The 71,159-nt window shown below is 42.0% G+C and overlaps 5 protein-coding genes and 2 long non-coding RNA genes across 7 annotated transcripts; 4 read left to right on the top strand and 3 right to left on the bottom strand.

Annotated features, from left to right (window-relative positions):
- Window positions 1–8,089: 8,089 nt before the first annotated feature.
- LOC147861563 (uncharacterized) lies at window positions 8,090–10,621 on the top strand. Its single transcript, XM_087322070.1, has 4 exons — window positions 8,090–8,621; window positions 8,785–9,051; window positions 9,156–9,348; window positions 10,336–10,621. The coding sequence occupies exons 1-4, from the start codon at window positions 8,199–8,201 to the stop codon at window positions 10,470–10,472; spliced, it is 1,020 nt and encodes a 339-aa protein (XP_087178196.1). The 5' UTR covers window positions 8,090–8,198; the 3' UTR covers window positions 10,473–10,621.
- Window positions 10,622–11,379: 758 nt separating this feature from the next.
- LOC147861564 (vacuolar-processing enzyme alpha-isozyme-like) lies at window positions 11,380–15,010 on the bottom strand. The gene is made up of 9 exons (XM_087322842.1): window positions 14,700–15,010; window positions 13,484–13,648; window positions 13,235–13,391; window positions 13,061–13,146; window positions 12,761–12,960; window positions 12,626–12,674; window positions 12,285–12,539; window positions 11,877–12,083; window positions 11,380–11,672 (listed from the first exon to the last, which is right to left on the bottom strand). The coding sequence occupies exons 1-9, from the start codon at window positions 14,961–14,963 to the stop codon at window positions 11,511–11,513; spliced, it is 1,545 nt and encodes a 514-aa protein (XP_087178968.1). The 5' UTR covers window positions 14,964–15,010; the 3' UTR covers window positions 11,380–11,510.
- A 1,867-nt stretch (window positions 15,011–16,877) lies between these two features.
- On the bottom strand, window positions 16,878–22,924 carry LOC147861565 (cystathionine beta-lyase, chloroplastic-like). The gene is made up of 13 exons (XM_087322578.1): window positions 22,657–22,924; window positions 21,006–21,112; window positions 20,830–20,900; window positions 20,408–20,499; window positions 20,233–20,320; window positions 19,734–19,845; window positions 18,720–18,816; window positions 18,549–18,630; window positions 18,277–18,394; window positions 17,848–17,955; window positions 17,643–17,745; window positions 17,402–17,508; window positions 16,878–17,313 (listed from the first exon to the last, which is right to left on the bottom strand). Exons 1-13 carry the CDS (start codon window positions 22,886–22,888, stop codon window positions 17,242–17,244), a joined length of 1,389 nt encoding a protein of 462 aa, XP_087178704.1. The 5' UTR covers window positions 22,889–22,924; the 3' UTR covers window positions 16,878–17,241.
- Window positions 22,925–28,473: 5,549 nt separating this feature from the next.
- LOC147861566 (GDT1-like protein 5) lies at window positions 28,474–37,328 on the top strand. The gene is made up of 11 exons (XM_087322278.1): window positions 28,474–28,612; window positions 29,990–30,058; window positions 30,138–30,197; window positions 30,859–30,906; window positions 32,001–32,092; window positions 32,189–32,225; window positions 32,321–32,431; window positions 32,638–32,682; window positions 34,036–34,097; window positions 36,838–36,910; window positions 36,992–37,328. Exons 1-11 carry the CDS (start codon window positions 28,592–28,594, stop codon window positions 37,052–37,054), a joined length of 681 nt encoding a protein of 226 aa, XP_087178404.1. The 5' UTR covers window positions 28,474–28,591; the 3' UTR covers window positions 37,055–37,328.
- Window positions 37,329–38,648: 1,320 nt separating this feature from the next.
- On the top strand, window positions 38,649–39,125 carry LOC147861567 (uncharacterized). Its single transcript, XR_015530001.1, has 2 exons — window positions 38,649–38,758; window positions 38,953–39,125. It is a non-coding gene; the product is annotated as an uncharacterized LOC147861567 (long non-coding RNA).
- Window positions 38,924–44,881, bottom strand: LOC147861568 (ribonuclease TUDOR 1-like). The gene is made up of 16 exons (XM_087322073.1): window positions 44,696–44,881; window positions 44,106–44,180; window positions 43,798–43,911; window positions 43,589–43,696; window positions 43,209–43,415; window positions 42,894–43,106; window positions 42,691–42,798; window positions 42,451–42,621; window positions 42,170–42,361; window positions 41,528–41,896; window positions 41,174–41,440; window positions 40,823–41,011; window positions 40,653–40,733; window positions 40,242–40,439; window positions 39,782–40,159; window positions 38,924–39,338 (listed from the first exon to the last, which is right to left on the bottom strand). Exons 1-16 carry the CDS (start codon window positions 44,828–44,830, stop codon window positions 39,162–39,164), a joined length of 2,982 nt encoding a protein of 993 aa, XP_087178199.1. The 5' UTR covers window positions 44,831–44,881; the 3' UTR covers window positions 38,924–39,161.
- On the top strand, window positions 41,938–42,296 carry LOC147861569 (uncharacterized). The gene is made up of 2 exons (XR_015530002.1): window positions 41,938–42,032; window positions 42,100–42,296. It is a non-coding gene; the product is annotated as an uncharacterized LOC147861569 (long non-coding RNA).
- Window positions 44,882–71,159: the final 26,278 nt, after the last annotated feature.

A 71,159-nucleotide genomic window follows, 5' to 3' on the forward strand; every position in this document is an offset into this window, starting at 1 on the left:
ACACATACTCGTGGATATCCGCGACAACACAAAGTAGAGAAGAGAGAGAGAGAGAGAGAGAGAGAGAGAGAGAGAGCCCAGATGGATGTAGCTCAGTTGGTAAGGTTGCCCAATGGAGACCAGGTGGTCATGGGTTCAACCCCTACATTCCACAATGGCATTTAGTGAATCAAGAGATATATATGAAGTATATAATAGAGAGAAGTAAGAAAATTGGGTTTCGAACCCAAAACGCAGTGCTTGTAGTGTTAACAACTTACCACTAGGGTAACCTAATTACGAGAAAAAAGAGAGAGCGAGAGCGAGTGTGATGCACAGGGAAACATAGAGAGTGTGAGCTGCAAGAGAAAAAGAGAAAAAGGTGAGAGATAGAGTGTATGAGTGAATAAGAAGAAAACAAAGGGACAGACAAAAGGTAGTTGTGGTTGGGGATTGTTGAAACCCCAGTTGTGGTTTCAGATGCTCAAGAGTTTGAGCAACACCATCACCTATGCAGGTTTAGTCGTTCCATATCTTCTTCCTGTTTCTCTCTGTAAGTGTTGTTTTTCTTCAAGGTTGTGGTATCATGAAAGTTCTTGGTGATTCCTCTAGTGAGCTAAGGGGAGCTCTTGCTACCTAGTTGTATTGTCTCTAATTATCGTGAAGTTTTAGTGACCGAAGAGCACCCGTGGTTTTTTCCCTGATTTGGGATTTTCCATGTAAATCGTGTGTTGCTTGATTTCTTTTTTATGTTTCAGCATATTTGTTGTTTATCTCTGAGTGTAAATCACTTCATAGCCGACATGAAAGTCGACTAGTTGGGCCGACTGGAAAATCGACCCAAGAGTTGATTAGTCGAATGATCGACTGAGATTAATAGTAATAATAATAATAATAATGAAAGTTATGTTTCTAAATAGCCCATATTGTGTATGAGTATAAATACACCTAGGGCAAACATAGTGAGAAAAGTAGTGCAGAACATAACTATTACAAAGTGTTTTCTGTACTGAGTTTAATAGAGAGTAAGACAGAGAGACGCGAGAGCGCACGACAAAGAGTGGCGACATAGTTTAGTGGAACTTGCCTTAAACCCTAAGGAGTATTCTCTAAAGAGTTTTGTAATCTTCTTTTCTCCCTGTAATCCTATTGATATAATGGAATATCTATTCCCGTAGTTTCCACCTGTTTAGGGTTTCCACGTAAAACTGTGTACTGTGTATTTTGCTGTTTTTTTTCTTGTTTACTGTGTGAATACTTCAGCACATCTTTCTCGTCTACTCATGGATCTAACCTCCATGCTTTTCCCACAACTCGTCCCCAGGCATAAATCCTCTCACAACATGCTTTGCAAGAAGAGCCTTACTCTTGAGCAAAGGATCTAATAAGCCCAATCCACCTACACTTATTGGTCGGATTAAAACCAACCAACCAACTTTTGCAACAGCCCTTGATCCCAATGGAGCACCCCGAATAAAATTATGAACTAAGCGTTGTAGTTTCAATATAATAGAGCGTGAAAATTACTAGGTTGACACAACTTACCACATTGATGCAAGCAAAACTGAGATTGCCACAACCACCCTTCCTAGTAAAGACAATTTAGTTGCTTCCATACTAGTTGCCTCACATGTTCAATATACAAGAAGTGGGTTTGGACAAGAACTACGAGACTCATTAGTTATACATGTTTTGTCCAAACAATTTCATGAGTACGAATATCACATTCTATTGAACCATGTTCCACCTTCATCTATAATCAAGTTTTCTTTTCCCGCATTTTCAATTGACCTATCCCAATATACGTTTCTTTCTGACACGTAGTGTGCAATTTTAATTACGTCATTCATCAATAGAAATTCTTGAATATCAAGATTCACTCTTCAAGTCGACGCACAAAACATCGAAATGTTTCATAATTTGGTCCCAAGCGTGCACCTTTAATTATGACATTCATCAATAGAAAATCTTGAATATCAAGATCCACTCTTCATGTTCCACCTTCATCTATAATCAAGTTTTCTTTTCCCGCATTTTCAATTGACCTATCCCAATATACGTTTCTTTCTGACACATAGTGTGCAATTTTAATTACGTCATTCATCAATAGAAATTCTTGAATATCAAGATCCACTCTTCAAGTCCACGCACAAAACATCGAAATGTTTCATAATTTGGTCCCAAGTGTGCACCTTTAATTACGACATTCATCAATAGAAAATCTTGAATATCAAGATCCACTCTTCATGTCCACGCACAAAACATCAAAAAAAATCATAATTTGGTCCCATAGGTTCAACTATGGAGGATAATAAAGTATATCTATTTATTTCTCATCAAAGAGACCAATCAGCATATCGACGGTGTGTGCACTCCAAACTAACTTAAGCACAACTTGGTAAGGTGCTCAAGAAGATGCATCAAGCCAATCAATAGGGAAAATGTGTGATTATTTGTAGATGTTACGCATCATTCAAAAGATTCTCAACCACATGATAAGGTATACTACTTCGAACAAGCTTTGATCCTATACATCATGACTCATAATTCTAGGTTCTCAAGACGTTAGAATATCGTTCATCTCCCTCTCTCTAATCATTAGTTATCTCCCTTGGAACCAATTTTTTCCTCTTCATTGCAAAATGATTATCATCATTCAATCTGTACCTTCACATTAATATCCAAAAGAGTTTCATCTTATTAACATTTATGTAAAATAACCGTCATAATATTTTCACTTGATATGAAACCTTAAGAAACATACAGGCCTACGAAGATTTATAATGATGGGACCTAATATAAATATCTATCACTACTTCTGTGGTCAAATGGACGAGACACACAATGTCAATAAGTTATGGTATATGACATTCAAGTGAAGATAAAGAAAGCAAAGGTTCAAACTTTCAAGGGAAGTACTAAGAGAATTAGTGCATATTGTGGTGTATTTGTATGGGTCATTTCAAGCTTGCATGAATGTGCGCTAGCAAGAAGAACTCTTTTCCATGTCTCTCCATATGCATGTTGCTTCAACAATCAAGAATGGATTGTTCCAACATTTGTCAATATTGAGTATGAAATAAGATCATTGCAATTACAAGCATTGTTCATGGAAAACATTTTGTTGAACAATAGAAGAAACTCTCAATCCATTGCCTTAGTTGAGCTTTTCAATATTTAATTATTGTCAAAAACACACCAATATTATTCAACTAGTTGTTTAATGACCAATGATAGAGTTCCTTTTTGTAATGAGCATAAATTTCCAATCCTACATGTCGGGAATTACAGTTTACAAGTTTTTAGTTCAAATTAGATGCATAAACGTACTCACTACAAAAAAAAACTTTTAATGCACTCATCATTTATACAGTTCATTCCTTCATTACTTCTTACTAGTGTAAGTTTTAAGTTTTAACCCAGCCTCCATTATCTATGTAAATGACTAAGGACTCTCAATGGACCTCGTCATTTATTTTACACATGTTTATCTTGTTTACACGTCTATAAGGATCATTATTCATACAATTTCCCTTCCTTTACAAAGTCTGACAAATTCTAAAACCAATTGGTCTTTTCTAGCTTGTCTTGAAAAAGTTGTACCAAATGATGATTTTTCGTAAGCCGCAATAAGACTTTCCCTTATGAAACTTTATTTGGCATGCACGATGTTTTGCATTTGAATGCTTATTAAATTGACTCCATTACATGAAATCAAGGCTAATTTTAAGGACTCCATGGCCAATTTCTCTAACTCTGAGGGAAAAGAAAGAAAGAGTGTCAAGGCAAAGATATAGATAGTGAGATCTAATTAAATTAAGTAATTGGCCCAAGTTAGTTACCCATCTATCAATAACATGTTCTTATGTTTTCTTGTTGCCCTTACCTATCGAATGTACTAAGGTACTTGTGGATAAATCAAACGTAATCTAGCATTAACATTAAGACATTGAAACTTTAGTAAACTCTAGTGCATTATGTCTCATTTGTAAATGTACCAATGGATATAAATTCACTTATACGAAACTACAATACCATGCATATAGACATCTGTAAAAAGCAAAACATCACAATAAAAGCATCTAGTTAGTTTCAGTATAAAAGAGACTAAAGTATTATACCACAGAACAACCAGTTAGTATTTTTAACATCCCGTAGTTTTTTAAAAGCATAACTAATTCATACCGAAATGCATTGTCTCTTTACAATGGCAAATGTAAAAAGACAATACATGTTAACGTACATTGGTACTTTCACAACATTACCTTTTTATACACAAAACCTTGTCTTATTACAATTCTTTAATTGAGATGTATAAACATGATTGTCCAACAGCCAAGTTTTTGTTTTGTGACCTTAAGGTTGTGTGATTTGAATGAGAGAATGAAGGTGACTTGATGTTTTGTAAACTTTGTTATTGCATTTCTCATTATTTGTTTTTGAATATTTACCTTAACATCAAATACAACCTCCTTAGAACATCTCATGCATTAACATTAAATGAAATGTTATGTGAAATTATCGAGGCCAACCTCACGACAGCAGCAAGGCTCAAGTAATGAATGAAAAACAATGTATTTCTAGTTAAAGTTCTAGACATTTAGAGATCCCAATAGTTCATTACTTATGGATTGAGAGTTATAAACATATTGGTGTAGTAGTTGGATTGTGCCTTATAACATTAAGATTATATGTGCAACTTGAGCAATTAGTTTGATCTCATGTTCACTATTTTAGTTTGAGTTATTTCATTTTTTTAACTCTTCGTTATTTTAGTTTGAGATTTTTCCTACTGACCATTTGCTAATACGTGGAGTTATATAAGATACACACACTCCACAACATCATCATTTAAAAAGAAAATGTTGAAAAGTAATTATTTCCAATTGTAGTGTTGTCAAGAGTGGACTCTTATGCATTACCCACCTATCATACAATGAAAAATATTGTGAAGGTACATCATGCTTGACCTGGTGACATGACCAACAAGCAAATGAAATTAATAGACTATTGCATCAAGGAATGCGTCGAAGTAATAAACTCATAATGAAGGTAACTCTCCTTGAAGGCGACAATGCATTTTCATTAATTTGAATTGACACGGAGATAAAAAGGTAGGCATCTGGAGATAGTTCAAACTTTAAAGAAATGAACGAATATCTAACCTTGTCTTTTTTGTCTGATAGGAAGTAGACAAGGTCCAATGTCCAAGGCATACAAAAACATGGAAATTAATACAGTAATATGCACATCAAAATTGACGAAATTAGTAACTTTACTAAAAGAACTGATAAAAGCAACAAGACAATATGGCTTTGAAGCACAATGTGAAAGAATGGCCTCTTTAAATCATAGTTTAGATACCACAATTACTTATCAAGATTCTATTATCAATATTCAAAGCATGTTGTAGACGGGTATACCTAGTGATGTGCAATGTTAAGTGTGTGTTTGTTTTACATGTGGTGTCCATTTTCATTACTCTCAACTTTTGGGCATAATGTTGTTTTCTCCTAAATAAATGTCTTAAAACCCTCAACATTGTCATATTTTTCAGCAAGGGAAACGACGCCAAGGCAATGCTAGAGGGGGCCACCCAATGTATGGAATAAGTAAAAACATGGATGCTACACCACCTATCACCCATGCTTGGAACTTTAGCCTAGAAATTTACATATGCTGAACAAAAGTAAAATTCTTTATTTGAGGCAGGAGATATGTGGTTGAGTTCAAGAGATGGAATATGGATATGCTCCACAAATATCATAGAGGACAATGCCTAGTTAGACATTGTTTAATTGCGCCTTGTGGAAACATTGACCAACAAATAGAAAGAAGGTACAAGGCATAGCAATAACATGTCGGGAAACCTACAGGAAATGTTAGCATGTGCACAATCACACATCCTTATCCCCGAGCATTTAGGGTGACACAACCCCCCTCCTCCACACACATAGGCATAATCTCATTATATCCTAATTTAGAGACCCTAGAGATAATAGATTTCATTTGCGGATTATGCCCTAATGAAGAGCATGATGATGAAGAGTATACATTACCCATGATGTGAAATGGTATTGTTTTCTAGAACGTTCCTTGCATCCCTTGATAAGCCAAATGTAATGCAATCTTATATCATTGTATCACATTGACGACAACTATTCCCAAACATACATTTTATGCGAGAGCATAGGAAACCTTTTAGGAGATTTGGTGCCATAATAAATGGAGGAGACTCTTGTAATTTTTGTGCAAGTCTCACCAAGTCATGAGGGCCCTCAATTACAAGATAAAGATAATCTTGCATTACGCATCGCAAGGCAACCACCCACATGAGACACTCTCTCAACTAACAATGTCATGATAAATTTTAGGATAAAATCTTGGTGGTGTACTATCCTTGATAACATAGTGTATATAGAGTGTATAGCAATGTGAAATGTCAAGCTATGGTCGGGATACTATTCATTTCTCTCATGGGCCAATTTGGTCTTAGACGAAGTTAATATATATTTCTTTCTTTCTCAAATAGTGAACACATCCCAACACACCATGTTATCTTCCTTGAAACCATTGAGTACTCACTAAAGTTTTTTATGCCAATCCTAGTCCTCCTAAAAGGATCCAACAATGGATACTAATTGAGATCAAACCCAAATTACCTTGAACCTAAAGGTAAAGAGGTTAAAAAGATGCATCAAACCTAATATTTGGCTTGATGCATCTTTCTAAGACTTATTACCAAAGCACTCAACCTCCCCTATTGGCATAGTGACCCCTTGGAGTCTACATTTAGTTTCTTTTTTTTCCCCGGAAATGTTTTAACCCCGATAGTTGTCAAACTTCTAAGAGGTGGAAATTTCTTTGTACTCTCTTACAAGTTGTGTTTCTAGCCTTGGACTCATCACTATCCCACATAGATAACACTAAAGGGGACAATCCCGTTGCGAGCCAACTCATACGAGCTTGTCACCTATCATTGTCAAATATAATCTAGTGACATTGTCTAGTGTGTGCATTGATAACATGCTCCAATTTTTATAATGATTCTCGATCGATTAGACATGTCATAGCGGCACTAGCAAGTGGGCAGGTATACCAACCTTGAGTAGCTAGTTCATACCCTAGAGCTTATATATACATGTACAATATTGCATAATTAAAAATACATTGTGTTACATAAATCTATTTGCATGTAATGATGTATATTGCAGGATATGGAGGCATCTTCCAAGGGGGTTTTTGTGATAGGTTTGATTATCAACATGACCTATCAACCAATCAAGCCTAAACCTCACTTGTTTACCAAATATATAAAGATAGTGTAATAGTTTTTGTTTATTAGATTCCCAAGGTTGATTAGTGTTCATTTTCCGCTTCTCGATCGGACAAACGATATAGAGATAGTATAATATCATTTCGGTGGGTTAGAATATAGATATATGGGTAGTGATGGCTTGTGTGTTATGTATACATATGTCACTATGTGTGTGTGTGTATGAATGTATGTATGTATGTGTGTGTGTGCGTGTGTGTGTGTGTGTGTGGATGTATGTATATATGACATATGTATGTATGTATGTATGGATGGATGGATGGATGGATGGATTGTGTGTATTGTTATGTATGTGTATGTATGTATGTATGTTTGTATGTTTGTATGTAAAACTTGAGACATATCTTATCCAGCATAATTCCATGTATAAGGAAGGAGGCAAATCATGTCTAATCATAGCATCATCATAGGTACATGCATGGTACAGTTAGCTAATAAAGTGCTTTCACACCTGACACCCACACATACCATCCAGATTAATGACATATACATATTTGACTAGATCATGACAGTCCCTTTCACACACATACACACATACACACACAATCCTAATGAATGAGATGGTCCCTTTCAATGCAAACACAAGCAAGCAAGCAAGCTCATATATAGACAAGCTGCAGATTAATTGCATTGTACAAATCACTACAAAGTTACTACAACTGATCTAGTGCCGGCCCTCTCGCTCTCGCTTACATGAGTGGTGCCCCGTGGGCCGTCACCGAGAAAGAATCTCCGCCCCGGATGAACCAAAATTGCCCATTCAATACTCTTTAATTTCAGCACACACACACTCCCTCTCATCACAATATTATATATGTATATAACTCTTAGTGGATTTAGTAGTGATACCTTAATTTAGTTAGCTAGCTAGGTTAGAGTGACCATGGATCAGCTAGCTCATGTGTTGCAAGAAATCATTAGTGATCATCATCATCACCACCACCATCATCATCATGACACCATTGATCAAAGAGGATCAATTGACAATCATCATCATTGTCACAAGTATTTTCATTATGATGATGATGATGAGGATAGTGTGAATGACCATAATACTGCACAATGCCATGGTCCATCTTCGATACTATTCGAGCCGACCAGCCGTAATTCCCTGCAAATTATGTCTGCCACGATGTTACTGTCGCCCAGGACATCGAACGCCTCCAGCTCGGGCTCCACATTCCATGGCGAGCAAAACCACTACGATGATGATACTATGCCCGATGATTATGCGACCATCAAAGACAAGATCGTTGCGCACCCCAGTTTCCACAAGCTTGTGATTGCATACGTGAATTGTCGGAAGGTTCTTCTTTTTAATGATTTCCATGGCCATGCTATGCTGCAATTGATGTTGTCAAAACCCTAAATCAGCTTAAACCAACTCCTAAAAAGAAAAAGAAACCCTGAATTCAATAGTTATTGGAATTAATGCAAATAAAATTCTAATAGCCCTTATGAACCTGCAGGTTGGTGCACCTCCACATGTTGTGAAGAAGCTTGATGAGTTAGTTGTGAGGATCATCGGCACTACTGATGATGATGATGCTGCTGCTGGTCATAGTATTGCAGATCGTAGTAGAGGACAGCACTCGGTAGGGGCATCTGCAGCTGAGAGTGATTATCACAACTCCATATCCAGCTATGGTGACAATCACGATCGTCATATAAACCAATCAAACTGTTTGGAAGAAGTAGTTGCAGGATCAAGTGACCCAGAGTTGGATGATTTCATGGTAACTCCAAAAGAGAAGGGAAATTTTCATTATACGGTTTGTGGGATTGTTAATGAACGAATACAGATCCTTCTATATATATATGATTGGCGGTGCTTCTGCAGGATGCATACTGTGAAGCGTTGCACAAGTACCATGAGGACCTCATCAGGCCTATGGACGAAGCCATGGCATTCTTAGCCAATATCAAGTTGCAGGTGAATAATGAGGATTATAACGCTACTATGCTCATGGCCACCAAAGACAACAGAGATCATCATCACCACCACCATCACCATAATTACAACCAATATGCAGGTCATCATCTCTCTGCCTCAATAACTTAACAGATTCTTTGATGGTCTCTCTCTCTCTCTCTCTCTCTCTCTCTCTCTCTCTCTCTCTCTCTCTCTCTCTCTGATTAAGCAGTTTTATAGTGTATATTATGAACTCTGATCCATTCATTAGTCATCCCAAATAGGCCCTCCTAAATGCATATATAAGATGCTTATTCACTTGCTTGAGAAATGAAACACTAACTAGAGATGATACTGGTCTAAGGATCGGAACACTGAATATTTCTATGATTGTTCACATCAATATATATCTGAGGTAGATGATGGAATTATCACCGGAGAGTCAGAGACTGTACTGGCCACCCGGTAATGTGTCATTCTCGTATACCATATACTCACAGTGATTAGCTGCTATGGACCATCTTAGATCTCCACTTTTATGTTATCTGCCATGCTAGTATGATCGGCCCAAGGTCATCTTGATCGATCTGGAGGCCATTGCACACACTCTACTCTTCTAAAGATCTAAGAAAGTTAGGGTGCCCTGCAAGTACCCCACGCCCCATGCATTGGCTGAAAATATAATTGGGCCACCAAGCAAGCCATGGTTTCTGGTGGATTGTATCAATTCATCCCCCTTACAAGCGGGTTGGCCAGAGTGGTCCACAGCAACCATCTCCATGCCTCTTTCTCTGTAAACCCACAAACAGTTCATGCCTTGAATTATATTACTCTAGAGCAAATATCACATTGCAAAATATATCATGTTTTAGCTCGATCCATTCCCGATCTCACTCCTACGAGCTATGTACTAGTATTGTACATCTCACTCTCAGGAAAAGATGAAGTGATATGGTAGTGGTAGAAGTCTATACCATCATTCACCATAGCCATATGTATAGTAAATGCATGTGATATTGGCATATCTCTGTGTGTGTGGTGTGAAGGCTGCGCACCATATTTGTCATGGTCTCTCATTATATTCAAATGTCTTATGTCGAGGATGCAGGGTTGATGGAGGAGGTGATGGACGGGATTGGGGCAGATGAGCTCGAGCTCAACGGAGATAAAGAAGAATACGATGACGATTTATATGAGTATGGGGAATACCTGCAGGGATACTACTCCGACAGCTATGGATCATGAGGACATCCAAAGTTGTGCTAAGCTATATAACTGCAGGCTTAGGTATATCACGAGTTGTGGGACAATTTAGGAAGGAAGTTAACTGTTGTAAGCTCAAAAATATGTATTGTGTTCTAATTTCTTGGTTTATTTTAGATGATGTTTTGCTATATTCCTATTGTGGGTGAACACAGGTCTCCTACTATTTTACTACCGCATCCCCTTACTAGGTTGCTCTTTCAATATGAAGCAAATTTGTTATTGCAAGTAGGACTAGGACATCCATCAATACAGACGAATTTTTTATATTAGCAGAGTCTAGTCAGCCAGCTCGACGAATCTGGACGTAATAGAAAAAACAATTCCCTTCGAATCCCTCAGTTCAAGAGGATCATATAATGTTTTAATGAGCAATTGTGAACATATGGCATCCATAAAAATGTTTCGAATTCTAATGCTAGAGACAAAAATGAAATTTGGGTCAGAAGTATTTGATACATAATTATTCCATGAACTCGGTGTTTGCAAGCCTGCATCCATAGGTCTGCCTCTCCCACAAACACCTAGTCTTAAATACAAAAGTAATGGTGCTTAGAATATATGTATATATATACTATTGCCAAGCTTTTACCAAAGTCTTAGCTATACAGGGACAATATTCTGAAGACTGCTAGGCGAATGCCAAAAGCAAAATGATAAATCTTTGGCAATTACATCACCAAAACAAGTATAAAGCAAGCTCACAAATAGAACATAATATGAGAAGCACAAACTTCTTTAACCAAATGAAAATGGAAACTTATTACAAATTAATGCCTTGCTTTTCAGAAACTCAACACATAAATAAAGTTGGAAATTACGATGACCTAATGCCTGCATAAGTTAAAGACCATGCAAGCAGTACAAAGTCTTCCAACCATGAGAGTGATTTAATATATCGGTTATTCTTTTCTTTCTAGGATTGAACTATACAAAAGATATACTAAGATTTCAAAATTCTTGTTAGCAACCATATGCTATTTACATGTTTTCTGTTTACCCACTCTTTATAGGGTTGAATTACATACTGTTATGATGCTCACCTCTTCTAGGACACACAAGAGGAGCTATCATTTCCATCTCATGAACACTCACTCCAAAATTACACATGTTTGCAAAAGCTCTAGTATACTTAAGGCCATAGTTTGCCAATGGTCCACAATGCTTCTCAAAATTCCGCACCTTCAGAAAAACAAAATAAAGTTCTTATCAGGCATTGCAAGGTCTCTTGTACAAGACAAAACCAAGATAATGCACAAAACACTAAAGAACCTTGCAAAATATTAAGAAACTAAGACAACTGAGAAAAATGCAAAATGTTCTTTTCAGCTTGGCAAACCCTCATGTAAAATAGAGAACTAAGACAAGTACAGAGCAGATGCTCACCATGTCTTTCAAGCAATCCCAATCATCAACTAGAGGCTGTCCAGATGGGCGTTTATCTTCTAACGAAAAATGTCCACTGTCTTTCAATAAGAGAAGTTTCCCTATACTCCATACACTCCTATCGATGTGCCTTCTATGTGCCAAAGCCATAAAAAGTTCGTCCTGTGCATCCATCTTTGCATTTGATCCCTCATGTGCAGCCTTGAACTGCAAACATGTTCAAAGTAAGACCTTGCTAAAGACCTTTTCATCAATAACATCAATGTTTGAATCACCAATACAAGAAGCAAGGTTTGAAACCTCTCAAGAAAGACCAGCCATCTCATTATTTACATAATTTAACATGTGATCCTAAATGAGAAGCCCTAGTTGCACAAACAATGCAGAGCATAAAGTCTTAAAAATTACCTTGTGCCAAAGATAGAGAATATCTGCATCTCTTTGCATCATAGCTACCATTCCTATCCTTTGGTGATTGAAACGATGTCTTAACAAACCACTAGATGGCATTTCCAACTCAACTTCACCGGTGGTAACGTTCTCCTTTAATGGATCACTACCCAAGTACAGACAAAGTTTCTCGTTGGCCAAGTCAGCACTCCCATAGCACATCACATGTGATCCAGAAGTGTAGGTATTGTAATTGGATGTTCTCATTTTGACCTATAATCCAAATAGCAAATGAATACGAAATTTGATCCACAGCAACTTAAATTCCCCAATAATGTTTAGGCAGTTAGCACTCTTACAGCATCATACTGTTCTTGCAAACTCCACAATTTGAGATTTTGAGATTCACTGCCATCAAGGCAACATATAAACTCGAAAAGAATCAAAGAAAATAAAAAGTAACAGCAAAGGAATTGGATAACACAAACACATACCTGTCTTCCATCCAAGATACACTATACAAATCACCAAGGCATGTTATATACTCAGGTGGCGGCGGAGGAACCATGCCTGGGCAATAGGTGCCCCAGCTGCTCTCCTCCGCATTAGAAGCAGTGGTAGCATATATGCTTAAGTTATTGGGAAGAAGCCCTTCGAAAATGCTACCACTTTCACATGCTTCCAAATAGACGACCTGCTTACAAGAAGCCAGACAGAACACAATAAATTCTTGATACATCATAACGATGTCATCATTCATTATACTGAAATGTCCAACGAGTTAATGACACAACCATCTCTTTGTAGCCATTAGCTTCATGCTTCTTTTTGAATGCCTCCACTAGCTCATTTGCATAAAGATTTGGTTCAGTAGGCATTCCTGAGTATCCAATTCCTTGACAGTTAAGATTACACAAATGCTTGAATAAACCAACAGAGAAAGTTTCAACAAAAAATAATCGCAATACCTAGCACTCCTGGACCTCCATGATCAGAATAGAACACAAAGATATGGTCTTCTGGACCGCTTTCTATAACCTTCCCACTACCACCAGTGAGAGCACTCTTGTTTCCAAGAAATGCAGCCAAAAAGTTGTTTACAGTCACATTAGCTCCAGTATAATCCTGGAGATGGGAAATATTAGCCATTGCCATAAAAAAAAGAAAAGCAGAGACATAAAATATTAAATTAAACAACAATGTAATATAAAACAAACCTTGGGAACTCCCTCATACACATTCTCTCCATTTGGATTGTTAATGATGGTGCCAGGGCGAGGGTTCAAGGGATTTCCAGCAATATCATCATACATAAAAACGACTATGTTCTCTTCTTTGAGACCACCTTTCCGCAGCACTTGGTATGCATGACAGACATCAGCCTATGATCACGCCGAAGATCATAAATGAATAAAAAACAGCACAAATGGAACGAATCTTAATACCATACAAATTCAGATGGCGTGAAATGAATAACTAAAAAACAGGAGCAAAGGGAGTGCCGAGCTTCAACCTCATACACAGTCAGAAGGTGTGCAGAAAGATGATCCATCAAATAATGTAAAATTAGAAACTAATCCTGCACTTGCATGTGAACTTCAGGTACTAAATATAAGTAAAAGAGATGCATGACAGATATCAGTCTGCATCCAAGATTATGACAAAGTAACGACAACAAACAAATAGAAACATGACTGAAAACCTGTGTTTTCACTAAACATTCCTAAAGGCAAATGAGATATTGAAACGAGAGGTAAAAATATGGCAAGTGGCCTGCAATTTGACGTTAAACCTTAATCAAGCAAACACGCATAAGCATAACAAAAGGCTGCTTTGATGTAAATCTGACTGAATTGAATAGTACAAATATAATATAATCATTGTTCCTGAGAGCACAACTGAGTATTTTCATGTAAAACTCATTGAAACGGAGGCAATGAGATGTTGAAGGGAAGAGTGTATTTGACAAAAGGCCTCCATGGCAGAAATTGACCAAAAAACCGAGTTTAAACGCATAGCATTTGCTATATAAACCTTATCAATAGGAAGACAGAGAATCGCATGACTGAGAAATCATCCTGTGCAAAAGATATTGATCAAGAAAAGAAAAGAAACTAACAGAAAACGCAATGAAAATAATGCATTTGCATGTAAAATGTTTTGATTGAGAAGACCAAAGCAGAAACGAACAGGAAAATTTGACCAAAACAATGATCTGCATTTGTCATTGTAAACATTCTATGAATGAAAACAAAAAAAGCAGACATCAGCGTAATGCACGGCAAGAAATGGGAAAGAATAGAGGAAATATATATATATGTATGTATGTATATGTATATGTATATGTATATGTATATGTATATGTATATGTATATGTATATGTATGTATAGAGAGAGACAGAGAGAATGAAGCAAAGACTAATAGTCACTAACCTGATGTCTGTAATTTCCATAGCCAGAAGAGCCAGCGATGATAATGGCCCAGCGAGTACTGTTTTCATCTGCACAGTTAGAAGAAGGCGAAGAAGGGACGGAGATGTCATCCACAGCCACAACATCTCCAGGAGATCTTCGTCTCCATCGCAAAGCTCCATATCCACTACTACCTCCAGCAAAGGCTAGCAAAGACAGCTGCACCACCAGAGCGATGGTGGTGAAGCGATGGAGATGAAGGCGGAGAGGGTGAGGATGCGCCATGGAAGTTGAGGAGGGGGGAGGTGGGATTTAGGTGTGAAGGCGGTCGTCTCCATGGCCATGGTGGCCACCCTAAACCCTTTCTTCGGCCTCAGAACCAGAATAGCAGGCAGAGTTTCTAAATGGAGACGATCATGATGAGATTACTCACTCTCTTCTTTTTCTTCTTCTTCTTCTTCTTCTTTTTTCTTTTTGCTTTTCTTTTTGCTTTTTCTTTTTCTTTTGCTTTTTCCTTTTCCTTTTCTTTTTCTTTTCCTTTTTCCTTTTTGCTTTTCTTTTTGCTTTTTCTTTTTCTTTTGCTTTTTCCTTTTCCTTTTCTTTTTCTTTTCCTTTTTCCTTTTTTCTTTTCCTTTTTTCCTTTTCTTTTTCTTTTTCTTTTGCTTTTTCCTTTTCCTTTTCCTTTTCCTTTTCCTTTTCCTTTTCTTTTTCTTTTTCTTTCTCTTCACCTTTTTTTCTCTCCTCTTTCTCTTTCTCTTTCTCTTCTCCTCCTATTTTTCTATCTCTTTCTCTTCTTTTTCGAACCATTCCTTCCATGCGACTCAACTCACATGCATTACAATATGTGACATGGCATTGGGGCACAAGTGATGAGAGTGGTCGGCTATGCACACTTTCCCCTAAACAAGTTTGAGCGTCTGAGTATCACACTTTGATACAATACTCTGCCTTTGATCGTATTCGACCATGCTTTCCACATATCTTCGACTAAGCCCAATCCTTGCACGAATTTCTCTCACAAGCATAATGTGCACTCTCGATTGGAACATTCATTAGTGAAGTTCTTGAACATCGAGAGTTGCTGCTCACTTTCACACGCATCACGTGAAATGTAATATTTTTGGTCTCATAGGTCATATTTGACCTCCGAATACGATAATAGAATCTATCTATCTATCTCTTTCTTCCTTCTCTTTTGCTTATTCTTTCTTTTTCTCTTTCTCATTGGTTTTTTCCATAAATCTATGTTTGTTATTAAAATAAGTTGATAATACACCCCAAGCTATCTCGATTCTCCACTCCTACATTAGTAGGGAATTGACGTTAAGGTAAACACTCTCCAAGTCTCTAATACTAGATGACATGAATCTACCTCATCTTGGGACAACCTCCCCATACAACATAGTTGTGAAAATTGCCAAATCAACTTCCCTTGCATCCTACATATTTGTTGTGGTACATCATGAAGTCCATCAAACCCCCATTTCTCATATTTTTTACTTTAGTTTCTTCTTCTTTCTCTCTCCCTTTTCTTTTTCTCTTTTCTCTTACATCAAAATTGCATCAATTATTTTAGATCTGTTGTTAATGCTAATCTTGTTGTGGAAGCATCAAAATAACAATATATAACCAAGAATAAAGCTATTAGATAGAGTAAGAAGGAAAAAGAAAACAAAACCAGAGAAGAATACAAATTTGAGGATGCCAAACTAAGAGGAAGCGGAGCTTATTTATAACTCCCAAACCACCTCCCCAATTCCCCATTTCCGATGTGGGATAAAGAATGGGCCAAAAAGTTAACAAATCCTTTACACCAACATTCAATCTAGTTATTAGATTCTAATGATGAACCTTATTTCCACTTTCAATTTCATTATTATGGCTATCTCCTAGCAAATTTGAGAAACTAGATGTAAAATACATGTATGATTTTGACCTATCTAGACCACACATACCTAATGACAAGAAACACCCTCTTCCCTAGCATACATTTTACATGGACAATTTATGGAATTAAATTCCAAAACAAATCTATCATTGAGGGCTACTATTGATTACTAGAGATCTTACTAGTCTAGCAAAAAATAGTTTAATTTCCAACCTTACATGTGTGTTGCAACCTTCAATTATAAAGCCTTTGACAATGTTCTAGATACATTAATTGCAATTGTTATCAAAGAACTAGCTATCTGAACATGCTTAAGAAACATTAGACTACTTATAATTGGTGATCAATAGCTTTTACTAAAGGCATATTAACAGTTGCTCTAAAACAAAATACATTTGCAAGAACATATGCCTTTCAAATCTAGCCCCACACGTTTAAAATATATGATTCTTCATCATTGGGACCGTAACATTATCATGATATTTCAATTTTAATTGTCACATTTTCATCTACAAAAATTAAATTGTGCAGAATTCGCCAAACGATGATGATGAGACGACTTCACAGCTATGTCAATAATGAAAACAACGCCTTTTTCTATTTAAATTCTGAATAAAATGCCAATGCTCTCAAATAAAACTTTCCAATGAGACCACCATCACCTAAAAGCCCTTGTCAGAGCGAAGGTGCTGTAGATAAAGCCTGATCTAGATCTGAAATCAAGTCGTCTACATCCTCAATGCCAGCCTGGAGAACAAAATATTCCACAGCTAAATAGGAAAGACAACCAGGCAATTCTTGGAACAAGAACTGGAATCAGAAACAACTTGCTCACCGATAGTCGAATCAAATCTTCAGTTAGACCACGAGCTTCTCTCACACTAGCAGGAATGCTAGAATGCGACATAAAGCATGGTAGACTTATTAAAGAATTTACGCTACCTGCAAAACAAATTATAATGAACTGATTCAATGACATTTTATATTCGATTGCACATATATAATTTAATAGCATTATAAAAATATGTAGCTATTCACATTGGCTATGGAAAACACAAGGTCCAGAATATGAATACCAAAGCTTACTGTTATGTTGAAAAGTTTTGTGCTCTCCGCGATATGCTTAGATACTGCCAAGGACCCTGTAGTAAAGCTTAACACAGATCCTGGTCCCTTGGCCTGTAAGCGTAGAAACCAAAAGAAAAAACTATTTTATTGTTGTTAACAATCTCAATTTCTCTCTTTCATTTCAGTCGGGAGAATTTGTGTATTTCTGCATACCTGTGAGAAGTGAAGATCCCTTCCAGGATGGCCTAGTAACCCAGCATAATTGACTTTCTTCACCCGAGGATGAGAAGAAAGATATTCTGCAATTTTTTGCGCATTACACTGAAGCAAAGCAATATACTTAGGCTTAAAGGCAGATGCGTATTAACAGGACAAAATGGCTTATAAATTAGATCACATGTGGAGATTCCTCATCCTTGGAGAGCAAAGAAAGCAATGAGTTAAAGAAAAACAGCCTAGAGTACATAGTCTCTCTACCCTACAAAACTTTTGGCAGAGGGAAACCTTTTAGAGAAATTATAAACTAGCTTTCATTCAGATACTATTTTAGCTCATGCATTGAATTTTCAATGTATCAATAGTCAGCTGCACGCTCAACTCCACAATATTCTTTGTTCCGCGAGAGAAGTAAATTTTCCATACCTGCTGCTTCTCAACTCGGAGGGCCATCGTCTTTATGCCTCGTAAACAGAGCCAACAATCAAACGGTGCCAAGCCTGTTCCTTCTGCATTTTGTAGAAAGTATACCTCTTTTCCCAAACTGTCAAAATCACATCGAAAGAACATCACATGGGGGGGAAATGAATTGATAACTAGACATCAAGTGAATGAGCTTCCTTTATTACTCACCATAACTCAATCAAGACTAATGTAGCCTGAATAATAATAAAAAGACAATTGTCAATATCTCTAACCTCTCACCCTTGACTGCAAGAACTCCTGCCATCACATCACTGTGTCCTGAGATGAATTTGGTGGCCGAATGCATGACAATATCTAAGAATAGACATTATACCGATCTTCTGATGTCAGACAGCGTAGAGAAAACCTCAATCACAATTTTAATGTTAGAAGAAACAGCTCACCTGCCCCAAGATCTAGGGGCTTGGAAAGCACTGGGGACATAATGCTATTGTCCACCATTACCAATGCACCATGTTTGTGAGCAATTTTTGATATCTCCTGAAGAAAAACAAAGAGATACCATATGTATGCCTCCACAAATGCAAATGCTATTTTAAGAGAGATTTTCTTCAAACATATTGGAATGATGAGACTTCCTTTAAGCCAATGCATTTAATTGATAAGTTCAGGAGGAAAATGTCAAAGAGCTTTATCTTTTGACTAGATTGGTTATATCCCTCATTCAAACAATTGCAAATTGCATCGTGCCATCTTACATTACAAACCTGTGAAAGTGCTCATCTTTCATTTGAGAAAAAAACTTTCATATCTTGACGCCTACCTACATTAAAATATAATCAACTAGCCTATCTTTTTCAGCAACGGTACATTGCGCTTTCAAACTACAAGTTCTATTCAGGGATGGATTCTTTGCCAATTCGACCAAGGGTTATGGAAGAAACCTTGGAGAAACTCTAAAGACTCATGAAATGAAAGGTATGATTGGTTGCAAAAATAAGAAACGAAAATCACACAGGCAGATGGAGAAAACGGAATATTAAGCCTGATGACAACAGTGAAATGAACAAATATACAAAAGACCATGCACAACACAACCTTATCAGCAAGGAGTATCATAGTTCTGACAAAAACCTCAAAGTAATGAAAATGACTTATATCGTATATTACTCTCAGGCTCACATCATTTTTATTATGACTCAACAGAAAGCCAATATTTGGAAAAGAAGAGACAAGATTGGTATATTGACACACATTATAGTAGAACCTCTCAAGCCTTCATTAGAATAAGATGAGAAGTTAAAGACACAGAAAGCAAAGAATTCAGGTGCCATATGGGGGGGTAAACAGGTCACTTTTGACCCCGAAAGATGACAACATGATTCATCTGCCTTTCTTTATGTTATAATTAATGATGACGGCTACTTATCTTCAAGAACAGCTTTGTTATGACTTACTTTAATGTCAGTTATCATTTGGCGTGGATTGGTAGGACTCTCAAGCCAAACTATCTTTGTTTTAGGACCAATGGCAGATTCAATTTCTTGCAAATTTGTAGTATCCACTCGTCTACAATAAAAAACAATAGTTCATAAGGAGAATTCTATTGTAACTTCATTTACACGAAGAATTAACATAGCTTTTCCTTTTCGAGAGTAGACCACAAATTATTCATAAATGGTATAAATACTAGCATCCTGAATGGCCATCACTGCAATCAAATCCTATGCAAACTGATGTCTTGTAGATAGTACAAATGCTATTAAAACACCATTTGAATCAGTCCTTAGGGATCAACACTATTATAACACTGTAAGTGCATGAAACATATGCTCCTAAATATATATTTACATGTATATATATGTGTATTATATATGTGTGTAAATGTATGTATGATGTCATAATTATAGAACTGCAGCAAAACTTATATGAATCATAGATGCAGGGCATACTTACTTTACAACTAAACCTGCCCTAGGTGCTATCTGAGAAAGTAGTCTGTCTGAACCTCCATAAATGTCATCACCCACAACTATCTCCTCTCCTGCAAAATTATTTTGCTACAACACGCAATCAAATTTTCTTATCCAGCAGGGGGGGGAGGAGACAATCCAATCCTAGAAACCTTTACCTGCCCTTGCAAGATGAGTAACTGTGGACAGTGCAGCCATGCCACTACTGAAACAGAACGCTCTGTCTGCACCTTCTAACTTTGCTAATAACCTGCGTACAAACATATCTTTAGAGTTGAAAAATTTTCTATGCATAAAAATGGGAAAATTGTTATACATTAGTATTTCAATTTGTTTGTTCTCCAAACTACTTCACAAAAAAGTTACTCCTTGCTCCCATGGATACGAGTTTAGCAAATTAATTAAGTAAATCTCTCTTGCCTCTCTTAATCAATTTACTGACGTCTTTTCCATGAAATTAAAGAATAACATTTTGACCAAACATAACTATCATCAGGAAGTAAACAAGCATATTTTTTGGAATTCTCTTGCATACAAGCATGTTTACGCAATTTTTCCAAAATAAATATAGAATGCTTACGTCTCAAGTGCAGTTCTGGTTGGATTCCCGCTTCTTGTGTAATCATAACTTCCATACTCAGTTGCCGAGGGCTGAATGTGGACAGATAAAATAACTTCTATAAATTTCTGACAATTCTCATATCCACATTTTTGTTTATTGAACTATTTTAAAGAAGGCTTTAAGCATGCTTTCACCTGCTTGAATGTTGCAGTTTGATAAAGAGGAGTACTGAGAGCATTGTAAGGGTCAAATGTGTTCGAAAAATTTAATATTGTAGTGGATACACCAAAATCTTGAGATCCTAAAAATCAATCCATTTAATGGCCAAATAATATCATGAGCCCACTGTTAACTGAAGAATGAAACAACTAACATTAGAGACCCAAAAAGAGTAGGCACATCCATTACTCAGACAAAAGAAACTCTTGGAGCTGAAACCCTATATCTTTTCTACCAATCAGATCCCTCCAACTCCATTCTAATTTACCAAATGTATCTTGTATGTAACAGATTTTATAATAATCACCAGTATATAGAGAAAGAATCAGAATGAACGGTACATTGAGGATGCACATTACATATAGATGATAATCTGCACGCAGTAATCCTGTATCCTTGTACTTGTCTAGACTATGCGAGTTTGACATGTCACTGTGAGAGTCAGATTCTCTAAACTCCATGATTTGAACATAGGTGAAATTCCAATTCAAATAGTATCTAATGTCCACTGATCATTTTTTTCCAAGTCTTGTAGGCAAAGTTCATACACTGAGATGATGATTTGCAAATAGTAATTGTGTATCCTCGTTGCTCCCCCTAGACTTTGATCAGCATCACCTTCTCTATTTTACATCATCTGCCCATAGATGATAGGACTGCTATAATTCCACCTCAGCAATCATCGTTTTTACCTTAATTCATACATCATGGGTTCCTACATCAGTGACATCATACATATTCTTGTATATTTCTCTGCTAGTTATTGTTCGCATGACATCTTTCTTGTTGCATTCTATGTGTACACATTTTAGTGAGAATTGTTGAAGAAAATTTCACTCCTTTCATAAATCTAAGTTGCAAGGTTTTAACAACGAAAGGCTTACCTTTCTACAAGTGGTAGAATGGTGTGCCATGCATAAATGATCTCCTCCCTTGATTGTACAGGAAAAATCTCAATCTTTCAATTTTAAGCATAAAGTTTGCTATTAACTCCTTGCAAGATAATCTCTCCTTCTATTTTACTCATCACCATGATTATGCTTCACTTTTGTGGGATAACAATGGATGTAAAATCATCTTTCCTTTCACTTACCATCACTGTTTACTTTCTCTTTGAGTTAAAATTTAAAAGAAACAAGTTTTTTTCTCGAGAGTAACATTGTCTTTCCTCACGGCAGCCATGATGAAGATTTGCTTCACCTGGTTTCTTCATTGATCAATCAAGCTATGACTAAAATACATATGTTGAAAACCTTCGCCACTGAAATGCTTTTAGAAATACCCTCACTCTAAAATACATCAATCAAAGCTCTTTCACTAAAATGGATCGATCGAATCTCTCTCACGCAATATGCATATACCAAATATCTCTCTCTTGAGTGCACCTTCTAAAGAATCCTTCTCTCTCTCCATGCAAAATGCATGGGGGGAACTTGCCACTGATCCAGAAGATGAGTCCTTGTAAAGAGAATTACTATCTGTCACTATCTACCAAATCTCTCTCTCTCTCTCTCTCTCTCTCTCTCTCTAAAATGGAAATTTCAAAACTCGCTCTCTTAATGCATCTATCAAAGCCCTCTTTCTCTTTGCATTAAAAAATGCATGGGTGGGGTGGGGGGAGCTTACTGTTCGTCCCCGAAGATGAATCCTCAGGAAAAGAATTAGTATCCATGTGAGAGGAAAGAATGTCAGGAGAAGCCTTTAGTGAGCAGCTAAGTTGCAGAAATCTCCTGATTCCCCTCCTTTGGCCGCAGCTGCTCTTCAGTGCGAGGTCCCACGGCCGATTGATGTCGATGGAGCTGGGATGCTGTGCAGCACGGAAAGGATTTTGGACCTGCACTGCCATAATTCCGCTCATGAATGTCGAAATGATGGGAGTGTGTGTGTACAGTGTCTCTCTGAGTGTCTGTGACTCTTGTAAGCAGGAGGAGGCCTATAAAGCATTTGGGTGGGGTCCAAGTTACAAGGCCATAGAAGAAGAATGCCTGCATGTAGGAATCGGCTCAAACCTTTAAACCGTTTTTTAAACAATTTGGCGGTTCGGTTTATGCTTGAGCTTCCTTAACCGGTTTGAGCTCGGTTTGGGATCGCTCAAGACGAACTGAACCGATTTCCGGTTGCCAAGCCGGTTAAGGATTAATCGGCTTGGCTAAACCGGATTAGGAACCAATTCGTTTTAGGTTTGGAAACTCCCAAACCGGTTGAGCTGAAACCAAACCATTGCCGATTGCAACTTGCATGTATGTATAGATATATATATGTTCGTGCAAGGGCTAGGGACATGGTACATTATAACTAGGACATACATGCATGTATACATACATATGCTCATGCAAGGGCTTGGGACCTAGGATAAACATGCATAATAGAGAGACCATGTGCCTGGACAACGCATACAAGAAGAAGTGGACATGGATGCGGACATGCAACAAGGGTCACTCTCAAATGCAACATTTAAGATTCAAGATCTCTCAATTATTAACAACACTCCCCAATCATTTTCAGGGGGTGTGAACCAAGACTTGAACAAGGCATTGGGGGCGTAGGGACAATATTCATATCTTAAATTAAAGAGGACCCGCATTAAAGATTCAACATCTAAATTATTCTTGCTTCCCCCTATTTATGGCTTGACATGTGGCACAATATAATAATATAACCATATTGATGGTTGATGGTATTTGTCGTCTAAAGAGTGTTCAAGACTAGAGAATGTAATTATATGCATCAAAATATAATAAGCAAAATGTGTGTTTGTGTGATAAGTAAATTTTATCATCCTCCCTGTATGTCAAATATGACCTATGAGACCAAAAATGAATCATTTTTACATAATGTGGAATTGATTAATGACTCTCAATGTTCAATAATTTTACTAATAAATGTTGCAATCGAAAATGCTAATTGTGAATGTGAGAGAACGTGTGTAGGGAGTGGACTGAATTGACAATGTCTGGAAATTGAATTAGAGTATGGTTAGATGCAAGGCATCGACAATCATATCAAAGTGTGATATGTACTCTAACCCTTGCACTTGTTTAAGGCAAAGTATGCATTGTCAATAAGTCTCTTGGCACATGCCCAAAATGCATTGTCTCATTTCAAATACAATGTGAGGTAAATCATATGAAAGCAATGACGCATATGGTGGAAAACATGATAGATTCTACTAGCATGTATCGATGACTGTAGTTTCCCAATTCAGTCGTATTGAAGCAATGGCAAACGGTGGACAAAGGAAAGGGATGGACTCGACTAGCATCTATCGATGAGTGTAGTTTCCTAGTTGAAAGAAGAAAAATGTTTTGAAGTTTGATGCAACATTTGTAATATAATGTGTGAGAAAAGATAGACTCAACAAACATGTATTGATGAGTGTAGTTTCCTTGTTCAAATAAGTAAAAATGGTTATGAAGTTTGGCACAACATTTGTAATATAATGCGTGAGAAAAGATAGACTCAACAAACATGTATTGATGAGTGTAGTTTCCTTGTTCAAATAAGTAAAAATGGTTATGAAGTTTGGCACAACATTTGTAATATAACGTGTGAAACATGACCTCCATGTCTTTCCCAAATTGTGATACATTGGCATTGCAAAAAAAAACGCATTCATAGAGTAATCTATCAACACAACATGAAGCATATAGGATGCAAACCATTTCTTTGTATCTTTTTGCTTACATCCATCCAAAATTCAAATATATTTTTTGTACTTCATTTGAATCATTTAACTTGGTTCCAATTAAATCTTAGGAATTCATAAGAGAGTACACGTAACACAAGATTCACTCGTGTAATGATTTGAGTGAAATGGGGAGAAGATGATACAATGAAGTCAATTTTAATATTAAGAGCAAATAAAATATAAATCAAGGATAACCAACACTTCATATAAGAGAGGGTTGCTTGGTTTATAAACAACTTCTAGCAAGAATGGACGTAATTTAGGTGGACATAATTTAGGATCAATCTAATAATGGCGGGAGGGCAAGTGGGAGATCTAAAATATCCACTTAGTCCAATGTAAAGGCATCTCAATATTACACTGAAGAGTTGACATAATGTAGGTTTGCTCAAAATAAGTTTAGATTATCAATCATCATTGATTACATTAATCTCCCACACACAGTCTTACTTATCGGTCTCTAAAATTGGGAGATTGGTCATGATTTTATAGACGCGGGCGAGGGGATGATACCATGACTATGTGAGCACCCACTTTGTATGAATTTCCAATATTCAATGTTTATTCAATTGAATAAGTCCTTTTCATATCATTCACTAATTTATTCTATTATTTGATATCATCATTCTTGATGAGGCTAACTATAATCTTTTGTTCTTGTTTCTAATATTACATAATTAGTTCACTTTCTCATATAACAAGTCCCTTTAATTTTATAGGTGGCCAATTACATGCTCAACTAGTTCAATAGCCCAATGGACAACCAACAACTAATTACTTCCTCAGTGTCAATATATGAGGCTAACTATGATCTTTTGTCCTTGTTTCTAATATTATATAATTAGTTCACTTTCTCATATAACGCGTCCCTTTGATGTTATAGGTGGCCCGTTACATTCTCGACTAGTTTGCAATAGTCCAATGGACAACCAACAACTAATTACCCCATTACAATTAATAGCCTTGTACGTGGAACGAAACATGCCTTCTTAGTTATTTGATCCATCATTGACAAAAACAACATTTGTGGATGATGTCGAGGCACATTAGATAGACAACATACATCACAAAAAAAATAAAATTACTTCAATGAACTTACATGCTTGGTTGAAGGGAGTACTAATGTGACAATTTTCTTTATTGGAACAAGTGGAAATTCTTTCCTCGATGGAGTGTTTATCTTGCCTATTGGCAATTCAACATGTTCCCCTACCCGTGTAGCGTAGTTAGTGGGTAATTATTTCCTTAGCGGAGTGTTTGTCTTGCCTATATGACAATTCAACATGTTCCACTACCCATGTTCCATTGTCACACCCATTGTAAGTAGTGTTTTTTACACACATTTATTAATATAATTGTGTGTTCTCATCGGGAAAGAGAGAGAGAGAGAGGGCCTAGATGGATGTAACTTAGTTGGTAAGGTTGCCCAATGGAGACTAGGTGGTCATGGGTTCAACCCCTACATTCCACAGTGGCATCTAGTAAAACAAGAGATATCTACGAAGTAATAGAGAGGCGAGAAATTTGGAGTTCAAAACCAAGATGTAGTGTTAGTAGTGTAGACAACTTACCATTAGGGTAAGTTAATTATAGGAGAGAGAGAGAGACGATTCACAAAATATATTAACTGAAATGGGAGAAGATTATACAACGAAGCTCCAATTAATTAATATTAAGGGCAAATAAATTGTAAATTAAGGACAATTAACACTTTATCTAAGAACGGGATTGGTTTATGCAGGAATTTTATGGGAGCACACATAAAAGTTTTATCGATATAATGAAGTTGCTCAAGTGGGAGGTATGTCTAAAATATCCAAATTATTTAAGGCAAAAGGCATTCGTCATTCAAAAAGTCAATGGTAGACTTTAACATAATGACACACACGAGTGCCCTAAGGAGTGTGTGGTTGAGCTTGTTATCTTTGACAATAACAATGCATATGCTTTTAGGTCTATCAATTGTATGCTTTTTCTTTCTCTTATTTATAATGAATGAATTGATATATTTACATGTTTTTCAAGTAAGAGCTTGTCGTCATGCATTGAGAGACAGAAGATGACGAGCCATTTTTTTTAGATGGTTTGTAGGTCGATTGGTCAAACATTATCTTTATTTGTTTCACTTTCGCGTTGTATGTTCCATGGGAGAGAATCATCAGTGGACTTTCAAAATAGCTTTTCATATAATACCACGAAAAGGATCTAGAGAGTGCATGGAAAAACTTTGAATACCCAAACGAATACCAAACAACAATAGCACGACTTCATGAGCAAGTGTGAAGTGTGATAAAACACATGATGGGTTCAACAAAGAGTTTAATATAAATCTTTAGTGGAGTGAACTATTCACGCATATTAAGGATGCCTCTACTTCTCAGCGTAATGGAATAACATTAATGCTCTAAAAAAGCAATTCTTTCTATTGTACATGAAACCGTTATTCAAATGATATTAATCTCCATTGATTGTTGTACCCCATTATAATGTGTTATGCATGTAACTTGTTTTGATAGAGCAATTATCTTTAAGAATATGACATATGTAAATTTTTATATTTGATTCGTCTTAAATGATGTGATGAGCATCTATTCGCACAAACTTATGAAAATCACAAATCCAATCATGGTTTTGGGGATTTAAAGATGGTAGGGAATACTTTTCTAGGGGATGAGCGACTTAATTGGAATGTTGTATATTGAAATACAATCATTGTTGTTTATGAAGCATCACAATTTGCATTGTGACAATGCCATGTATTCATACAAAGTCTTTATTGTATCCATTGTCCAATACAAAATTGGTCCCACTCCCAACCATCCCTACATTTGCACAAACTATACACCTTACAACCCAAACAAATTTAATGAATGGAAATTTTCGCATTCACAAATATAGGAGAATGAATTTGATTAAAGAGAGCTCATCGAAGAAGATACACACGAAGGATCTAACTCTAACATTCTCGTCGGCAATAAACGTTCACGACCCCTATGAGGTATATTCACTTCTCCCCCTTATCCCCAACACTATCTTTGAGAAACCTCATATTTTTCCCAAAGATAGCTCATCAAAGAAGTTGGAGAAGAAGATACACACGAAGGATCCAACTCTAACATTCACATTGCCAATAAAAGTTCACGATCCTTATGGGGTATATCCACACTATATTTGGGAAACCCTAGGCACATATGGGGAGTGCGGGGTTATGCATTAGTCATAATGTAGAAGCTACAGAGGCGATGGTTCGTTCACTGAAGGGAGGTGTGGGGTGAAACAAAGCAAGCTTCGGAAGGGCGGGCATTTGGATCAGATGGTGGTTTCATCTTTTTGGAAAGGCGTTGTGATCGGGATGAGATAGGCAAATCTACGGGCGAGGTTCATCTGTGTACCAAAGAGGGGCCTTGGCATGGGCATTGCGATCGGGACAAGACACGTGAATCTACGGGTGAGGTTCATCTGTGTACCAAAGACTCAAGAGGAGTCCTGGCATGGGCATTGTGATCGGGACAAGACAGGTGAATCTACGGACGAGGTTAATCTGTGTACCGAAGAGGAGTCCCGCAGTCGTGCCCCTCCCAATCAATGCTTCCAGACTCGAGTTTCTTCACTTTTTGTTTAGTTCTTTGATGGAATAACAAAGAAAAGAAAAATCAACAACACAAAGAATCCAGTATATATATGTATATATTTTTCACCTTGGCAAATAATAACAGTAATAACAATAACAATAATAATAATAATAATAATAATGATAATAATAATGCATCCTGACAGGAAAGCAAAAAAGGATCTAAAGGCAGAGCAGAGCAGAGCAGATCGACATAGCTGAAGTTTGAACGGGATCTTTGCCTTCCTCTCCTCGATTCCGCCATGGGTTTCTCTATCTTCGAGGTACCGTACCCTCTCTCTCTCTCTCTCTCTCTCTCTCTCTCTCTCTCTCCCAATCCCCCTCAAGTGTTTGAATTTAAGACCGGTTTTTGTGACCTTAGCTCCCCCCGCCTTTCACATTAGGGTTTCATGTCGTGCCTCTTTAAGGACAGAGATCATCCCTCCCGACAGATGAAAATCTACCTGAAATATGTTCCAATTCCAGAGTAGGAACATGCTATCGAATCCTTCGCAACCTCAAAAATTGAATATTTTGCTTGGGAATACACTCGGACCCCAAAAACGCGGAAGAACATGATGGTACTCTGGTGTAGTCAAACTATCAATAGACTCAAACTTCCATGGGCATAGTCTCTGGAAAAAGTTGGTCATGGTGAGAAACATTTGCTGTAACTAATTAGCATGCCATGTGTCGTTTGTCAGCCAACATTAACCTCAAAAATCACTCTGCCAATTAAGAATGGATCATAACTCACTCAACACGAAAAGACCATTTGTGAAACATCATCCTGCCAACTAAGATCGTACTATAACTTACTGGGCTGGAAGAACATCCTTTTTGTATAAATAGTTGGATGGTTGGCTCACCATCAATATCAACCCGATTACTGGGCTGGAAGAACATCCTTTATGTATAAATAATTGGATGGTTGGAGGTTGGTTCACTATCAAAATCAACCTGACAAATGACTTCATGAAGAGGTCTTAACATACTCAACACAAAGAGAATCCTTAATATAACTAATCAGCAAACTCGATCTCTTGTTCTTCTTAGCGTATTTAACCAGAAAAATCAATCCAACTAAAAATGTGGTATAACTTACTCAACCAAAAGGGATCCTTTACGTAACAAGGTCGAATGTTGAGGTCTATTTGCTAATACCAACTAAGATCGAATTATAACTTAGCGTGAAGAGGATGCCTGATACAGCTAGATAGCATGACAATGTCTTGTTCATTAAAAAGAAGGTACCCCAAAAATTGAGAATGAACAATAAATTCCTCAATGTCTCGGTTTGATTTTTACTTTAGAGTTTTAGTGAATTATAAATGTCTATCAGTTCATATAAAGTGATCGCTGCAATAAAACATAGGCACCGATGGGAATCAGGATTTAATCTGTTTTCTTCATTCAAATAATTGCCATCCAGGCATCAAGATATGTCTGGGTTGGATTTTTTACTTTAGAGTTTTAGTGAATTATAAATGTCTATCTTATTGTTGTCGAAATTCATATAAAGTGATCTCTAGAATAAAGCATAGGCACCGGTGGGAATCAGGATTTTAATTTGTTTTCTTCACTCTTATAATTGCCATCCAGACATCAAGATATGAAGTAATATGTTGAATTTATATTCATTTGCTAGATTTGTTTTGCAGGGCTTTATCAAATCGTTGGCTATGACCATTGTTTCAGAGATAGGAGACAAGACCTTTTTCGTTGCGGCAGTATGTGATGTTTTGTAGAAAATGCAATACCATCTATGCTTGTATTTTATTTACCGTTGTGTTGCATGGAATATTGCAGCTCATGGCAATGCGACATCCCCGGAGGCTAGTTCTGGGTGGGGCATTTGGAGCTCTCGCAGTGGGTGATCTTATCTGATTCCAAGAAATTTTTTTGCGTTCTGTAAATAAATTTTCTCTTGTAAAAAGTAGCATGTCACATAATATTTGTTGTCCAAGCCTCCTAACAGAATCAATCGCAGAAAGATTGAATGTGTTGGTATGTTAGTTTTATGAAATGTGGTTTTTCTGCCAATGATTATCAATTAGATGGGATATATTTTCACAACAACGTATTTATCTTTAATGTTGTTGGATAAATGTTATGCAACCTTGTAAGTCAGATTGTCCCTATGCTTGCCTGCAATTTTTATCATAAATAAAGAGTAAAATGTCTATATTTGGGCAGTTATTGAATTTGCTGATAATGGATTACCTTCCTTAATATGCAACTGTCTGTCACCAAATTTAACTAACTCTGGCTCAAAAAGAAAACAAAGAAATTCATTCGGTAGTTTCAGAACTTGCATGCGGTTTTGTTATTGCTTTAAGCATGAAATTGCAACATCCATCATGGCACATTGTTCCACAAAGCAGTATGAAATCTGTTTTAAGCTTTACCATTGTTTGAAATGAATACAAGATTGTGAACTTCAACTGTCACGCTTAGTGTCTTGGATGGGCTGCTCTAATAATAGCGATCAGGGAAGGAGTCACTCATTTCCTCTTAATCAAATTTGCAGATTATGACAATTCTTTCAGCTCTATTTGGATGGGCTGCCCCTAACTTGGTAATTACTGCTGTTAAAATTTCTCTCTCTCTCTCAAATATATATACAGTATTTGGTAAGTTGTGAACTCAGTATGGCCTCTTAGGTACATTATCATGCTTTTTTCTTTAAATTTATCACATTTAAAGAAAAAATCTTTGAAATGAGCCAAATTTGCATCAACTGCAGAAGTTTTTGGGAAAGGAAACTTCTTACGTTGCCTCTTTTACGGTGGTCTTCTGATATTGGAGATGTTTTATTATTGTTATTTTGGGTTACAAAATAACTAGCAACATTACGAGCTCCTTGGCGACAACTTTAGCTGTAGTGTTTTGATGTGAGGAACATCAGTCAACCTATCCACACCCGAAGACTTATTTACAGATGTATAAATCCTAACAAACATTAGGAGCTCCTTGGTGACAACTTTAGTTGTCGTGTTTTGGAGTGGGGAACATCAGTCAATCTATCCACACCTGAAGACTTATTTATAGTTGTATAAATCCTAGTGTAAACCCTAATTTGATATTTTCCTTCCTTATACCCTCTACGAAACCGATAAGTATGCTTGATTTACTGGCGGTTCACACTGTGTGCCATTGACAACATGATATTCACCCCCACCAAACCGGCGCATCCTCTGGTCTGCACCCCGCCCAAAATTGACTGTGTCAACAAATTATCCACGATCTCTATGTAGATAGTTTATCTTGTTGCGATGACTTGCTTGCATCTATCAAGTCATATGTCCCAACATTGTGAAACATCTGTTGAGTGACATTCTGTACATCTGTTCAGTACTAAAAGATATAAAATTGCTGGCTTCATATTCATCCAGCTCTAGATATTATCCGCCTATAGTTTGTAGGTTCTCTAGTTTGGTTTGTTCTCAAAAATGTAGTCTCTTGTTCAGTCTTACAGGACATTTTAGCCGCTTAAAAGATGTTAATATATCTTTCTCTCTTTCTCTCTGAAATACAGATGGTAGACCATGTTACAGTGGTTGGACAGAGTTTCCTCCATATAGATTCTGGCAGCAGATGATTTCTAACGTGACATGTTGACATAGGAGAATGCTGAGTATTTAATTTTAACTTAACCAATATATGCAACAGGTATCACGAAGGCTCACACACAATCTGGCAACTATTCTATTTTTTGTTTTTGGAGTTCGCTCTCTTTGGGATGCCTTTACGAAGAAGGATGGGTGGGTCTGAACTGAAAAGTTATACCATTAATTTCACCTTATATGTTTACGTACGGATATGAGAATTACTAAGCGGGTAATTTTTAATGGTGATAGGGAATCATCGGAGTTGGCTGAGGTGGAAGCTGAGCTGGTAATTGGAATGTGGTTTCCAGATGTATCAAGCCATGCATAGTATTTTTCATTGTTTGTTGTCCCTGCTGATGTATTTGCATTGGAGTATTACAGGATAAAGACCAGAAAAAGAAAACGAAAAACCGTGCCTTTAATGATGATGATAATTCGAAGAAGCAGAAAAGATTATTCCTTGCAGCATTTTTCTCTCCTATACTTTTGGAGGTAATGCTCATATCTGGAAGTCTAAATGTTTCTACTGTTATACATCCTCGATGATGCAAAGGAATTTAATGTATACAAATAATGGGCTGCATTGGGAATGGGGAATCATGCATATATGTTTCCAACATGCTCTGAAAGTCTTCTCATTGCTGCTATTCAAGGATGTTTTTTATTAAGGTGCTGACTATATTTATTTTTCTCATCAGACTTTCTCTTTAACCTTCCTTGGAGAATGGGGAGACAAAAGCCAGGTAATGTGCTTCAAGACAAATATAGATTTAGTTTTTTGGGTAGGAAAAGAAACATGCATGGCTTTGATAGCATTAAAATTGAGGTTATTAAATGAAACATTATAATTTTTCTAGGTAAACTTGTGGATTTAAGTTCACTAAAGAAATATTCTTTTTTCGCAATTTCGAAGCAAAAAGGGGGGGGGGGAGCATGGAAAATAAAAAGCATGTAAAAAATAGGCGCTTCTTTCTCAAGATTGTCATGAGTTGATAGCCCATTACAACACTCATGAAGATCAAGTGACATGGGCCATGCTACTTCCAAAATCTCATTATACACTGCTGTGGGGATGTACTTAAATTGGCAGAATTCTGGAAACTTATAGCAGCTGCATAAAAGGAAAAATGTATTTGCATCCTGAATTAATTAGTACCAATTATCTATGTGTCAAAATTTCCACACAATACCTTTTAATGTGTGGCCAATATCTATTAGTTTAAGTGATGAGTCTGAGTTTCTCTCTACTTGATCCTAGAGCACATTTCTCCATTTACGTTCAGTTTTTCTTTATAGCTTTCTTTCTCACATTTCTTATAATTTATTGACACCCTCCATGACACGTAGTGAACTGCCTTCTCCATCACTCTTGCCTCTCTCCTTGAAAATTTTCGTTTTCCTGTTTTGTTGGTTGTCTTACAGGTTCTAAATGGCCATTCCCTCTTCATCCTAGTGTATTCTGACTCTTCTTCATTCCTTTCACTCTATTATGCATGCCTCTACTTGCAAATTTTAACATTTGCCATGTTTTTTCTTTCTCCCATCACTCAATTTTTAAAATTTAGTTTGTTTCATCCTTCCATTATACCTAAAGACACCTATTATTAATATGCAATGAAGACTACTTCAACAGCATTACATCTCAATATGTATGTTTTAGTTTAATGTAATTTGAATTGATGATGCACACAATTTTACATTCTACAATTTGACCTCATATTTATCAGGTTCCAAAACCATGTTACTTGTTTTTCTCAGTGAGTTCTGAAAAGACCCCAGAAAATGTGTTCCTCAAAGTACAAACCTCCTATGTTTTAGTTATTTTGGAGAGGGACACTGATAATAGAAGTATTGTAAGCCAAGAGCCTTAGTTGAACTGCAAAAATTGAAATATTGATCTCCTTTGAACTATTTTCAATTTCATATGGTAGCCTTTTACTTTTGTTCCATATGTAGAGCAACTCTTTTCAAATTTGATCTGTCAAATACTTTCAATTTCACAGTGTATGTTTTTGGGTTTGATTCAGAAATGGACAAGTTGGATATCTGTTAGTAGTTTTTGACTTCTCTAACTTGATGTAAGTCTATTGTTGCAGATTGCAACAATTGGTCTTGCTGCAGAGGAGAGTGTCATTGGCGTAGCACTCGGGGGTGTGTTGTAAGTTTATGCTTCTTAATTACATGGCATGCTAATTTTGTAACTGGAATTTGGAAAAGATATAAGACAACGTTGAAGAGATTCAATAGAGCTTGCATTTCTTGTTTCTTTGTGCTCAGACTTGGCAAAGTCATCATAATACTTATGCTGAAAGGGTTTTTGTCTCTTAAGTTTTGTCCACAATGAAATATCCAGAATGTTCTTTGTTGTCCTGCAATACCTTTTTAATTCTTCAAGTTATTTTGGTGTAGAGACTTCTAAAGGTGCTACAACAGTAGGAAATCCAATATGACTTCATTCAAAGCTTCTCTGGAATAGTTTATATGATTACAGAAATAGAAAAAGTGAAACAAGTTTTGATTCTGTTTCTTTTTTGCTGCTCCTAAACTTGTTGAGCTGCAGGTTGGATAGGAGAAAAGATGTTGGATGCTAATAGCCATTCGATGAGGAAAACACATAGTCTAACCTCAATTGAAAGATAGAGCGTCTTGGAAAGGCCAACCAAGATCAACAATAGCTGGTTTTCTGCGAATATATTGAATTAGAACGTATAATACTCATGGCTTGTGGTAGAGCACTCAATGGGCTAGGATAGCCCAAAGTGTGACTGATCCAAAGGAAGCTTCAAATGCGGGCAATGGGTTTGTACAGACAGATTTCGGGTGCTTAGATCCAAAATTGAGAAGGAAACAGGCCTGATTGTATGCCAAGGTCCTTAAGAAATCACTTAGTGGAAATGGAAGTGATCAAGCAATGACATAACCAGGGATGAGCTTGGAAGCAGGCATCCTTTAAAGAAAGTGTAATGGCACACTGGTGTAGCCTCATGGCACTGAAATTTTCTTGATGCTCAAATGATTCACCGAAGTCACGAGACCTTGAAAAAAGTTTTTTCAAGTGTCATTAGCAGAACGTCTGTCAATTGAGGAAGTTGTTGGTGACAACACGTGGAGGCATCAGAGGTGAGAATGCTGACATAAGTAATGAGAAATCATGTGAAAAGCATGATCACCTGCCAGTTCCGATCCAAAAAGTGCTTTGTTTCCAGTAGTTCTGCATTTTGCATATATCCAAACAGTCAAGGGTCTCATGGACCTACACCTCTTGCATTGATGGTCCAGTACCCACATGTGAGTGGAAGGTTGAGGTGCATCCACCAAGATAGCATGAGGGGATTTTTTGTTCACTTGTGAATGGTTGCAATTAGCTAGTGGCGCATATGGTCAGAATGGAAGAGCTTGGTTTAATGCTTTTCGGTGTGGTCTCAACTAGGTCTAGGATAAATAGCCAAGGAAATCAAATGTGTATATTCCTTTTTGTCTGTGCCTACACTTCTCTTTAAGCTCTTTGTTTAGAGATTTTGGAAGTTTCCCAGACAAGGAGCAAATCTAATTGATTTCATCCGAAAGCTTCTCCAACAATACATTAGATGATCACGTAACAGCAAGGGTGAAACCATACTCGATGCTCTTTCTTTTCTGGTGCTCTTAAACTTGTTGTTCTGCAAGTGGGATAAGCAAAAAAACTTTGGATCCCTATAGCCTCCATTTAATTGGTTTGTTTCCAATGGTCCTAGATTTTTTCCGACATCCAAAGTATCAGGGGTCTCTTGAACCTATTCTTCATGCAACCTACCAACTTAGTGAAGTCTTTATTGTAATATCTTAATAGAAGTGCTTTGTTTTTAACTTTTTGGTGAGGTCTCACCTGAAAAGATTTTAACTTCCACTTTGTTGCTTGCAAACATATGTGATTGCAACTTGTTTGCAACTCAATGGCATTTCAAAGGTATGCAACATACACTATGAATTAAAAGTACATGTTCATCTTTTTTGTTATGTTGCTATATTTACCAGCTCTTATCCATATCGATGTTATTTTTGCTTCCAAAGCACCCAACAGGAAAACTCGATTATATTATTTAGTCCTTGGTACACCATTTTAACTTATATAGAATGTTTGGAACTCACCAGAGAGGAATCTTATTTATAAGCAATAATTCTACATTTGGCTGTTTGAAAGCGCCAAACATGATGTTGCAATATACTTACTGCCCAAGAGTCCAATTATCTTCTGTGAATGATGACTTTTGACCAAATTAAGCTACATGGACATATATCTATTCTGGGTATCAAGAGAGTGATTGGCCAGCTCTGTACTGTGTCGCTTCTTGTAATGTAGTATCAATTAGTCCACAAATATCCAAAATCTTAATTGACAGAAATTGCCATACATGGAGAATCAGATGGTCACAGAGATCTGGAGGTGTATAAAATAAATAATCTCAGAACCTGCAGTTTAATTCACAAGACCAAGTGTGGAGTTGCCTCTAGGTATGTCAGAGTTTTTACAAAGTTTCATTTAATGTAATATATCTAACAATGGAAGAAAACATGAAGTATGGCTGATAGATGAAGCTGTTCGGGCCAACTATGAAAAAAGTAGCAGACCATGGAAAGGACTTCTAGGTGAAGTGCTAAGTCACTTGAGATTTTTTTCTATCATATAGACGATTTGCTCAGGTAGCAGAGAGGGTGTAGATCAAAAGTCTCCTTGATGTCACATAGAAAGGGTGGATTTGTGCCAGGCAAAATCTGCTAATATGGCTGTGCTAACTTGTTATGATTTCTTTGTTTGAAAAGTACAGACTTTCCAGATATTGAAATCTTGATGATAAGCAAAAATTATTTTGTATCCAAAAAATATGCTTATTGAACATGATTTATTTAATTTCTTTCAGGGCACATTTTATATGTTCATCTGTTGCAGTTTCTGGTGGAAAGCATCTTGCCTCACGAATCTCAGAGAAAACTGTATGTTATTTCGTCATTTATATGCTCCAATTATATATCATCTCAAGTTTCTTCTGATTGCATTGGTTTCTATTTGCACAGGTAGCATATTGTGGTGGCTTTGTTTTTCTTGCATTTGGAACTCAATCGTTATTATCAGGGTGAAGACACTAGGAAAATACCCATCTAATCGTCATAATTGAGAATGAATGCCATGTAATAATAGAGGATCTTCAGGTGCCTCTCAATTGTGTGGGGTTGGCTGTGTGGAATAGATATACAAAAGTAACTTCCATGATATATTGATTTTCAAATGGTTGCAACCATGGCAAATAATTGGCATGCCATGGAATTAATGTTCAGCTTGTTGCCAAAGGATTCTTGGCATAGTCACGATGTTTGAGGAAGAATAATAGTAAAATGTATTCTTATTCGTGGATTCTGTATATTTTTTATATGTGATGATTTCATTGAACCGCAATCATTACGTCATATCAACAACTTAACCATTCTTTTCAGAAAAAAAGTCATGGAATTAGGATAATGTAATTCTATATCTTTTAGGTAGGTACTTTCATTATTTTTTGGGATTGTATCTCAAGATTCTGTCATTATTTTGAATCCTTTTTATCACTCACAATTTGGATTGCTAAGGCAAAACATTTTGAATGTGAATCTTATGTTGCATGGATACAATGTAATTCAATCTGATGAAGAAATATTTAACCTAAGGTAACGGAGTTTTGAAGCAGTGGGTGCGAAGATTGGGTCTCATAGATTACTGGAAGGAAGAGCCACACTGAACCATTATTGACCTAAAGCATATCTTTTTTGTGCAACTCATCTTTGATGACTTATAATAAGCGTCATGGTGAAATGTAGCTCTTTTTCCAAACTACCTCTACTCTTTTGCATGAAATTGTTTGAGACTGGAATCAGTGTTGTCTCAGCTCAAATAAAGCACTGATGTTTTATGACAAATGCTCAAGTTTTCTATTACTTCAAGCCTATTCACGATAAAGCTGATCATTTTCTCATTTTCAAGCCTTAGCAAGTTCAACCCTTACATCTTCTGGCTACTCAAAAGGCTGTGTGCCAAGATTCTGTTAGTAAACTTGGTCCATGTCTCGTAAACCATATACTGAGATATGTAAATTATGCCATGCTTAACATGCCTCTTTGGGGAACTCTAATCTCAGCCTTCCTCGACTGTTGTTTCTCTCATATCCTGACTCGAATTTGATTTGATCTTTGTCATCTACCGCCTTCAAAGAAACTGTCACATGTCATTGCTCTTCATGGAAAACTTTCAGTTTTAAATACTAGTTCAGGTTTATGATTACTATTCTCATCTCATCTGTCTTTACTTTTGGATTTGTGCTTTGCTGGGAAGCTTCAAATGAGCCTGATCTGCTGTTAAACAAAATTGGAAACATTCAAATGGTTGATGTTCTCCAATGATCGATGCCATGTCCAATCCTCACCTAGTTGTGTTAAGAAGCAATAATTTTATTCCTTATATTTGACGATTTCACAAACGAAAATTCTCTTTCCAAGAGCACTGCACACTCATGTCATTCCATAAGCCTGCTTCACAACTCAGTTTTGCAGGTGGTTTCGTTTTTAAAGCGATCTACTCTTCATACTGCCACTGGGAGATCATTGTAGACCCTTAAAATTCCATGAACTTCCGCATGACTTGAGAACCTATGACTGGAGAAAGTTCTTATAATGTATAAGTTACCCATGGAACAAATTAGCCTAATTATTGTTCAAAACATTTATCATCTATCACTTCAGCTTTAACATTTGTATTTGGCAGTACATATATTTTCCCAATAAAGGTTTTCAATACTTCATTGAGAAAGAGTAATTATTTCCATAAGTCGCAACATCACAATATAATCAAGAAATCTACTATGCAAAATCTGTGCAGACCCAAAGTTTCTTTGAAGGGTGTGCATTGTCAAGCATCACATACGACTTAAAAAGCTCATAATCTGTCCTGCCAGACAGCAACCCATTAGACTCAAGTTCATGTTTTCAATAATTTATTGATAAAGAGTAATTATTTCCATAAGTCACAACATTGCAATATAATCAGGAAATCTACTATGCAAAATCTGTGCACACCCAAAGTTACTTTGAAGGGTGTGCATTGTCAAGCATCACATATGACTTAAAAAGCTCATAATCTGTCCTGCCAGACAGCAACCCATTAGACTCAAGTTCATGTCCGAGCTTACAAAATTTTAGAGCTAACTATAAGAACTCAGCGGCGGTTTCTCCGAGGAGCATTGTCCTCTTCATCTGATTCAATATCTCCATAGTGCCAAATGTTGACACGTTGCTTTTTAGCAGTTTCCTGGATCTCTGCTAACTTCTCCAACTCAGCCAGTTTCTCTTTGGCATCCCGTCTGTTCTTCTTCTCCACTCTGGCAAGCCCAGCCTGTAAAAGACAATAGATATTGAAGAAAATGAACTGTATCAAGCCCACTATGTAAAACTTACAAAACATGTTCCTAGCTAAATAACATGAAAACATGCAAATGCAACGTTTCAACATGTAATTACAGGACTGCTGAATTCAGCAGTATGTACACCATGACAGATGCTTCTCTTAGCTCTATATACGAAAAGTATAAACTTCTGTGCAATTTGAGATGTGCAAATAACCACTTAAAATGAACTGCGGAATATTTTTACTGGAAAAATACCAAACTACTCTAAATTTTGGATATTTACCAGAATACACCTCTGTAGGAAAATATTCACTCCCAGAGAGGGTATTCCTGTAAATACCCGAGATGGATATCGGAACAGGCCATATTTTATTGACTTGCATTTTCCTCATTTGCCAAAAATATCACACATTCATGTTCTAAGTCTCACCTCGACCATCAATGAATTGATGGATTCGACTGGCTCAATCTCATAAAGAATAACACTCAGTTTTGTGCCCGTTCCTTGGCCTTTAACTTTCCCACCTGATGTGTCCTTTTCTACCACTGTGGCAGTAAAAACCCTCTCTCCAATCAAGCTGCTGAGGTATTCTGCTGCTTCCTGGCCGTAGTCTTCTTCTAACTCCGGTATTTTAAGATAAGCAAGGCTAAACAATAATGCTAGACCAGGTGTACCCAGAGGAATTGATGCATCTATGGGTCTAAGCTTCGAAAATGACACCTTCTCCTGATTTCCATAGTCAATGTAAAAGACTTCGTATTCATCCTTGTCTGTTGCTGAAGGAGGCTGTCGTGGTGCACTTACTATCTACATATTGCCAAATAAAGTGAGGAAGTTGGAGAAAATAATCATATGTGTAAAAGATATTCTTGGTGGAATAATTGCTCACCATAGCACGATTCCAAGACCCATCAACACTGAATTGTGCCATGACTATATCCCCTTTTCTAGGTTCAAAATTGATGGGTGGAAGTGATTTATCCTTCACTCTTAATCCTTCCAACTGCAATTGGAGACTGGAAACACGAGCATCGTTCGCTAACTGAGCATAAAACTTGCCTCCGCCCATAACTTCAGTTACCCTAATCTGCACATACAGTTCAGTTTGGCAAATAATAAATATAAATTAGGGTTTATGAAATTATGGGTTACATCATAGACCAAGTGTAGCCTTTCTTATTCTGGCATCATGAACAAAAGTTAAAATAGTTGACGTAGGAGAAGACGAATGAACTCCTGACTCCGGCTAATATCTGAACTTAATTGATGTGGAAATACATAAAATCTAAAAATATAATACCTGAAGAACTTCTTGCTTTGGCTTTGCACCTTCCAATGTAGATGCTGCTTCCTCTTGACCTTCCACGTATCCCTCCCAGACCTATATTTACAAGAAGAAATATTATTCTCAATCATCCTTGTTTTATCAGGGCTTTGATTCATGATCCAGGAATTCCAAAGACTTATTACCTTTAACAATGCCTTCTTAGCTTTTTCCTCGGCTTGAATTAGAAGATGCCCTTCTGTTGTGCGTTCTGGACTAAAATACGGCTGAAGCTTGGCTAAACCAGCTTCCAATAGGAGGACAGAAACATTTACTTTGGACTCCCACAATGTACCTAAAAATGTCCCGTTCCTATCAACTGTCTCTATCTCAATCTGTCCATACAATCCAAACAATCTCTTTCAGAAATTAACACGGGCTACATTCTTTCATACTAAAAAGGAAGACCCTTCTTAACTCCAAATAGGGAAATATGTAAAGTTGCCAATTCAAATGGAGAAATTCATTACTTCAATAATAGCAAGCAATCATAATACCTCAACATCATGTTGTTGAACTTTCCGCCGCATGAATGCTATTGCATCATCTGCAAAGGGCTCTCCACGACCTGGGCATCGAACACCAGACAAGGAAAATGCAATAGCACATGTCTCTTTGGGTATAAGCAGCTTGTAACGATGCCCACTCAGAACATAATCAACAATGGCAGGGAGCCTTTTGGATCTTTGAAGGAATGGCAAAAACTGTTTTGCCTTAGTTGCTGGATTTGGTCCCTTCTGACTCCCAACAGTGGTTGGAGCTCCCTGCAACAAAAGAATTTATCACTCATCAAAACAGTGCTCCAAAGATACAAACATAGACTGATGATCCACATATTGAGAGACACATACTTGGCCTGACAAGTCGTTGATATGATATGGAGAAGGGTCTTTTTCAGAATGCAATCCTTTCTTTCCCTTCCTAGCTCTTGCCTCTGCAGCAAGTAGTGCATCATAGTAGTTTGACCGGTCTTCGAAATCTCGATGCTTAACAACTGTTGCATATCCTCTTGCCACTGCCATCTCTGCAACATTTATACCATCAGGTTGCCCCGCCACAGGAAGAACCGCAGGTATATCCTGAGAATCAGCTTTTGATGCAGATTGCACAAACACAGAACCAAAGTCCATTATCCGTGCATCTCCCATTGCTGCATTCGGAACTGGTATTGGACCATCTGTAGCTGTTACCTTACGAGAATATTCCATCACTACAGATACCTGGAAAATAAGAACGCATTCAATGCAATGGTTAAATAGTAAACGCCTATGGATCAACACATTTATTTTCATTCAACATGTTTGTCCAGTAGGAATCAATGTGATGGGTCCAGTAAGAATCAATGTAATGGGTCCAGTAAGAATCAATGATGTGGGTCCAATAAGATGGGTCCAGTAAGAATCAATGTAATGGGACCAATAAGAATCAATGTGATGGGTCCAATAAGAATCAATGTGATGGGTCCAATTGGAATCAATGAGATGGAACCCTACCTCCTGTCCTATAAGGCGTGTCCGCAAGAACTCTTTTGCCTCTCTGGCATAAGGAGCTGGATCCTCACCCTTTCTTCCCATCTTAGGAGCACGGATACTTGACAAATTGACCCTGCGTTCTGCAGATGGACTTCCAAAAGGTAATGCATCATCAGCAACTATGATACAATCTCCACTCACAACCTCAATTACCTGTTGAAGTGACAAAATTATTTTCTGATCCATTAGAAATCCTTTAGACACTAGATCAGAATTGTTATTAACTGAAGCTTTCCACTTACTTTTCCTTTGAATTTGTCATTGTGAATCGTAGTTGAGTTTGATGGAGGAGCAACATAGTTTATCCATAACCTTATCTTTTCTTTCTTTGCAACCAACTCTGTGTTCTTTAGAGTTCGTCTTGAATCCTCATCCAGGAGTTTGGCACTCCATTCAACAACTTTTGCTAATCCCTGATATGATCAAATTTAGCAAAAAGATAAATTGATCAAGACAATTATTGTTCAATTAAAGAAACTCACATTTTTCAGCAGCTCAAGGGATAAATCTATGGCCTCATCACCATTTGGGTAATGTAATGAACCAATCAGATTGCTGAACTTGTCCGCCCCTTCCAAAACAATCCGCACCTGTATTCCCAAGTTTTTACAAATGAATGCAATTACACAAGAAGATACATAGATCATGAATGGACAACTGATACAATTTTGTCAAGATTGATTACATCTCTGTGTAAGGTTCGAACTTCAGTGAAATGCTTTGCCTCTCTTGCGTATGGTTCAGGTGGGATTTCCACACTGGATGATGCAGCCAACCTTTGTGCAGTGGTTTGTGTGCCTCCAGTTGAGCTGGTGCTGTCGACAACCTCTGCATCTCCGTTTCCAGTAGAGGTTTGGGTCTCACTAGGAGCAATGTTTCGCCTCCCCATTGATGGAGACTAGACAAAAACATCATTCAGTAGAATAAACTAATCAAGAGAAGAAATCAAATAAGACATGCTATTGAAAATAGGACTTATTAAAGTATAAATAAGGCCTACCTGAATTCCTGCAATGAAAACTTGAACATACTGAAATTCAGGAAGCAAATATACACGCACTGTGCTTCCATCTCTCACTTGTTCCACAATAGCAGGCAACGGCTTCCCTCTATTAATTTCGAGAAAACTGGATGCATCAAAATTTGATGCATCTCCAAGTGCAGAAGGAGGAAGATTCCTTATTGATGCTTCAGCTGCGGCAGGATTCTGCAGAAAAGCAAAGACACACACTCAAGACCATTGATTATTACATTTTCTCATTGATGACAACCCAAGAGCTGAGATGTTAGGGCAGGAATAAAAATTTCTGTATAATAAAAGCTTGAGAGATCATTTTGCTACAAATCATAAATTCTAAATTCTGAAGAACAAAATCTTACTTTATTCCAGATTCCAAGACCCTTTAGCTTTGCCTGTTCCTCCATCTGTTCCAATTCTGTTAAGAACGGACTAACCTCGCTGGTATTTTGTCCAATTTGGGGTCGAACCTTCACATAAAAAAGATAGAAACCATTAGAAGCCCGTTGGATTGCGCATTCTTTTTCCACTAGTCATTAGCTTGTTTGGATGCGGTGTGAGTCTAATATACCTTCGCCCATCCTTCGCTAACCACCGCCAGGGCGAGGTTAGTTTCTCCGAGGAAAACCGATCCAAACTCTCTACTAATTGTAGCCACTGTGTAATCTACTCGGAATATGACATCCTGCATAAAAATTGGCATATATGAAGCATGACAACGTCATATCAATTTCTAAACCGTATTTGAGAATCAGCAAGCATAAACCATCTTGAAAAGGGTCAGACAAAACAATTTTGACATAGTGAAACCCTAGGCTATCTTTCATGGACCCAAAAATTAATAACCATGAAAACTAAGAGAGAAAATGAATCAATTACCTTGCCAACACACTTCTTCCGAAGGAATTCTCGACTTTCCCAAGCGAAAGGCTCGTCTTGGCCTCCACGCCGTGCCTGAATAGCATAAAGTTTTAGTGCACATGGCAAGGTTTAATAGTTTAGTACATATGAGGACAAAATATAAGAGTCCCTGGTTAATAAACAATTGTAGATAGATAATATATAGCCTCAGTTGGAATGCAAAAAAATTAACATATAAGCATGTTCAGCGATTGATTAAACATCTGATCAGATGATCACTCGTAAATCACACGCAACAGAGTTCTAGATTCATGGATCCAAACGAGTGATTACCTTATTTAAACTCGATATTCACAAAAAACAAATTGGTTGCCTATCTAAACATGGAAATTCACTACAAACATGCGTTTACCATTTCTTTGACATGGAAAACTCACATGAAAAATGTCTGATCCAGATGGAAATAGCTACAAGACCCATTAAACCCACAAGAGAACTTGAAAATATAGAGAGAAATTGTTGATCTAAAGAGGACACAGTTAGAAAAGAGATTAAACCCAGACGTAAGCAGAGCAGATCGGATCTAATATTAAAAAAGGTAGACTTACCAATCTGGGGGCGATGAGGGATGAGAGAGTGATGGTCTTCTCCGGGGGAGCACCGCTCTTGACGCTGCCCATGATGAGAAGAGAATCTCCCGATGGAACAGATTTCACGGTTCCCCTCAGCCATTGGGACGCCATGCCTTCTCCTTCCTCTGATCCTCTCTACTAATTCTTCTTCGGGCAGAGAGATGGAAGCAGAGACGGAGAAAGATGGGTTTGGAAGAGGAACAAGAGGGGAGGAGGGGGGGGAAGAAATACAGAGCAAGAGAGAGAGAGAGAGAGAGAAGGGGCGTTTTTGAGGAGAACGCAACAGCAGTGTGAAAGGGGCTTGAGAGACAGAGAGAGAGAGAGAGAGAGAGAGAGAGAGAGAGACTACTCTGTTCTTAAGTCAATGTTACCATACATAGATAGATTCACAAAATACACACACACACTCTCTCTCTCTCTCCTCTCTCTCTCCTCTCTCTCTCTCTAATGTTACCATAGATTCACACACACAGACACACACACACACACACACTCTCTCTCTCTCTCTCTCTAATGTTACCATAGATTCACACACACAAACTCTCTCTCTCTCTTTCTCTAATGTTACCATAGATTCACACACACACACACACACACACACACACACACTCTCTCTCTCTCTCTCTCTCTAATGTTACCATAGATTCACACACACAAACTCTCTCTCTCTCTTTCTCTAATGTTACCATAGATTCACACACACACACACACACACTCACACTCTCTCTGTCTTGTCTTTGTCTAATGTTACCATAGATTCACACACACACACACACACACACTCTCTCTCTCTCTCTCTCTCTCTCTCTCTCTCTCTCTCTCTCTCTCTCCTCGATTGCACTATGCATTGGATTAAACCTTTACATAAAGGTGGAGATGTAAATAATGTAAACAATTTATCTAATCACCATCGCTGCCTCACTAATGACAAAACTATTTGGATGTATAATGGAATCAAAGGTTAAGTGCATGGGCCGAGAAAAGTGGTAAGAGAGCTTATGGCCAAGCTGGCTTTCAGAAAACACCATAGCACCATTGATCGATCGCCTTTTGTCACCCATCGAGTGTTAAATGGGAGCAAAATGGTTGAGACATGAGGGGTTTTATATTGTTGCTTCGTATACTTCAAAGCAAACTTTTGATACGATGGAATCAAAGGTTAAGTGCATTGGGCCGAGAAAAGTGGTAAGAGAGCTTATGGACAAGTTGGCTTTCAGAAAACACCATAACACCATTGATCACTCGCCTTTTTGTTACCCTTCGAGTGTTAAATGGAAGAAAATTGCTTGAGACATGAGGGGTTTTTATATTGTTGTTTCATATACTTCAAAGCAAGCTGTTGATATAGTATCTCGTGAGCATCTTTGGAAGCGCATGGAAAGACTCAGAGTTCCAAGTGAAATATATGTTTGTAGTTGCCCAAATCCACGAGAAGGTACATTTGTGTGCGTATAAGCGAAGAAATCTCGTATTTTTTTTCAATTGCACTATTAGCATTAACCAATGATGTTCCTCCCCCCCAACCCCCCACTCTAACCAACTCTATTTGGTCTATTCGTCGATGAATTATAACAAAAGATTGCCAAGTTTGTAAAAGAAGTTGTCATTGGGAATATAGTAATCATGCCTTTGTTATATGCATATGATTTGATACTTTTTGCAAACACTTAAGGAGATGTGCAAAGCTTATGAGGGCTTTAGAAGAGTTGTATGTCAATAGCTTTAAAATTATGTTTGCGAAGAGCCAAAATAAGGGAAAGCTTTTTAATATCTTGCCCTTGAGGTTCCTCCAAATCAATGAAATGAATTTGCTAACTCAGGTTGGGTTGGGTAATTGTGAGGTAGATGATGCTTCTGACTAGTTGACGATAGTGCGATGGCTCACACTCTCTAGTGCCCGAGTCGGCATCTAGCTTTAGGTTTCGATCGAGAGGAGTAGTGACGGGCTTACACGGTGTCATCCCAAACTTGAAAAGAAGATTGAGAATATAGTGCTTTTGAGAAAGCATGATACCGTCACGAGTTCGAATTACTTCTATGCCTAGAAAGTAATGAAGCTCCTTCATGTCTTTCATTTCGAATCAGCTAGAGAGGAGCTTCTTGATGTGCTCTATATCTGCTAAATCTTCTCCTCGTATGACCAAGTCATCCACATAAATGATGGTAAATATCGGTCCTCTGGAGTCTCTCTAGATGAACAAAGAATTGTCAGATTTGGACATGGTGAAGCGGAATTGATGAAGATATTGCGTTATTTTCGAGTGCCATGCTCTCGGTGCTTGCTTGAGACTGTAGAGAGGCTTTTTGAGTCGGCAGACAACAGTCGGATGCGTAGTCGACCCGAATCCAGGTGGTTGTATCATGTACACCTGTTCTTCTAACTCACCTTGGAGAAAGGCATTATTTACGTCCATTTGGTGGAGGTGCCACCCTTTTGCCGTTGCAAGCGCGATCACGGTTCAAACTATAGTCATCTTTGTTGTCGGGGCAAAGGTCTCTTCGTAGTCGACATCGTGCGTTTGTGCATAGCCTTTCGCCACAACTTGGGCCTTGTACCGATTGACAGTGTTGTCGGCATTGTGCTTCACTTTGAAGATCCATCGACATCCAATTGCCTTTCGGTGGTTTGAAGAAGGGATGAGATCCCATGTCTCGTTCTTGGAGAGTGCTTGCATCTCCTCATTCATCGCTTCGACCCATCTAGAGTCCTTCGTGGCTTCGGAAAAGGTTTCTGGTTCTTAGATTGTTGCCACCTTCATCATGAATGCATAAGGATATGCCATGTAGTCGTTGTAGCCGAATCTGTTGACTGTGTTCTTTTCTCGGGTGGATCAACATGGTTCTCCTAGTGTCCTCATGATGGGCACATCCAATCTACCAAACTCACTGTCGGGTAAGTGAGTCGATTCATTTTCATCTGACTCTTCGTACTCAGGCATTTTGGCCTTTCCTCTGATGTGGACCTCAGTTGATCATTCTCCTCCACATCTATGTTGAACTCGTTTTTGACTGTGCCGGATGGGGCTGATTCAACTATATGTGACTCGTCAAATACTACATCCATACTCACTCGTACCTTCTTGGTGGAAGGGTTGAAGCACTTATACCCTTTTTGCTTGAGTGAGTACCCTACAACCATACATTTCTCCAACTTGGGATCGAGCTTCTGCCGCTTCTTGTCGGGAATATGTACATATGCAACTGAACCGAATATCCTGACGTGGGATAGATCCGGTTTCTTCCCAATCTAAATTTTCGCAGGGGGTAACATTGTGCACTCCTGATGTTTTAAAAAAAGAGAGGGAAAATGCACCTTAGTATATTACTTGAAAAGTTTTACATAGAAAAACAGAAGGAGACATTTCATCTCACTTCTTTTTGTAAGATACAAAAGCTAGTACATTTGATCAAACAAATGATGCCATATATGAACAAGTAGAACAATACTTACTATCCACTATCCAACATAAAAGAAGGTATGCCATAATTCCACTTTGGACCAACAATTGTCTCTGAAAATAACTGGAGTCCTTGCCATCGGTTCTTAAAGGTCACTTGTCGTTGCCACAAAACATCATCCGAACCCTGCAGATCATCATATTGATCATGTAGTGTGTGAACAAACAACATCCAGAATTCAATAAGCATAGTGTTGAGTTGTATGTGGGCATTGTTAAAAATAGAATCACATCTCGCTTTCCATATTATCCAAAGAGCCAATCACGTAATAAAACCGTGGAATAGAAGAAGGAAACGAGGTGAGAGAGAGGTGTCCATAAGAAAAAAGAAAAACATGAGAATAATGAACACTCCTGATGTTGTGCAACGATTCATTAGATAAACGACTGCATTCCCCGCTTCAGCAGATGTTTCTCGTTCATCATTGCCCTTGCCACCTTGAGTGTGTGCCGATTCTTGTGTTTGGCTACTCCATTCTACTGAGGTGTGTGTCAGCAAGCAAACTCCCGCCGGATTCGTTCTTGTCGAAGGTATGTTGTAAAGGTGTCGGAGAAGTACTCTTTGCCGTCGTCCGATCGAAGGCATCTGACATGCTGACCGGTTGCCTTTTTCACTTCATTTTTGACCCTTTTGAAAGTGTTTGAACATTTCGCTCTTTTACCGCATAGGGTAGATCCAGGTATATCTGGAGAAGTCGTTGATGAATGTTACGTAGTATCGGCAACCACCGAATGTTGTCGTCTGGGTTGGTCCCCATACATATGAATGTATTACATCCAAGATCCCTTTGCTTATGTTCCTCTCCTTTGGGAATGGTTAACGGTGCTGTTTGCCGAATTGACAAGCTTCGCACACGCCTGCTCTCTCCTTTTCGGTAAAAGTCAGACGTCCGAAGATGACGCCTTTCGTCTGCATTCCGTTGAGCTTTTGGAGATTAATGTGACCAATTCACTTGTGCCACAACTCTTTGTCAGCGTTGGCTCTCTGGCCCTTGACATACATTGCCGAGTTCATCTCGTGAGAGTCGAGAATGAACATCCGACCTTCTCTCCAACCACGACCGATGAGTCGGCCTTCTTTTTCGATGAAGCATCCTCCATCGTTGAAGCGTACTTGCATGCCTTGTTCGACTATCAATTGAGACCAAGTTCTTTGTTATTGTAGGAACATGCAAAACGTTCTTGATATAGGTTTGATTGTCTTCTTCCCCGAATGGGACATTGCCGATATGTTGAATGGGGTGAATTGTGTCATTCCCAATTTCCACATAGCCGGGTCGTTCGGGCTTTCGTAGCTCCTTGCACCAATCCTCGTGGGATGTCATGTGGTTGGATGCACATGAATCGACAAACCATACATCTTCTGGTTTGGAGGTGTTGGTCAGGTTGGAGGATGTCATCGAGTTCACTCTGTGCCTCATCAAAAACATTCCGTCACGATTATCGTAGTCAGAGTTGGAGGCGTAGTTTGTGAGTTGGCTTCTAGAGGCCGACTCACTCTTCTTTTTCTGACACTCTGCCTCATAGTGGCCAAATTTACCAGAATATCCACACTAAGCAAGATTGTTTTGTCGGCTGGGTCCGGCTTGATTGCTCCCCTTTCTTCCAGATGCTCCGCCTCGCGCGTTCGACACGTCCTATCGGTAATAGAAGTTATGTTCTCGGGGTTGCTCTTGGTTGTGTCGGCCTTGACCAAATTGGCCTCTTCTTCCCCAACCTTGTCCTCTTCCTCCTTCAAAGTTCGAATAGAGCATATGTCCTTCTTGCCCATTGCTTCTTGTTTGAACATGATTCTCCTCGACCAACAACATCAACTGGAGATCAAAGGAGGGAGGATTCTCCCTTGCGAGGATTGTCGACCGAATGGCTCCAAACCGAGGTGCTAAGCCTCGTTGGTAAATCTGCACCATTTCATCATCGTCAATGCTAACATTGATCGACCGTAGGGCATCACACAACTCCTTGATCTTCAAGGTGTAGCTGTCGATTGACATATCCCTTTGTTGTATGCCGTTCAACTCTTGACGGAGTTGAAGCTTTCTTGTGGTCGTGTTGGCTGCGAAGATCTTTGTGAGGTTCCCCCACGCCTCCTTCGGCATTTTAGCCTCTCAAATGTAGCCAAGCATGTGATCATGGACACATGATGCAAGGCAATACAACACACGACTCACTGCTTGCTCCCAAACTGGGTAGTCGGCATGTGTTGGGTTGGGTTGATTCTCGTTTCCCCCTTCGACATAACTCCAATAGCCTTGGCCGACAAAGTATTGGTGCATCTTGTACTCCCAAGATGCAAAGTTGTTTATGTCGAGCTTTACGGTACGGAGACCACTTCCCATCTGTTTGTTCATGTCAATCTTTTTCTTCTTCTTCTTTGATGTGAACTGTGCAGATTGTTGCTCAAGCTATTAGTTGATTATTGCCGAACGCGGAATCGGGCACAACACACGTAGGGGCGATGGGCTTCAATCAAGCAACCACACGCTCTAATAACATGTAAAGAATCAGATGGATTCTATGCAACGGAAGAACTATGTGTGTGTGTGTGTGTAGATAGATAGATAGATAGATAGATAGATAGAGAGAGAGAGAGAGAGAGAGAGAGCTCATGATTATAGAAAATGTATTACAAAAGAAGCAAGAGTAACCAACAACATTACAAAGAGGAGGAGAAGGTGCCTATGTAGTCGCCTTCTCTCTAGATTCTCTCACTAGAGTCGCCTCTTGGGAAGAGGTCGAGTCTTAACTACTTAAAGAATATGTGTCATAGAACATTAAGTTCTATGACACACTAGTTGTTGAATACTGGTCTATAATGGTTGTACATTGTATCTTTGACCAACTAGATTTAGTACAATTCTGTAAATATGTCAAAGGGCAGTTGCCCTAGCTCATTTAATATATAATGGGCTTTGTAATCTAGTTGTTAAGTTGTTGTCATTATTGAGAGAGCTTGAATAATACAATTTGTTGTGTCCCTTCTCGTTTCCCTCTCTCTCTCATTCTGATTTCTGATCTTGCCTTCATCTTGTGCTATGATACAAAATGTTGTAGACTTAGACCATCAATGTAGATATATCAACATTTCTTGTTGAAGAAGATCACCGATTTATAATCTTTGGATGAAAGAATTTGACTCGGTCCAGGCAAATCTGAATGAGTACGAAAGCTTAAGCTCCCAAATTGTGGCTCAGGGGACGACGATCGAAGTTGAACTGAGAGCAATGCAGCTCATGAGTAGTCTCCCCCGTTCGTGGGAAACTTTCGTCACTACTGTGTGCAACACGTCGACTGCTATCGTGAAATACTCGTCAATCACTAGTGCAATTTTGACTGAAGCAACTAGGAGGAAATCATTTACAAGAGACTTGACAGATGAAGCCTATGTAGTACAAGGTTCGACCGACCGATCGAACAATCGAGGAAGAAGTTCCTCTCGATAGTCGAACAACCAGCGAAGTCAGAGCAAATCTCGGGATAATCGAGTCTGCAATTATTGCAAGAAACCCGAACACATCAAAGTGGATTGTCGCGCACTCAAAGCCAAAAATGACAAAGCTCAACGAGCGGATCAGAAGAGTGGCCAACATGAGGAGGTCAATTACGTCAGCTCTTCAGACGAAGTATTACCGAGCGACCCGAACATACTATCCATTGAGAATCCAGTTGAATCCGAAGTTTTGCTTACGATTGAGGAATCAAGCACATGGCTCTTGGATTCAGGCGCTTCATATCATGGACCCCTCATCGATTCCAATTTCAACAATACTCAGTCCGACATTCCGACTTAGTTCGAGTCGGAAATTTGCAACACTGCACCATAATCGGCATCGGTACTTTAGAGCTTAACATTCTGAGTGGCTCTTAGATTAGTACTACAAAAAGTTCGACACGTACCTGAGCTCTCAAGACCTTTGATCTCAGTCGGACACTCCATAGGGGGAACCTCCTACTTGCTCAAGGACCAAAAGTACATTCCTTGTACCCGTTATACGTCACACTCCGAGAGGGTGACTTGTTCCTAGTTGATATCTGGGCCGTGTCATCTCTATGGCATGGATGACTCAGACATCTCAGCAAGGCCAGCATAACACATTTATCTAGAGCCTGATACATCCCTAAACTCTCCTTCTCCGATCATCAATTCTGTGAGCATTGCCAATACGACAAACAGATAGCTATATCACTCCCAACATCAACACCAAGAGAATCGAGTCCACTCAATTTGGTCCACTCGGACCTCTGTGATCCTATGCCACATCAGTCTCTTGGCGGTGCTTTGTATTTTGTCAACTTTATTGATGACTCAACTCGGAAGGTGTGGGCTTATTCGATCAAAATTAAAGATCAAGTGTTCTTGATCTTTTCCAATTGGCTCGATATGGTAGAGAACCAGAACGGTCAAAAGCTGAAATGCCTTTGAATTGACAACGAAGGAGAGTTCAAATATGAAAAGTTCGTCAAATTTTGTTGACAACATGACATTCAACATGAATATACGACACCCTATAGTCCGGAGCAGAATGGAATTGCCGAGCGAATGAATCAGACAATTCAAGAAAGGATAGTTTCCATGCTCCAACACTCCGGACTATCGGATGGCTTATGGGCAGAGGCCCTCCTTACAAAATTACACATAATCAATATGTCTCCAAGTAGGCATCTAGGAATTCGAATACCTCAGGAATTATGGATCGACAATAAGCTAAATTGCGACAAACTGAGGATTTTCGTGTGTGGAATGGGGCTCGGCCACAACTAAATCTTAAACACTCAATGTAAGAAAGAAAGAAATGAAAATAAGACTAATGCACTTACACAGAATGAGACGACACCAGATGTTAACGTGGAAAACCCTAAATGGGGAAAAACCACGGGAGCCCACAGACTCCAACTATCACTATAAGAAGAGGATACCAAGCCAGACTCGGAGGCAATGACCTCGAGCTCTACGTCTTCGCCAACCGACGGTTACAATAGAAAAGCCTTTTGTATCTCTCTCTCTCTAACTTTTACAACAGTCATAACAACAACTACTACAATTACTACAAAGTGGTTGCCCTAAGTCATATTTATACTTATATGACTTTAGGACTATTTACAAATATGGCCATGATAGGCCCTCTAGAAACATATTTACAGATATGTCCCTAGATCTGGTTCACACCGGATATCTTCCGGATATGTTTGATCCGGCTCCTTCCTTCGACTCGTCCGGTTCTCATCCAGATCCCATCCGGGGGGACCGAAGTCCCAACAAGATCCCCCTTCACTCCGGCATGGGGAGTCTTGTCAATCCGATCTGTCTCCTGCACAAGTCCAACTTGTCGGCTGACAACACCTTGGTCAACATGTCCAACCCTAGCTCTCCGATGAAGTCCTTCATCCATATTACCACTTTACCGGCTTCCACGACCGCCATGTACGCGGCTTCCATTATTGATAGTGCAACGGATTTATGCAGCCTCGACTGCTACGATACGGCTCCCCCTGCATATGTCATGACATATCCGGAATTTGACCGGCTGGTATCTGCATCAACCAACATATCCGAATCCGTGAATCCTTCAAGCTGGGATTTTCTGGAGCCGAATCAGAGGCACATACTCGAGGTGCCTTTCAAGTATCGGAGTATCCACTTAATTGTGGTCCAGTGTTCTCTTCCCGGATTGCTCATGAACCGGCTAACCACTCCGACAACATATTCGATATACGGTCGGGTACACACCATTGCATACATCAAACTTCCGATGGTAGAGACATATGGTATCTTCATCATCTCTGACTTCTCTGCCTTCATCTTCAGACTTTGCTTTCTGGACAACTTGCAATTTGTCGGAAGTGTCGATCCGACCGGCTTCGTATCGGTCATGTTGAGCCGTTGGAGCACCTTCTCCATGTTGTCGTGAAGAAAACCAGCCATAGGCGGAATCAGAGAAAAAGGCGCATGAACCGGCTCTTACATAGGTGGATGCGAGAATTGATATTTTGGACACAATTCATAATTAGGTCGGCTGATGTAAATACTAGGTAGTACATATTTATTAGAGGATTGGTGCGTATCTATGTCGAAAGGGACAAGGAATAAAGCGATTTGACTAGGGAAGGACGGTCTCCCCTCGACGAACTATTTAAGGAGGGAGAGAAGGAAGAAAGGGTATCGCGCGTTGGCGAGGACAAAGTGCTGCTGAACCGAGGGCCGAGCTCTCTCTCCTCCGATCGTCGTTCTCTGTAGGTGTCGGGAGTTCGCTGCCTCTGATTCGTGGACAACCCGTGTGCTTCCAGTAGAGGCTCTCCCCCTTTTTGTTTCTTTGAGTCGAGTGGCTGTCGTCTGTGTGCGTGAGTAGGACCTTGTGTTAGGTCCATTACCGGTTTGCCGGTTGTAACCGTTCGAGTTGTAAGCTACTGATTATAGTAATCGGATTCCTGTTTCTTGCTCTTATTTTCTTTCTGTGTGTCTGCAACTCTCTCTCTCTCTCTTACTCTCTCCTTGGTCCAAGATCCCCGTGGTCCCGCCTCTTCCTACACGCACGCGCGAAACTTCGCGACATAATTGGTGAACCCGACGTGAACAAGTGACAAAGGAGTCGGAAGATGAGGGGATCAGAGCTAGCAGAGGCAATGGTGGTAGCCGTCGACCGGCTGGTGAGCGCTCGCGAGGGGACGGGTACCCTCGATAGAGCCATTGAATCGATCATCGGCAACATAGGCTGATTCGGAGGGAAGAATCCCACAAGTTATTTGGAGGCTTACCGGGCCGAAATGATCATGAGGGATATCCCGGTGGACAGGCGGCTGTCCGGATTCCCTCGGGTGGTGACGTCGAGCATCCACGCGGAGGTGCTCGAGGTGCTGGCTAGATGCCAGACTTGGGAGGAGTTCGAGCTGTAGCTCCTCGAGAAGTACGGGTTTGATGACTCGCTTCGGCTGTCGAGGCGGGACTTCATGGCGTGGGTGGAAAGCCCCGGAAAAAGGAGGGACACGTCGGCGCTCCTCTAGGAGTTCGAAAAACGATTCACGTGACTGTCAACGTTGGACCGGACAGTGCTCAAAACGAGTCGAATACTTTTGTTTGTCAAGTCGGTGGACGCGCTCGACAGGGAAAAGGTGGGTCCCCTATTGGAGACGGACGAAGGGCTCACGACAGACTGCGCCGTGGTAAAACGGGTCTGCAGCCGTTTCGACAAATGACGCGAGTGGAGCGACGAAAGCTCGTCGGAGTCTGGACCGGTCCAGGCGAGGAGGCTCGAGGAGCCGGTATCGGTGCCAGCCGGTAGGAAGGAAGAGACCCGAATTTGGCTGGAGTCGGGGTCAGCATCGAACGACGTGGTCAAAGGCCCATCCGGAGGAGCGGCTCTGGAGGAGCTGACACAGATGGTGCGTGACCTGCAGATCGCACAGGCCCGGAGAGACAACGGCGAACAACCTTGCGACCGGAGGCCGCCGGCTGGGCAGCGGTGCATGTGGTGTGACGCGATCGGTCACATTCGGAAGGATTGCGCGGATTTCGCCGACGCACTCAGGACCAACGTGGTGTACCTCTGGAACGGGCGGGTGCATGCGAGCGAGACCCGGAGAGCCCTAGAACTGAATACGGGGCGCGGCGGAATGAAGAGGTTGATGGAAGAGGGCGCAGCACGGCATGTAGAAGCCGTTAACTACTCAGTGTCGGCGGGAATTCAGGTCGGGGGTGATGAGACCCGGAAGGCTAAGGACTCCGGATTTTGGCCGCTAGTGCTAGAAGTCCTCTCCGGAGTTCGGCTAAAGAAGGAAGAGGCGGACCGCGCGGAACAACAGGTCCAGGAGGTCACTGGATGGGACGATCCGGTTGAAGAGAAAACGGGCTTCGTAGAAGCCGCTTGCCAGAACTACGAGGTTCTGGTAGAAGACAAACGAGCAGGAAAGGTTGGAGGGGTCAGTCCCCCGCAAAGGTACAAGACCCGGTTCAGACCGAAATAGACCGGTGCCGGCAACCCAGGCGCGCCGAATGGGAAGAAGCAGGCAGGGTTTCGGTTGAGCACCGAAATCGAGAGAGCAACGGGCCTACGGAAGGTCCTTGAAGAGCGGATCCTTGACGGTAAAGTGGAGTTGTCGTTGCGGGAGGTGCTGGGAATCGCCAAGAGGGAGTTCCACGACTCCATCGTAGACTTGGTGAAGCGGAATAGGCTCTCGACGGAGCCGGAACCGGAGAAGTCGGTGGAGGTGCGGACTACGCACTTAGAAGACACGACCGTAGAAGATGAGTTGGCGGAAAGCCACTACGCGAAGCCGCATTGGGCCAGGGCAACTACGGAAACCCCTGTGCGGATTGGCGACGTTCTGGAACCGGTGGTGGCCTTGGTAGACCATGGATCCGAAATCAACTTGATGTCCATGGATTTCTACAAGAAGGGTAAATGGCCGATCAACACCAAGCATGGGTGGAAGATACGCGCGACGACGCGTGCTACGGAGGAGCTGGATGGTGCGTGCCCGAATGTACTCGTAAAGATCGGTGACGTCGAATAGATCAACATTTCTTCGTGCAGGAAACATCCTCGCACCCGGTGATTCTCGGCGAACCGTACATTACGGCAGCACGCATGGAGACGAAGGTGTTGGACAATGGTTCGGCGTACGCGCGCGTTAAGAGCCAAGATGGTATGCATTTCGTCCAGTTCATGACGGAACGTCCGAACCATGAGAGGAATCGCGAGACCCTCGGTAGCGACAGCCAAGGGGATTTTTAGAGAGGGATATCAAGGCATGGGGCCGCGGTAATCCGGATGTACCGGAAGAACCCCACACATGTACAGTAGGTAGGAAGTTTTGGTTCTCTGAAAACGGAGGTTGTACTATAGCCAGCGTCAGCGGCCGGGAGAGGAAGCGAGCGGAGGAGCAGCTCAAGGGATGCGGAGTCCTCTCCCCGGACGAAGAAATCAGCGGCGCCGTGGAGGCGGTCTCTTTTGACGACACCTTGGGCGAGTTGCGAAAGGTGATCAGTGAAGACCTTAGAGAAGATCGGACCGTTTCGGTTAGTTCGATGGGAATGTACGAAGTCATCGCGGACTTTGGGGAAAGGATCGGGTCGGATCGGACAGCCCGTGTGGATACAAAGTACAAGACTGTGGACCGGAAGGTGAGGCCAGTCGTGGCACCCTTGCCGGAGGGCAGCGAGGAGCGGATAAAAGGGGTCGCGACAGACCCAAGTTTACGGAATCCAGCTGGCATAGGGCACCGGTTCACCGACATAACGCTACGGGAGCTCAAGGTCGGTGGGGGTGGCTTTCTACTGCCGACGGAGGAGGACAGGTTTCGGAGAATGCTCGGAAGGCATGGGAAAGCCTTCGTGTTCTCGCCGGAGGAGATTGGGTGCGTGGACCCGATGATCGTCGAACCGATGATGATCTTCACGGTACCGCATGTAACGTGGAATCTCAAACCGATTCCGGTGCCGAGAGCTCACATCCCGAAGTTGATGGAGCTTCTGAAGCAAAAGGTGGAGATGGGCATCCTCGAATCGTCGAGTGCCCCATATTCGAATCGGTGGTTTACGGTGCCGAAGAAGAACGGCACGCTGCGCTTCATTCAGGACCTGCAACCGGTCAACAGGGTGACCATCCATAATGCAGGAATCGGACCGACCATAGACGAGTTCGCGGAGGCCTTCGTTGGAAGGTCGATCTATTTGGTTGGTGACTTATACTCGGGGTACGACCAGTTCCAGCTAGCAGTGGAGAGCGGGGATATCACGACGATGCGAACTCCTCTCGGCCTAGTACGGATGTGTACCCTACCACAAGGCGGGACGAATTCGGTGGCGCATATGGTGAACGCAATGAACAAAGTGCTGAGGGATTGCATCCCAGACATCACCATGCCATTCTTGGACGACATCCCGATAAAGGGGTGTCCGGCAGAAGATGCGGACGAGAATGTCGGGCCAGACGGATGCCGGAGGTTCGTCATGAACCACATCAACGACTGCGAGAAGGTGCTGTAGAGGCTCGAGAGCGCACGACTCACCTTGTCCGGAGAAAAATCGACGTTTGGGTAGTCAGAGATCTTGGTGGTTGGACACCTGTGCGGGCCTTACGGTAGGAAATCGTCTTCGGCAAAGGTAGAGGCCATCTCCGCGATGAGGAACGATTGCGGGTCGGTTGTAGAGGTCCGCAGATTCCTGGGTGCATGCGCGTTCTACCACATTTGGATCCCGCACTACGCACATGTCGCGGAACCCCTCTACGGACTATTGAAAGGGGGGCGTAGCTTTGAGTGGAGGACGGAGCACACGGAGTCGGTCCGGAGACTAAAGGAGGCGCTTACGGTAGCACCGGCTCTCCGAAAAGCGGTTTACGGCAAGGATGTCCCCATTTGCATGATAGTGGACACGAGCCCGATCGGGATCGGGTGGGTAATCAGTTAGGAGGACAAGGACGACGTACGGTTCCCGATCCGGTTCGGGGCGAAGGTATTGAGCGAGCGGCAGTGAGGATACGCCCAAGTTAAGCGTGAGCTTTGGGGTATCGTTTCGGCAGTCAAGGCCGACAAGGACTATCTAATCGGGAAAGAAGTGATCATTGAGACGGACTGCCTGCCGATACTCGGCATGGTTTCCGGATGTGCGACGCTGGACTTAGCAATGCTCCAGTGGATAGCGTACATAAGTCCCTGAACTCGGAGATACGACACATCTCCGGAAAAGATAACGCCATGGCCGACATGCTTTCGAGAGCGAGATTCAACGACGAAGACGGCATGGTTTCGGATGACGAAGAAGTCGACGAGGACTTCTTCGGGTCGGCTAACGTGATGACGAGGAAAGGGGACACTCCGGCGCTTAATGAATTCGATGAATGTAGGTACGACGGGGAGTGGCTCCAAATCGGGAGGTTCCTACGGGCGATGACGCCAGACGCAGCGTGGACGAGAGAAGAGGCGAGCCGGGTACGGAAGAAGGCGTACCGATTCTTCCTACGAGACGGGTGCATATGGAGGCACCCAAAGAAAAGAAATGACATCCCACTCCGAGTAGTGGTTAAGAAAGAAGAACAGGAGGAATTACTGGCGACATTTCACGAGAGTCCCTGGGTCGGGCACTGTGGAACGTGGGCCACATTAAAAAAGCTGAAGGAGAAGTACTGGTGGCCGGGGCTGTACCAGGATGTACATTGGTTCGTAACGACTTGCGAAAGCTGTCAGATGCACTCCGTAGTCCGACATCGGGACGAGCTACACCCAACCTACCCGCCTACGGTCCATTTCAAGTGGATGGTGGACTTTGTGACGATGCCGATGGGAGTAGGACAGATGCGATACCTGGTGCTTGCGCGGGAAGACTTAACAAACCAGGTGGAAGGCCGTGCACTGCAGAACAAGACAACCACGGCGGTATGCCGGTTCCTGATCGAAGAGGTAGTGTGTCAGTATGGGTGCGTGGGGAGGATCGAAGAGGTAGTGTGTCAGTACGGGTGCGTCGGGCTGCGGTAGATTGGAAGGACGAGATGAGCCGGGTGGAGTTGCTGGCGGTGCGGATTTAGCAACTCGAGCGGAGGTCGGAGGACATGAAACTGGCGAAGGAAAAGCTGCGGGCGGCAAGGGAGCGGAACAAGACCCGGTTCAACCGGATGCACCGGTTGCGACCAAAGAAGATCAAGGAAGGAGACTGGGTCTTGGTATACGACAACAGCCTCGACAATCAGCACAAGGCGGTGCGAAAGTTTGCTAGGAGATGGTTCGGGCCCTACACGGTGACGAGCGCGAACGACAACGACACGTACGACATCGCGGAACTCGACGGGACATGGTTAGCGGTACCGATGGCCGGGAAGTGGATCAAAGCGTTGAAGAAGCGGTTTGAGGACGAGCCGAACCCGGAGGGCGTCGACGAGAGCAACGACGACGATCAGTTCGGGCCCGGCGAAGAATCGGAGAGCGACGAGTGAAGCCGGTTTCCTTCGGTATCTACCCGTCTCTGGCACATGCCGGTGGATGCGCGGTTTGGTGGGGGTGGATGTCGTGAAGAAAACCGGCCATAGGCGGAATCAGAGAAAAAGGTGCATGAACCGGCTCTTACATAGGTGGACGCGAGAATTGATATTTTGGACATAATTCATAATTAGGTCGGCTGATGTAAATACTAGGTAGTACATATTTATTAGAGGATTGGTGCGTATCTCTGTCGAAAGGGATAGGGAATAAAGCGATTTGACTAGGGAAGGACGGTCTCCCCTTGGCGAACTATTTAAGGAGGGAGAGAAGGAAGAAAGGGTATCGCACGCTGGCGAGGATGAAGTGCTGCTGAACCGAGGGCCGAGCTCTCTCTCCTCCGATCGTCGTTCTCTGTAGGTGTCGGGAGTTCGCTGCCTCTGCTTCGTGGACAACCCGTTGTTGTGAAGAAAACCGTCCACAAGCGGAATCGGTGCACAGGAGCGTAGGATTTGGCTCTTCTCGAATGTTGTCCATAGAAGATCCTAGGCAGGTAGATTTAGTGGGTAGGAAGTAAAGGGGGAAACGGCTCCTTCCTTGCCTATAAAAGGGGGGTAGGCGCAAAGGGGGGGGGGGGATCGCGAAAAGTCGAGGACGGAGTGCTGGCGGTTTGGGCGCGAAGGTTTCTCTCTCTCTCTGGTTCGCAAGCTCCATAGCTTCCTTTTGTGCAGGTTTCGGGAGGCTCGCGCTGCTCTGAGGAATGCCCGAGTGCTTCCAGCAACACCTCCAACCTACTCCTTCCTTCCTGTGTGTTTACGAGCAGGTATCGGCATCTGTTCGCCGGCCTGTTCGGTTGTAACCGACTTCGTGTTTTGTCGATTGTCTTTGTTAATACGTACATACATTCGTGTCTCTCTGTGCCGCTATCCCACTCGCGCCTTTGTGTCGAAGGGCCGTGTCCCTTTGAATCTACTCCCGCACGTAGTGGGTCTCTTCTCCTTTTCGCTTGCTCTTCAGTACAGGACCCCCGAGGTCCCGCCTCATTCCACGCATCCGCGAGGAATACCTCGACATCTTTGGTGAACCCGACGTGAAAGAGGCGGCAGAAGAGCAGAAGATGAAAGGGTCGGATCTTGCGGAGGCCATGGCTTCGGCAGTGGATCGGATATTGAGCGCACGCGAGGGCTCCGGCGCCGTCGACAGAGCCATTGAGGCGGTCGTCGGTACGATCGGCCGGTTCAGCGGGAAGGATGCCACGAAGTATTTGGCGTCCTACGGGGCAGAAATGCTGATGCGGGACATTCCGGAAGAGAGGCGTCTTGCCGGGTTTCCTCAAGTGGCGATGCCGAGCATCCATGCGGAGGTGCTCGAGGTGCGGGCGGAGAGCCATACCTGGGAGGAGTTCGAAGGCCGACTCCTGGAAAAATACGGGCTGGACGACGCGCTCCGGCTTTCGAAATGAGACTTCATGGAATGGGTGGAGTCCCCCGGCAAGGGAAGAAACGCGTCGGCACTCCTCCGGGAGTTCGAGGAACGCTTTGCGTGCCTTTCGGCGCTTGACCGAACCGTTCTGGATACGAGCCGGGTCCTACTGTTCGTCAAGTCGGTGGACGAGCGGGACAGGGATCAAGTCGGCTCTTTGCTGGAAACCGAAGACGGGCTGACAACTGATTGGGCTGCGGTTAAGAGAGTCTGTGGCCGTTTCGACAAACGGCGAGAATGGGTTGACAACGGGGTGGTCGGTGCGGGCTCTGTCACAGCAAGGAGGCTTGAACCGGCACCACAAGTGCGAAGGGAAGAAACCCGGGAATGGCTTGAAACCGGTCCGGCTTCGACCGGCATGGTCAATGGCTCGTCCGGAGGAGCAACGCTGGAGGAGTTGACGCGGGCGATAAAGGATCTCCAGATCGCCCAGACTCGAAGGGAAGGCGGCGAACCGACTCGTGACCGACGGCCGACAGCGGGGAACAGGTGCATGTGGTGCGACGAGGTCGGCCACATTCGGAAGGACTACGGCGATTTCGCAGAGGCGTTGAGAAACCGGGTGGTGTACCTGTGGGAAGGCCGGGTGCACGTTGGCGACACCAGGAGGGCCCTGAACTGAAACGACGGGTGAGGAGGTATGAAGAGATTGATGGAAGAGGCAGCGGCCCGACACGTGGAGGCCATCCACTACTCGGCGTCGGCCGGTATTCGGGTCGGGGGCAGCGAGGCCCGAAAGGAGAGCAAAGACGGTTTCTGGTCGGCAATGCTGGAAGGCCTCGCCGGCGCACGGCTGAGGAAAGATGAAACGGACCGCAGTGAGAGACGGGTCCGGGAAATAACCGGGTGGAGCAATCCGGTCGAGGAGAAGACGGGCTTCGTAGAAGCCGCCTGCCGGAACTACGAGGCTCTGGTAGAAGAAAAACGAGTGGGGAAAGCCGGAGCGGCCGGGCCCTCACAACGGTACGAGACCCGATTCGGGCAACGACGGAACGATGCCGGTGGGTCCAGCTCGCAAGATAACCCCAGGAAGGGCGGGTACCGACTGGGGACGGAAATAGAAAGGAGTACGGACCTACGAAAGGTCCTAGAAGAACGGATCCTCGACAACAAAGTGGAGCTGTCATTGCGGGAGGTGCTAGGGATCGCCAAGAAGGAGTTCCACGACTCCATTGTAGACTTGGTGAAACGGAAGAGGCTGTCGACGGAGGTGGAACCGGAAAGACCGGTGGAGGTGCGGACGACGCACATCGACGACTCGGCGCTGGAAGATGAGTGGGCGGAGAGCCACTATTCGAGGCCACACTGGGCCCGAGCGACCACGGAGACCCCGGTAAAGATCGGAGATGTTCAGGAACTGGTGGTGGCGTTGGTGGACCACGGTTCGGAAATAAACCTAATGTCCATGGACTTCTATAAGAAGGGAAAGTGGCCGATCAACACCAGGCACGGGTGGAAGATATGGGCGGCGACGCGCGCCACTGAGGAACTACACGGGGCTTGCCCGAATGTGCGGGTAAAGATCGGCGACGTCGAGATTGACCAACACTTCTTCGTACAGGAGACGTCCTCGCATCTGGTCATATTAGGGGAACCATACATCACGGCGGCGAGAATGGAGACCAAGGTGCTGGACAACGGTTCGGCCTACGCGAGGGTCAAAAGCCAGGACGGGCACCATTCGGTGCAATTTCTGACGGTGCGGCCGAACCACGAGAGGAACCGCGAATCCCTCGGTGGCGAGAGTCGGGAGGATTTTTAGAGAGGGCTGCCAAGGCGTGGGGCCGAGACAGCCCGGACACTTGGAAAAGACCCCACGACTGTACGATAGGTAGGAAATTTTGCTTCTCCGACAGCGGAGGGTGCATGATAGTCGTCATCGTCGGCCGAGAAAAGGCAAGGGCGGAAGAGCGACTTCGAGCGTGCGGAGTTCTCGGCCCGGACGAAGAAATCAGCGGAGCTGTGGAGGCGGTCTCCTTCGACGACACCTTGGGAATACTGAGGAAGGTAGCAGGAGAAGACCTTAACGAAGACCGGACGATACCGGTATGTTCCGAAGAGATGTACGAAGTCATCGCGAACTTCAGTCCGGGGCTCGGGTCGGACCGGAGGGCCCGAGTTAGCACGAAGTACAAGACTGTGGACCGGAAGGTAAGGCCAGTCGCGGCACCCTTGCCGGAGGGCAGCGAGTCCCGAATCAGAGGGGTGGCGTCGGACCCTAGTTTACGAGATCCGGCCTTGATAGGACACACCTTCACCGACGGGACGCTCCGGGAGCTCAAGATCGGTGGGGGCGGGTTCCTACTGCTGGTGGAGGAAGATCGGTTTCGGAGAATGCTCGGAAGGCACGGGAAAGCCTTCGCATTCTCGCCGGAAGAGATCGGGTGCGTAGACCCGACAATCGTGGAGCCGATGGTGATATTCACGGTACCGCATGTTCCGTGGAATCTCAAGCCGATTCCGGTACCAAGAGCTCACATCCCGGAGTTGATGGAGCTACTGAGGCAGAAAGTCGATATGGGTATTCTCGAACCGTCGAGTGCGCCATACTCGAACCGATGGTTTACCGTACCGAAGAAAAACGGGACATTGCGCTTCATTCAGGACCTGCAGCCGGTCAATAGAGTGACCATTCGGAACGCAGGAATCGGACCGACCATAGACGAGTTCGCGGAGGCCTTCGCCGGAAGGTCGATTTACTCGGTCGGTGATCTGTACTCGGGATACGACCAGTTCCAGCTAGCCGTGGAGAGCAGAGACATTACGACGATGCAAACTCCCCTCGGCCTAGTGCGAATGTGTACCCTGCCGCAAGGAGGGACCAACTCGGTGGCCCACATGGTGAATGCAATGAACAAGGTACTGAGGGATTGCATCCCGGACATCACCATGCCGTTTCTAGACGACATCCCTATCAAAGGGTGCCCGGTGGGAGAGAAGGACGAGACAGTCGGGCCGGGCGGATGCCGGCGATTCGTGGCAACTCACATCGGCGACCGTGAGAAGGTGCTACAAAGGCTAGAGGATGCGAGGCTCACCTTCTCTGGGGAGAAATCGGCCTTCGGGAAATCAGAAATCCTGGTGGTCGGGCACCTATGTGGACCGTATGGCCGGAAGCCGTCTCCGGCAAAGGTAGAAGCCATCTCCGCGATGAAGACCGACTGTAGCTAAGTTACGGAAGTTCGGAGGTTCCTGGGGGCATGCGCATTCTACCACATATGGATCCCACATTATGCCCACGTTGCGGAGCCGCTATACGGGTTGTTGAAGAAAGGGCGAAAATTCGAGTGGCGAGACGAGCACGCGGAGTCGGTCCGGAAGCTGAAGGAAGCTCTTGCGGCAGCACCGGCGCTTCGGAAGGCTGTCACGAGAAGGGTACCCCGGTATACATAATGGTGGATACGAGTCCGACCGGGATCGGATGGGTCGTCAACCAAGAAGACGGGGACGGCATTCGGTTCCCGATCCGATTCGGCGCGAAGGTCCTCAGCGAGCGACAGCGAGGGTACGCCCAGGTTAAACACGAACTCTGGGGTATCGTTTCGGCAGTAAAGGCCGACAAAGACTACCTGATCGGGACGGAAGTGATCATCGAGACAGATTGCCTGCCAATTCTCGGCATGGTTTCCGGATGCGCGATACCGGACCTGGCGATGCTCAGGTGGATAACATACATCAAGTCCCTGGATCCGGAAATACGGCACATTTCCGGAAAGGACAACGCCATGGCCGACATGCTTTCAAGGGCGAGGTTTGATGACGAGGGCGGCATGGTTTCGAAGGACGAAGAAGTCGGCGTGGACTTCTTCGAGGCGGCGTACGTGACGACCGATGGGACGAGCACTCCGGCGCTTAACGGCTTCGACGAGAGCAAGTACGACGGCGAGTGGCTCCAGATCGGTGGGTTTCTGAGGACAATGACGCCGGATGCGTCATGGACGAAGGACGAGGCCAACCGGATCCGGAAGAAAGCTTACCGATTCTTTCTCCGGGACGGATACTTATGGAAGCACCCGAAGAAGAGGAACGACGTCCCGCTCCGGGTGGTGGCGATGAAGGAAGAACAGGAGGAGCTGCTGACGGCCTACCACGACAACCCTTGGGCTGGACACCGTGGAACGTGGGCCACGTTCGAGAAGATAAAGGGGAAGTACTGGTGGCCGGGACTGTACCGGGACGTGCATCGGTTCGTGACAACCTGCGAGAGCTGTCAGATGCACTCCGTGGTCCGACACTGGGACGAGCTCCACCCTACGTACCCTCCGACCATTCACTTCAAATGGATGATAGCCCTGGTGACGATGCCGATGGGAGTAGGACAGATGCGGTATCTGGTCCTGGCTCGGGAAGATCTGACGGACCAGGTAGAAGGTCGGGCCCTTCAGAACAAAACGACCGCAGCCGTATGTCGGTTCCTGATTGAGGATGTGATATGCCGGTACGGGTGCGTCGGGAAGATTGTGGCTGATCGCGGGGAGTTGGACGCCGAAGAGGCCGAGGAGTTGTTCGACCGGTTAGGGGTCAAGCTCTCGCTTACCACTGCGTACAATCCGGAGGCAAATGGAAAGGTGGAGCGCGGACACGGACCGATCGTCAAGGCGTTAGTTCGGGCATGCGGAGGGCAAGTCGGGAACTGGCCACGGCTGCTGCCTTACGCGTTGTGGGCTGACCGAACTACGCACAGTTCGGTAACCGGATTCATGCCGGCAGAGCTCATGTTTGGGCAAAAGCCGGTCATGCCGATGGAACGTACGATCTCCTCATGGGCAACCGTGGACTGGAGAGACGAGATGAGCCGGGAGGAACTGTTGGCGGTGCGCATACGACAGCTCGAGCGAAGACCGGAGGACGTGGAGTAGGCTGGGGAAAAGCTTCGGGAAGCAAGGATGAGGAACAAAGCCCGGTTCGACCGAACGCACCGGCTCCGACCGAAGAAGATCGAAGAAGGCGAATGGGTGCTAGTCTACGACAACAGCCTCGACAACCAGCACCGAGCGACACGGAAGTTCGCAAGAAGGTGGTTCGGGCCTTACGTGGTACAAAGCGCCAACGACAACGGGACGTACCATCTGGCGGAACTCGACGGTACGAGAATGGCGATACCAGTAGCGGGGAAGCGGATCAAAGCGTTCAAGAAGCGTCATGACGACGAGCCGGATCCGGTTGACCTGGACCGCGAAGACGAACGATCCGAAACCGAGGAAGAACCGACGAGCGGGGAATGAAGGCTGGACCGGTTTTCTCCGTCCCAACTCAACTTGGCGCATGCTGGTGGATGCGCGGTTAGGTGGGGGCGGATGTCGTGAAGAAAACCGTCCACAAGCGGAATCGGTGCACAGGAGCGTAGGAACTGGCTCTTCTCGAATGTTGTCCATAGAAGATCCTAGGCAGGTAGATTTAGTGGGTAGGAAGTAAAGGGGGAAACGGCTCCTTCCTTGCCTATAAAGGGGGGTAGGCGCAAAGGGGGGGGGGGGATCGCGAAAAGTCGAGGACGGAGTGCTGGCGGTTTGGGCGCGAAGGTTTCTCTCTCTCTCTGGTTCGCAAGCTCCATAGCTTCCTTTTGTGCAGGTTTCGGGAGGCTCGCGCTGCTCTGAGGAATGCCCGAGTGCTTCCAGCAGCACCTCCAACCTACTCCTTCCTTCCTGTGTGTTTACGAGCAGGTATCAGCATCTGTTCGCCGGCCTGTTCGGTTGTAACCGACTTCGTGTTTTGTCGATTGTCTTTGTTAATACGTACATACATTCGTGTCTCTCTGTGCCGTTGTCCCACTCGCGCCTTTGTGTCGAAGGGCCGTGTCCCTGTGAATCTACTCCCGCACGTAGTGGGTCTCTTCTCCTTTTCTCTTGCTCTTCAGTACAGGACCCCCGAGGTCCCGCCTCATTCCACGCATCCGCGAGGAATACCTCAACACCGTGTGCTTCCAGTAGAGGCTCTCCCCCTTTTTGTTTCTTTGAGTCGAGTGGCTGTCGTCTGTGTGCGTGAGTAGGACCTTGTGTTAGGTCCATTACTGGTTTGCCGGTTGTAACCGTTCGAGTTGTAAGCTACTGATTATAATAATCGGATTCCTGTTTCTTGCTCTTATTTTCTTTCTGTGTGTCTGCAACTCTCTCTCTCTCTCTCTCTCTCTCTCTCTCTCTCTCCTTGGTCCAAGGCCCCCATGGTCCCGCCTCTTCCTACATGCACGCGTGAAACTTTGCGACAACGTACTTCTCTTGTGACAACCACAATAGCTTCTTCGTCCGGTTCCGGACTACGTGCATCTCCAATATCTGTCGCGCCGGACCCAAATCTTTCATTGAGAAGGTCCAGTTCAAGGCCCTCTTCAGATTCTTGCATTTGGTTCGTCCGGTCTGACAATCAACATGTCATCCACATATAGTAAGAGTATCAGGAAGTCTCCTCCATCGAAATTCTTCATAAATACACAGTCACAAACTCACACCTCTTTGTATCCACCACACTCACACTTACAATCACACTCATAATCGTATAAGATTACACATACATATCAACACATTACATCTTTCACCATCACTTATCAATCACCTGTACATCTCGTACGGTAATAGGGCAAAGATCTCATCGAAATCCACTCCTTTCTTTTGCTGGAAGCCCTTCACAACAATGTGGGCCTTATACCTTGGTGGATTTCTGGAGTCCCCTGGTTTCAACTTGTACACCCACTTGTTCCGAGCGCTCTCTTTCCCTTCGCCAGCTTTGTCAGTTCAAATGTGTGGTTCTCATGCATGGAATCCATCTCATCCTGCATGGCACTTAATCACTTGCGGCTATTGTTAGAAATATTTAGAATCAATTAGATAGGTATATAGAGTTACAACCACAGAGATGGATATATGAAAACAAAACGTCTATTACATATGAGAGTAGCTCACAGTGATAGTTCACCCATGCGCTCACACCTTAGAGCTTAGATGGGATCTGGACCAGCTCATTACAAAATTAGTGGGGGACTGATGATCAATCAACCACTGTGTAAGAAAGTGGATTATATTCTATGTTTGGTTTGAGTATAACATTAAATGTGTAAGTCAGTTGATAGTAGTGAAGATATTCCTTTTTTTTGTCAACTGACTTGTCATTTAATATGACCCAACTCCCTAGATACAAGCTAGTGCTAGATAGTACTTATCTTGAAGTCAATGACACATACTTCATGTTAGAGTTATGATATAAAGTAAACATATGATAAGGATAAAAGATAGATAGATAGAAAGGAGAGAGAGAAAGAAGGGTGCCGATCCACCCGACCACCCCCGAGCAAAGGGATCGAGATGGACTCGAGCCTCGATCGGCGTCCCATACCACCATCATGGCGTCGAGTCGTACTTGGTTATGCATCCTGACATACATAGCAATGTGACTAAATGTCACCAATGTCAAGTTAACAAAGCCGAGTGACTTAAAGCCGCATGACTTTTACATCCCTTGGACATTCCCAATAATAAGTGGGAAAGTATATCCATGGATTTTATTGTTAGCCTTCCTCGCACCCAAAAAGGCCATGATGCCATCTGGGTTGTGGTTGATAGACTAACTAAAATGGCCAGATTTATTTCTACTAAAACCACGATAACAACTCCTGAATTGGCTTACCAATTCGTTGACGAGTTATTTCGTTTTTATGGGTTATTGATGAATATTGTGAGTGACAGAGATCCAAAGTTTACTAGTGACTTTTGGACGCAAGTCTTTAAGAAGTTAGAAACTACATTGAGCATGAGCTCCACGGATCATCCTCAATCCGATGGACAAACAGAACGAGTAAATCAAATTATTGAGGATATGCTTCGAGCATACGTTGGTGCAAAACCAACAAAATGGGAACATTATCTCCCAATTTTGGAGTTTTCTTATAATAGCTCCAAGCATACGTCGACGGGATATAATCCTTTTATGTTGATGTATGGTTTTCAGCCATGAGCCCCGATTGATGTTAATATACATCATGATGAGTTGCGAAGTACGCAAAACTTTCTTCGGGATATGCAAGATATGTTGCATATTGCACGAGATAATATAAAAAAAGCTCAAGATAGAGCGCGTTTTTACGCCGATCATAATAGGCAACCTCGTGTATTCAACCCTAGATAGAAGGTATTTTTATGTGTACCTCACAATTCTAAGACATTATCTACGGGTAAGTGCGCAAAGTTAGCCCCACGGTTTTGTGGACCTTTTCAAGTCCTCAAACACATTGGTTCATCAGCCTATCGTCTCGCTCTTCCCGATGGCGTTGAAATTCATCTAGTTTTTCATGTAAGTAGTCTAAAAGAACTTCTAGGTTCTGGCGACAATATAGTTACAACTGAAACTCTGGTTACTTCTGAAGAATTATCTTCTAAACCACATGTACTAGAAAGAATTCTGAATGTTAAAACAAAAAATCTGCGTACTAAAATAATCCGAGAATTTAAAATTAAATGGATGGATAAATCTATCAAAGATGCCACATGGGAACACGAAAATACTCTTAGAACTAACTTCCCTAACTTTCGATTGCAAGAGTGCAATGTTTTAAAGAGGGGGAGTATGTTACTGTTCGGTACAAAGCTCAACTCGTAGCGAAAGGATAAGCTCAGACGCATGGCGTCGACTACGAAGAGACCTTTGCCCCGGTGGCAAAGATGACGACGGTGCGGACCATAATTGCGATTGCCACGGCGAAAGGGTGGCACCTCCATCAAATGGACGTCAAGAACGCCTTTCTACAAGGCGAATTAGAAGAGGAGGTGTACATGATTCAACCACCTGGCTTCAACTCGAGCACTCATCCAACAGCCGTATGCCGACTCAAGAAGCCACTCTACGGCTTCAAGCAAGCACCGCGTGCTTGGCATTCGAAGATAACGCAATATCTTCATCAAATCGGCTTCCGTATGTCAAAATTGGACAACTCCCTCTACATACGAAGCGATTCCGCAAGTCCGATCGTCATCATTTTATATGTGGATGACCTAGTCATTGGAGGTGAGCATCTCGTCGAAATCAATAAAGTCAAATCCCTCCTTTTCGACAAGTTCGAGATGACGGACATAAAGGAGCTCCACTACTTCCTCGGCATCGAGGTAATTCGGACTCCGGCTGGAATCATGATCTCTCAACGGCACTACATCCTCAACTTGTTATACAAGTTCGGGATGGCTGAGTGCAAATCCGCGGCAACCCCGCTCGATCGCAATTTCAAACTAGATGCGAACTCCGGCACCAAAGCGTGTGAGCCGACTCAGTATCGGCAACTCATCGGGAGTCTCATCTACCTCACGATCACACGACCCGATCTCAGTTATCCGGTCGGTCTCCTTAGCCAATTCATGCAAACACTGTGTGATACTCACTTGGATTGTGCTAAGTGAGTTCTACGCTATGTGAGCGGCACAATGGATTGCGGCATCCTCTACAAGACCGTGATGCCAATACGACTCGAGGGGTACACAGACGCCGATTGGGCCGGCTACAAAGCTGATAGAAGATCAACCTCCAGATTTGTTTTCTCCCTTGGCAGCGGTGCAATATCCTGGAGTAGCAAGAAGCAGCCTACCGTCGCTCTTTCGAGTACGGAGGCGGAATATAGG

Source organism: Azolla caroliniana, unplaced genomic scaffold (genome assembly GCF_043228905.1).
Source record: "Azolla caroliniana isolate FFs.n. ecotype wild unplaced genomic scaffold, voAzoCaro1.0.p SCAF_7, whole genome shotgun sequence".
In the NCBI taxonomy this organism is placed as follows: domain Eukaryota; kingdom Viridiplantae; phylum Streptophyta; class Polypodiopsida; order Salviniales; family Salviniaceae; genus Azolla; species Azolla caroliniana.

Bases quoted from the DNA above. Each gene is read 5' to 3' on its own strand.
- LOC147861563 (XM_087322070.1), top strand. From the start codon at position 8,199: ATGGATCAGCTAGCTCATGTGTTGCAAGAAATCATTAGTGATCATCAT. The intron at 8,622-8,784 runs GTTCTTCTTTTT...ATGAACCTGCAG, and splicing joins CATACGTGAATTGTCGGAAG to GTTGGTGCACCTCCACATGT. The intron at 9,052-9,155 runs GTAACTCCAAAA...GTGCTTCTGCAG, and splicing joins CAGAGTTGGATGATTTCATG to GATGCATACTGTGAAGCGTT.
- LOC147861564 (XM_087322842.1), bottom strand. From the start codon at position 14,963: ATGGCGCATCCTCACCCTCTCCGCCTTCATCTCCATCGCTTCACCACC. The intron at 13,392-13,483 runs GTTTGTTTTATA...TCCCATCTCCAG, and splicing joins TGTATGAGGGAGTTCCCAAG to GATTATACTGGAGCTAATGT. The intron at 13,147-13,234 runs GTATTGCGATTA...TTGGATACTCAG, and splicing joins TGGAGGTCCAGGAGTGCTAG to GAATGCCTACTGAACCAAAT.
- LOC147861565 (XM_087322578.1), bottom strand. From the start codon at position 22,888: ATGAGCGGAATTATGGCAGTGCAGGTCCAAAATCCTTTCCGTGCTGCA. The intron at 20,500-20,829 runs GTAAGCATTCTA...GTTTGTACGCAG, and splicing joins ACCAGAACTGCACTTGAGAC to GTTATTAGCAAAGTTAGAAG. The intron at 17,509-17,642 runs GTATTCATATTC...TTTGTTTTGCAG, and splicing joins CAACATAACAGTAAGCTTTG to GTAGCGTAAATTCTTTAATA.
- LOC147861566 (XM_087322278.1), top strand. From the start codon at position 28,592: ATGGGTTTCTCTATCTTCGAG. The intron at 32,226-32,320 runs GTAATTGGAATG...GGAGTATTACAG, and splicing joins CTGAGGTGGAAGCTGAGCTG to GATAAAGACCAGAAAAAGAA. The intron at 34,098-36,837 runs GTAAGTTTATGC...AATTTCTTTCAG, and splicing joins GTAGCACTCGGGGGTGTGTT to GGCACATTTTATATGTTCAT.
- LOC147861568 (XM_087322073.1), bottom strand. From the start codon at position 44,830: ATGGCGTCCCAATGGCTGAGGGGAACCGTGAAATCTGTTCCATCGGGA. The intron at 42,362-42,450 runs GTAAGTGGAAAG...TCACTTCAACAG, and splicing joins ATGACAAATTCAAAGGAAAA to GTAATTGAGGTTGTGAGTGG. The intron at 40,734-40,822 runs GTAATAAGTCTT...TTGTAAATATAG, and splicing joins CTAAGAAGGCATTGTTAAAG to GTCTGGGAGGGATACGTGGA.